General features: G+C 36.5%; 4 protein-coding genes across 6 annotated transcripts; 3 read left to right on the top strand and 1 right to left on the bottom strand.

Annotated features, from left to right (window-relative positions):
• Positions 1-9,688: 9,688 nt before the first annotated feature.
• Positions 9,689-12,757, top strand: LOC107767864 (uncharacterized). Its single transcript, XM_016586960.2, has 2 exons — positions 9,689-10,020; positions 12,381-12,757. The coding sequence occupies exons 1-2, from the start codon at positions 9,858-9,860 to the stop codon at positions 12,662-12,664; spliced, it is 447 nt and encodes a 148-aa protein (XP_016442446.2). The 5' UTR covers positions 9,689-9,857; the 3' UTR covers positions 12,665-12,757.
• Positions 12,758-27,035: 14,278 nt separating this feature from the next.
• LOC107796117 (putative folate-biopterin transporter 4) lies at positions 27,036-35,402 on the top strand. The gene is made up of 7 exons (XM_016618850.2): positions 27,036-27,417; positions 30,765-30,892; positions 32,498-32,719; positions 33,162-33,617; positions 34,237-34,434; positions 34,526-34,663; positions 34,811-35,402. Exons 1-7 carry the CDS (start codon positions 27,337-27,339, stop codon positions 35,070-35,072), a joined length of 1,485 nt encoding a protein of 494 aa, XP_016474336.1. The 5' UTR covers positions 27,036-27,336; the 3' UTR covers positions 35,073-35,402.
• Positions 35,403-39,426: 4,024 nt separating this feature from the next.
• Positions 39,427-49,385, top strand: LOC107796119 (uncharacterized). The gene is made up of 7 exons (XM_016618851.2): positions 39,427-40,072; positions 43,579-43,719; positions 43,801-44,166; positions 45,673-45,918; positions 47,398-47,490; positions 47,748-47,948; positions 48,804-49,385. The coding sequence occupies exons 1-7, from the start codon at positions 39,755-39,757 to the stop codon at positions 49,017-49,019; spliced, it is 1,581 nt and encodes a 526-aa protein (XP_016474337.1). The 5' UTR covers positions 39,427-39,754; the 3' UTR covers positions 49,020-49,385.
• Positions 49,386-50,478: 1,093 nt separating this feature from the next.
• LOC107796120 (protein METABOLIC NETWORK MODULATOR 1) lies at positions 50,479-55,679 on the bottom strand. 3 transcript variants are annotated; one of them, XM_075241551.1, is made up of 3 exons: positions 55,435-55,679; positions 51,078-52,190; positions 50,479-50,993 (listed from the first exon to the last, which is right to left on the bottom strand). In XM_075241551.1, the coding sequence occupies exons 2-3, from the start codon at positions 52,128-52,130 to the stop codon at positions 50,979-50,981; spliced, it is 1,068 nt and encodes a 355-aa protein (XP_075097652.1). In that variant the 5' UTR covers positions 52,131-52,190; positions 55,435-55,679; the 3' UTR covers positions 50,479-50,978. The 3 variants fall into 3 exon arrangements, with proteins under 3 accessions (XP_075097652.1, XP_075097651.1, XP_016474338.1); XM_075241550.1 differs by having other exon boundaries at positions 50,479-50,988; XM_016618852.2 differs by having other exon boundaries at positions 50,479-50,997; positions 55,435-55,677.
• Between the last annotated feature and the right edge of the window lie 16,410 nt (positions 55,680-72,089).

The raw sequence follows: 72,089 nt of genomic DNA, 5'->3' as shown, positions 1-72,089 counted from the left end.
TTTTGTTGATGCACTTCCACTAGTTCCAGCCCTTCCACCTGATGTTGTTGATGAAGCATTTTCAGCAGTTTCACCTCCAACTGAACTAGTTCCATCCCTTCCCCCAAGGTTTCTCTGCATACACATAACAAAACAAACACTAGTAATTGAATTCATCTGATAATGACCACAGAGAACATTAATACTTACTGCTGATGGACATCCTTTCTTGTTGTCATGCCCCGAACTCGGGGAGTACGGCTGGCGCTCATCCGAGTAAACTCGGCTGAGCAAGCCTGTTAGATTTCATTCTACCAAACTCATTTATGAAATAAGAGGAGATGTACTCCATTAATCAAACACTGAGAAGATTTCATTAACAACCCTAATTTTTCCAATTCCATTATTCAAAAGAGATTTATTTACGATTTCTAAAATATTACAAGTTCATAATTAAAATGAAAAACATGTTTGCCAAATACCAGCATTACTAGTTCAATTTCCCACATCAAACACTACCCACAACCTGTCTACGGAGCCTCTAAGTATGACAGAAGAATAGTATAAAAGTGCCGGCAACAAGGCCCCGGCTATACCTCAAGACACAAAGTGTAACATCAAGTGACATCGTTCCCGGAATAGAGCAGGGCTCACCAAAAGCTGTTGAATAGGGAGTAACTGCTAACGAGGACCAAAGCTGCCCGCTGCTGAATCACCTGCATCCATTGAAGATGCAGCGCCCCCGGTAAAGGGACATTAGTACTGTCGAATATCACTAGTATGTATAGCTAAAAGTCCTCTTTCAAAATAGAATGTCCATATAAGAAAAGGCAACACATAGAAACACCAAGTCACAATCAACAATATCCAAATGTCCAGTTAAAACATAATAATTTTCAAAATACGAACTTCATATACAATTTTTAGTTGGGAAATCATTAGCACTGATACACCACCGTCTTTGTTAGCACGGAGTCCGATCACGCCCGATCGGCTAGTCCATCTCCCCACGGACAATGTGGTTTGACAGGTGATGCGAAAGAAAGTTTTTACCAAGAGTAGTACCACCATGTGCACAAGATGGAGTCCGATCTCTACCCGATCAGCTAGGTCGTCTTCCCACATATGTCGTATGGGTTGACTTTTCCAATCCACAATTATTACCAATTTCATCCCAATTAAGGGGAAAAATATCATAATTTCATCCCAAATAAGGGGAATAATCACAATCTACCCCTACACCGGCACGTATAGTTTTAGGTGTGGACCTTATGACCCACCCTTCCTCGGTTTTGCTAATGATGCTCCAAAAAAATATTTTTGATTTGATTTGCACACAGAGGTAACATAATTACAATTGTACTCACCTCAACATCTTTCACATTGTATAGATTCTCATTAGTATTTTCAGTCATTCATAACGACAATATTTTCTTGGCATATTTGGCCATTCACAAGATTCTTAATTCCTGGCACGATGGCCGTATTTTATATTCCACACTTTCACATCTTTGAATTTCAAAGATCACCATCAAATATCAACATATAGAATATTTCAGCAATCATATACCTCAAATTCATTAGTAATGAAAACTTTAAACACAAAGGTTTCTTCCCAAAGAATGGGGCATACCGGCCATCAATAGAAACACACATCAAAATTATACACAATCAATACACCATTTATTCTTGCAATACTCTTTCTCAGAAATGACAATATACAATTTCAACGCCTAATTATGTGAGAACTCGAGTCACACTGAATATATTTATAAAGCAAAACTTTAGTTAAAATAGCCACTTATGGGCATGAATTGAGTACAAGAACTTTTAGGCAATTCTATTTTCGAAATCAATTTAAACAGTTGAGTCGAGGCTCATTTCATATTCTTTATCGCATCCTCTCATTTCATTTGCACTACTAGCCACAATCATAACTTAAATCCGTGCCACATTGGCCACACTCTATATCCCCAATTCACTTATTTCATTTTCAAGTATCTTTATAGATTATCAACAACAAGATATTTTCAATCAAGATTTAGGTACACATATGGGCAATTTAGAGTCTTAAGCACATCGAGTTTTTCACACTCAATTGGTATACTAGTTTTCATTTAAAAAACGACTCAAAGTCATAACATTTTAATACGCAAACCATACTTTGAACATATATCTTTCGACATAAGTCTCATTCGGAATAGCCAAGTTCATAGGAGATAACCCGGAATATAGAAATTAGAAATCTTGAACCAACCATACTTGAACTTACGGGAACATTATGGAATTCGATTCTAAGAGAGAAAGTTTAGCCAACATACCTCAAATTCATCCCTTAATTATACTACAATGATCCACTACACTAAGCAACTTCAATCTACAATAACAACATCCCATGGAACCAATATTAGTAATAAATTCCATAGTTTAGGCCATTTAGGCATTTTATCAAACACCTAGTAGGCATGAATCTCTATATCTCTTACCCATAGAATTAGTTCATCCAACTACTACCATTTACCAATAATTTATCCCACCATCATTCTTAAACAATTCATAACTTCCAACATCACATACATGACCATCCATCCACACCCAACCAACAAAATTCCATCAAATAATCACCTTTCAATCTCTACAATGGTTATGTATTTAAATTGGGAACTTATGGCTTCCAATCACCATACCATAAATTCCAATACCTAATTCATACCCATATTCCCATAATATATCCATACATGTAAGTCTAAGGGTGTAGGATTACCTTTTGGAAGAAATTTTGCAAAACCCTACTTTGGGTTCTTGAAGAAATTTCTTGAAGATCTATGTATTTTATGGAGGATTGAGTTAGTTTTAGGATGGAATTGATGGAATGAAACACAAAATTAGTAGGGATTACTCACCTTGAAGATAGGGGGAGTTGGGGGTCTTGAGAGAGTGGAGGAAAACTCCAAAGTTCGGCCAAGAGAAATGGGGTAAAATGAACCCCAAATGAGTATATAGTGTTTTCGGGCACCACAGGTGGCGTGGGGTGCTGCTTGTGGCACTGGTTCCAGTAGCTGAAAAACATCCCAGTGCCAGGGATAGCGCCCCGCGCTGCCCTTGGCGCTGGCGATGGAAAATTATTTTTCCAATACGGGAATGGGCATAACTCTCTCATAGGATATCCGAATTCGATGATTCTTTTTGCTATGGCTCCGTAATTTCAATACGGATCTAATACTTCAATCAAAACTGAATTTGGAGCTCATTTGTTTAATGTAATACCACTTATACTCGAAGAAGCGGCGTCGAAACATCCTAGAAATATCCAAATTAAATTCCGGGCATACGCCCGAGTCCAAAATCACCATCCGGACCTAACAAAATCATCAAAACTCCGATTTGATGTCAAATACAAAAGAAAACTCAAACTTGGTCATAATACATCATATGAAGCTACTCAAGACTTCAAATAATTGAAAGGAGCATAAATGTTCAAAACGACAAGTAGGGCTGCTACAGTTCCAATACACCTTAAACATATATTTTCATTTTGAAATGATGTGGTTCTATCCCATGGGTCTCCTTTAATACTAGAATATGTTATTCCCGAATACCGTTGTCGCACTTTAAAATATTAAATCATTAGAAAATTTTAACGGGGCATTACATTCTCCCCCCACTTAAGATCATTCGTCCTCGAATGAGGGTTAGAATCCGCCATAGACACCCAATGTGACGTAAATCCTCATCCACACACCAATAGTTCCCAATTTAACTAACTTCATAAATTTCAAAAAAAATTCGGCAGAGTTTTCCCTGTAACTGGGCCTATCCACCTGCCAGAGAATCACCAAAACTACTCCTAACAACCCATCCACAACTCGACAAAGCATCACAATATATATATATATCAGCAGCACTAATCTCAATATTGCAGGCATTATATTATCAAAAGTGACACCTGAACATGAGCTGCACATATTTAAATCGTTACAAAGAAAGTACCTTTTGATCCACAATCATTTAACTATGCACTCAAGTGAGAATATTTTATTCCCTTAACAATTTTGGACATTGAGGTGGACTCTTCGACTCAAAGACTTGGCCATAACACAGGACGGAGGCAATCTCAACTTTCGGACTTATCTAACAAGGATGGCAAATAGATACCCCTCATAATCCAATTATCCATTAACTTGACCTTCACTAGCTTTCACCGGAATGATAGACAGAAGATTTACAACTACCTCCTTAGACATAGACACATGAAACACCAGGTACACAGAGGACAATAATAGGAAACATCATACTCATAGTTTGGCCTATTCTGTTCAAGATTTCGTATGGCCTAATGTGACTATACATACTTTACCTTCCTTAACAATTCACCCAATATATTCATAGAGAAAAACTTTGGAATAACCCGTTCACTTTCTTCAACTCTAAATCCATATGCCGAACACCCAAACTAAACCTTTGGGGACCTCCAACATTTACTCTAAGGTGTGTTGGCTTGAATATGACCATAAAACTTCCTATCCAATATATATGTTCACGGGATAATGTTTCTTCTTTGACATGTTTGAACCGTCAACCCCCATAGGTTACTATAAATAGGAACAACGAGGTCAGAGATTAGGTTTAAATGTTTCAAGAATCCATCAATGTGCTAAGCAGGGCATTTCAGGAGGTTATATCCTAAGAGACATGAAGGTTACTACCAACAGTGATGACATGGTTAATCATTATGATGACATCATTGATTCGACAAATGAGGCATAGAGTTTCCTAGTAGGCATTGATAATGTAGGGACCATGTTCATTATTCTGAGATTTAAAGAAATGAGTCATTTTAGACATGTGACATATAGGAGGCATGGTCGGAAGGATAAAGACATTAATGTCACTTATTCTTGGAAGACTATGAGTCATGATAAGGAAATCAACAATTGTTTCATTCTGTATATGCCTTGTTCGGCAATAGTATGCCTCAAAGAGAAATAGCCAAGTACGTGATACCAGTCGCCTCTTGGAATGTAGGGAAAATCAGTTTAACTCGAAATGAGAATATTCTGGCACCCTGAATGTGATATGGGTTTCAAAATACATGTATTTGCATTACGCTCTCAACAGTAACTAGCACAAGGAATCTATGCCACAAGCCCACGAGGATGAAAAAAGAAGTTGGACACTTGTGAGATTATTATCATTCTCACAGCTTAACATTTGCCAATAGTTGATCCTATGTGAGAGGACTAGAGATACGTCAAATTTGTCTTTCAATTCAATATGCTCATCATAAGGCTGCTTAACTTTCAACCTCACACAAGTGAAATCATGTAGCTAGGACATCTTAATGTTGGGATGAAATCATGTATTGGTTAGAGAGAATGAACACTTTGATGTGAGCTAGACATGTTTTTGCTATAACAACTCTCAAGCTGCAATACTAGGCCACTTCATGGGCAACTATAATACTAGGAGCAAAGTGAGTTACTCACTGGGACATGATCTAGGTGGACATGAAAGTCATACTAAGATGCGTGAACAAAAAGATCTTCCTGTGATGAATTTGTTTTTTTGAAAATCTCAAATTTTCGAGAGACATTTATGCGGACAAGTGACCCCTTTTCAATTGACAGTTACACATATAACAGGTGTTGAGATATGCTCTCATATTACTAGATAGTGAAATGGATTCATGATAATGGTCATAAAGGAGTAAAATAATTGTTCCAATCATAGGAGCCACATACACCGGAGAGAAAAAAAGTGGCTCAAGAAGGATCTCAACACTATGCTGCTTTACATTGGATTTGATACCACATAGGCAAACTTTATGATGGTGCATGCATAAGCACAAGTGAGCAGATATTATCCATTCGAATCAAAAGGTTCTGTAAAATTTCATCAGGTATAGTCCCTTGTTGAGAATTTAGGGAAGCAAGTGGGAAGTATTAGCCTAGGGTTATAACCCAATTCAAGGAGCTCATTATAGAACTCAATTTCTCAAGAGGTTGTAAATATAAGGAATTGTGATAAAGAGGCTTCACGAATACTTCGTCTCGTTCAAAGAGTAGATACAGAGAACGACTCATAAAGTTGTTCCGGTTCTATCCCAACTTCCATAGTAACATAAGGAGTGACATATGACAAAGTGGAACCGGAATCAATACGAGCATACACAGCATGAGATTGGACAGTCAATATACTTGTAACCATATCTGGAGAAGCCTCAAACTTTTGATGCCTCCTCATAGCATAAAACCTGCTGGGCCCTCCCGAGCTCTGAATACCACCCCTAGCTTCTCCACGCCCTGTGGGCGGTATAGTGCATCTAGCTGGGGGAGGCATTGTGGATGTAGTATCTATGGAACTGGATGGTTGTGTCGCTCCCCCGCCAATTCTCTGGCAAGACGAATGACAATCTCTCTGAATGTGACCCCTCATACCACACTTGTAACATACATAGGTACCATAGTGACATACTCCCGGATGACATCTCCCATACTTCACACAACGGGAATGAGGTTCACTAAACTGACTCGTCCCACTGACCTGATATTTACCCTTTTTGCATACATTATAAGAAACCCCCTTATCATTCCTCCAAGCTTCCAATGCGGGAGTAACAATTCCAGCACCAGATTAATGTGTGGGCCTTTGGAATTTCCCAAACCTGTCACCCCTAACATGTTGCTGAGCATACTCACCACACGACGCCAAATGTTCATTCCCGCATATCGGGCAGACCGGGATGGGTGTACCCAACCTAGGGTATTTTTTCTTCTTGTGCCCCCTCTTTCCACAGCCATAACATATTTCAAGGGTCATCCAACATGTTCCCAAGTGGCGCTTGTTGCAAATCACACAATCTGGTTCATTAGTACCAACAACCCTCTTTCGTTTCTTAGATTCTCTCACCACACGATCCGGTGGTGCGGTGACATTGGTAGGAACAAGGACATTTCCCTTAGTAACAAGTTCTTCCAATCCCTCCACGGCTCGACGCATTCTCCCAATGAACTCTTATGTAATCTCCCCCAGATTCAATGGCGTGGTCATTCCCTCCTCACTACTTCGAACTGGTGGATTACTCATCTGGAAAATAAGACATGGCGAGGAAATTAGCTTCCTATCTTGAACTCTATCGCACAATATAGAGTATCAAAGAAGTGTGACATTCCTAAATGTCCATATAGCCTCCTCATTATAGATGTGGTCGACAAAACACCGATAAGAAGGACTCTACTAGACACGGCTCCGAGACATCCTAGGACACTTTAAAACCTTAGGCTCTGATATCAAGTTTGTCACGCCCCAAACTCGGGGAGCGCGACCGGCGCTCAACCGAGTAAACCCGGCTGAGCAAGCCTGTTAGATTGCATTCTACCCAAACTCATTCATGAAATAAGAGGAGATGTACTCCATTAATCAAACACTGAGAAGATTTCATTAACAACCCCAATTTTTCCAATTCCATTATTCAAAAGATATTCATTTACGATTTCTAAAATATTACAAGTTCATAATTATAATGAAAAACATGTTTGCCAAATACCAGCATTTCTAGTTCAATTTTCCATATCAAAAATCACCCACAACCTGTCTACAGAGCCTCTAAGTATGACAGAAGAATAGTATGGAAGTGCCGGCAACAAGGCCCCGGCTATACCTCAAGACACAAAGTGTAACATCAAGTGACATCGGGCCCAGAATAGAGCAGGGCTCACCAAAACTTGTTGAATAGGGAGTAACTGCTAACGAGGACCAAAGCTACCCGCTGCTGAATCACCTGCATCCATTGAAGATGCAGCGCCCCCGGCAAAAGGGACGTTAGTACTGTCGAATAGCACTAGTATGTATAGCTAAAAGTCTTCTTTCAAAATAGAATGTCCATATAAGAAAAGGCAATACATAGAAACAGCAAGTCATAATCAATAATATCCATATATCTAGTTAAAACATAATAATTTTTAAAATACGAACTTCATATACAATTTTTGGTTGGAAGATCATTAGCACCAATATACCACCGTCTTTGTTAGCACGGAGTCCGATCACGCCCTATCGGCTAGGCCATCTCCCCAGGGACAATGTGGTTTGACAGGTGATGCGAAAGAAAGTTGTTATCAAGAGTAGTACCACCATGTGTGCAACATGGAGTCCGATCTCTACCCGATCAGCTAGGCCGTCTTCCCACATATGTCGTGTGGGTTGAATTTTTCAATCCACAATTATTACCAATTTCATCCCAATTAAGAGAAAAAATATCACAATTTCATCCCAAATAAGGGGAATAATCACAATCTACCCCTACACCGGCACGTATAGTTTTAGGTATGGGCCTTATGACCCACCCTTCCTCGGTTTTGCTAATGATGCTCCAAAAAAATATTTTTGATTTGATTTGCACATAGAGGTAACATAATTACAATTGTACTCACCTCAACATCTTTCACATTGTATAGATTCTCATTAGTATTTCCAGTCATTCATAACGACAATATTTTCTTGGCATATTTGGCCATTCACAAGATTCTTAATTCTTGGCACGATGGCCGTATTTCATATTCCACACTTTCACCTATTTCAATTTCAAAGATCACCATCAAATATCAACATATAGCAAGATTCCTTTTTCGCCCCCATAATACCTTATAATATTCAAAAATACTCTGGTGGACTACTAACAAAAAGGAGACCCAACAAACTTCACAAAAAAATGCATAAACCTAAGATGAAATTCTGCTTTGACAAAAAAAAAAAAAAAAAACTAAACGGAATAACCAAATATGCCATTACATGCATACACTACATTAAAAAGGGTTTTCACTCCAACATGTAACGAAACACAGCAAAAGCCCCATATATTGAGAAAAATTAAACAGCAATTATGACCTAACCCAGCCTTCCCCTAAAAACCCTAAATATAGCAAAAGCCTCATATATTGAGGGAAATGAAGATCAATAAAGACAAAATATGAAGAACAGGTAAAGAAACTTACCCCACAAACTTCGATATCAACTGCGATGATGAAAATCCTGGCAACGATGACGGAGAAGAGAGGGGAGACTCACTGTTGTTCAATACTTTCTAAGCCCTAACTACGCGGGTAATTGTAAAATGAGGAAAAAATTTGGGTTTGGGGGGTAAATAATCTTTTCCCATTTTATTTTCCTATGTGGCCATAATAGGTGACTTGGAGCCTACGTGATCTAATTTTATTGACGTGGCGTCCAACGTGTAGGTGTTTGTATTAAACGCACTGGCAGCTTCCTGTCATAAGCGTTTATTATTCACAGTTTGAATGAGTGTAAGTGTTCAATTCGCAAACTTCTAAGTTTGGGGACCGACATGACAAAGTGGCACAAGTACATGTGCCATTTAGTAACAGATTGTTTCTTGTTTAATATCTGAATAAAACATATAGATTCAGCCTTTTCTAAATTCTAAATTTAACAATCAAATTATACCATATTAAAATGTACCTTATTTTTATATTGGATTAAATAAAAAATTTAAGTTTTCTATTTGATGTTCAGTGCCTGTTCTGATGTGAGATTGATGGAGATTCACAACCTAAATTGTATTTGAAAATATGAAATATTCTAACCAAAGGTATTTCTTTTGGTAGTATTTTTACCATGCATATATAATAGTACAACAGTCAGACCTTTTTATAACAATATTTTTGTATAATAGTAATAAAAAAAAAAGACAAAGGTACCGAGTCACCGACAAAACAAACGGAGCATAGGGAAACTCGAGAGCGGACCGGGTTCAGGTACGGAGTCAAACCATTTTCCTACCACCCGATTAAAACACTTCAGCGGTCCTATGTTTAATCGAAGAAATAAAGTCAAGAATTACTGGACAGTGAGTTGAAACAATGGAGTCAAGTCGGAGTAAGGTACTAATTGTACTTTACCTGACTACAATTACAAGTTTGATGGTAAAAGGAGTGAGAGGTTGGACTGGTGAAATTCATGGCAGAGTTATTTGTGATGTATGTGCTGATTCTTCTGTTGGTCCTGAAGACCATGTTCTAGAAGGTTCCTTCTTAACATTTATCTTCATTTGATTATTTTCAGCTTTTTATTTTCTTTGAGAGTTTTGCTTGTTGTAAATTGTCAGTAAAAGTCCAGTGTTTTCAGTTTTTTTTCAGCTTTTACTACGCCTGATTAAATGATTGTTATATTTATGCTGGACACCTTAGTGATAGGATCAGCAAAATTTGCATGGTTAGATTTAGTTCTCCCAAAGATAGAGGTGTTTCTAGCCCCCTAGGCTTTGGTCTATAGTGGATCAGGCACACATCACGGGTTTGAACCTGGTGCAGACAAAAACCCGGTGTTTACGCGGAAAAGGGTAGAGGGGCGGACTATTATCTACCGAGTTTTGAACTGTGCGCCACTGGCAACTTCAGAAAAGATAGGGGTGATTCTATCATAGTCACCAACTAAAGTTCCAACTTTCAGCTTAGCTGAAAATTTGTTGTCTTTCATTCCAGTATTCTGGTCATCTTAATTATTACTTTTTTACCAATGGGAGAAGAAGTTATTTCTTCCTTTTTGTTTTATTACTCTTTCCTTTTTTATGGAGGTGAGGTTGTCTGTTAAGAGGAAAGCAATTCTTCCCTTTTAGCATTAAGATTAAGGCAGAAGGTTCATGAACCTAGTCAAGTTAGCTAAAGTATTGCGTATCCTAATCATTGGGGTTCTTCTTTATTAACTGACTTGAAATATATGCAACAAAAAAATCAGTGAGAAGATTCGTTGGACTTCTGGTAAATGGTGCACCGAATGATAGAAATGTAACTTAGCTTGGAGAATCTTATGGTGAATTCTTAAGAGAATTGAATAGCTAGAATCTTTGAGAAGGAAACTGATAGCATGTTCCCTGCAATCCAATAGGATTTGAACTCTGACGGACTATCTGTTTAATTTGATATTCGATACGTATATGCAGCACAAACTAAAAATAAGTTCCTGAAATATTGAAACAGGACTGAATTGTGCCCTTAGTTTCCCCTCCATCTATGTACCTATTCATATCCAATTAACATAGAGATATAGGCTAAGCAGTCCCCCATACTTTGTGTGCGTTATTGTATGCAAATGATACCTTGAATCTATTCCTTTTCCTGGGAATCATATGGATCGGAATCCCTTCCATTGGAAAGTTCTGTTGAATTTGTACATAAAGGTCGATGGACGGGGAAGCAGCAGAACAAATCTTTGGCTTGTGTATTCATGTACTGACACAATCACACTAGTGGAACACCATTTCGACACATGTCTAGCAGCACCTAAATATTATCCTGTAGAAAAGAAAATACAGAGCATCATGCTGAGCTATTACTAGATGCCTGATGCCTGAGTAGTCTTTCTTCCTACCTTCTGTGCTTCCTTTTGGCTACCCTGCGTTGTTTAGTTCGTCTCTTACTCTTCCTTGGTTGTGAGCTTTGACTTCTCATATGCTTTCATTGTTTGCTATTTGCTGACAATGTGGGGACTAGAGAATAAATGTATCAAAATAGTGTTGTAGGAGGTTAGGAATTCCGATTGATGATCCTTTAATATTAGGTTTCAACTCTTAACCAACTCCAAAACCTACCGATATTTTCAATAATATTTTCCCAATTTATCAAAAAGTAAAAGGGAATCACATGAAAAGGGCATGACTGGATTTCTCTTATGGTGTCAATTTTAGTCATGGGACGTATCATGATGGTTGGTTGTTCCAATGATGATGGTGTGAAGGGTAACAGCCCATCATCCATCACCTTTCAAGGTCCTTTCTTTTTCCTAACCATCGATAGCTAGATTTAAAATACAATGTTGAGCTGTTGCTGAGTGTTTCTTTTACGGAACTTTGATTGGTAGGTTCTTATTTTGCTATCCTTGTCCCCCAATTTGGTTCCAGACACTTCATTTCATGGGAAAGTCTTAATTTTTCACCTATACTTGTTGCCTAGAATCTGCTCTGGTTTGTTCTCTGGCAGGCTTAAGGTCAAACTAAAGACCAATCAAAATTTAAAGTTGCAGTAAAAAATTCTCTTTATTGGACTCGTATGGAATAAAATCCATGCATTGGGGGTACTATTGTGCATGATTTACTTTTAATGTTACCTCATAATGGTAGATGTTTCATTGTGCCTCTATGTCAAAACTGTCAGGCATAGAACAAAGTGTTTGTACTCTTTTTGGTCAATTTGGGACAAGTTTGTGGTTATTAGCTTCACTATATTTCTGTTGATTAATGTGATTGCTTATACTGGTGATGCTGACTCAGACCGATGCAAGACTATCTTATCCTATTTTTTGTACTACCAATAAACCTACAAATGATAGCAGTTCTTTTTCTCATTGTTATATATATCTCTTAAGGTGATGTTATTTCCTTGTTGCAGGTGCTGAAGTTGCTGTTCTTTGCATAACAAAGTCTGGGGAAGTTCTGAATTACCAGGCATTCACAGACTCCATGGGGATATATAGAGTGGCCGAGACAATGCCAGAGATTGATCGTTGGGATGCCTGCCTTGCAAGACCAATCAGCAGCTTCCACGAACACTGCACACGTCTGGGAGAAGGCAACTCGGGGTTGAAGTTCAGGTATAATCATCCTTCAGGATATTCACACGCAGTCAGACCATTTGTATATCGTCCCACCAATGTCCCAACGTACTGCCTCTAATAAAATATTGTATCACACGCTTCATGCTATCGAAGCTTGTTATTGCTAATGTATCCTGAGTTGTCTTGATTTTAATGAAAATCCAGTTTCACACCTCTTTTTTCCCACGCAACCCTTATTACGAGGTTGAGTTAGAAGAGTTTTTTCAATTGAAGTGACGTTTTGAAAAGGGATTATTTATTTGAAGTCGCCACTTGGAATTGAGTTTTGGTGTTCCAAGTCACCTTTATCTTGAATCCCTTATCAAAAGGAAGGTTTGACTCCTAATTTATGGTCTACGAAAACAGAAGACTGAGTAAGGAATTCTGTTGACCGAGAGGAAAGTGAAAGGCACCCCTCGAGTCTCGTGGTTTTAGCACGGTCGCTTTATTGACTAAATGTAAGACTTAAATCAGTTTTTGGCTATTCTCGTAATTTATTGATTGTGGTTTGCCTACTACCGCTTTTAAGTTGGATGTTAAACTAAGGTAAGGGAACGTGCACATGGTTAAAACATAATTATTGTAAATTTAAAGGTATCAAGACGCCGAATGCGCACATGATCCTTTTATTTTTTAAGCATATCAATCCAAGGTTCGGGAATGAACATATGGGCTAATAGCGTATTAAGAATATTTAAGTATTTTATCTCTTTTATATTCAAGATATTTAATTGTATGTTTTTAGTATTTTTTTTTAAAGATTTAAAAGTAAAAATTAAACAAAGAAGTAAAACGAACTAGCTGAATCATCTTAAAGTTAAAGCACATATAAAATATTCAATCTATCATACTAGAAGGAATTCACCACAACTATATACTAATTACTAACTACTTCATCCTTTACTACAGCTTGCAATGTGCACAAAAGTTACTATGCAAAATTTTACGTGAATTTCTACATTGAAAAAATATTTTTTTTTTACATGCAAAGTTGATGATTTTAAAAAGGATTAATGGAAACATCTACACATATATTCTTTACCTATGTTGAGGAAATTAGAAAGAAAAGAGCATACTGTGAATATTCTCTTTCAAATTAATCGTTTTAGCAAGAAAATTATTTTTTTACCTCTAAACTAGTTTGACTCTAACAGTGAATAGAGTACGGTTTAGGAATATTTTTTCTTCAAATAAAAGTCGATATAATTAAGATAGAATAATGGACTTTTATTTTATTTTATTTTATTTTTAACTAGACAATCCTTAAAGAAAATCCCAATACTAGACAATTAATATGGAGAAAAGAGATGAAAACCAATTAAAGATTCAACCGATCAAATCACCTCAAATAATTACATATCCGATTTATCTTTAAAATTTCAACTAGATTTAGGCCCAAACCTTTTCCGATGTCAAAATTTTTCCCTTCGTTACTTCTTAAAATGATGCCTTTTCTAGGTAGAACTCAAATAGTAAAAGTATACAACTATATCCATTTAGCATGTTTGACAGTTGGTTTTGAATTCACCAAAAAGAAAACAGAACATTTTATGCATTAGACTAAAAGCATGGAACTAACTAATAAGATTTTAACAAATCATTACATGAATCTCTACTTCTACCACATCACAAAAATAAACAAATGCTAAATTACTTAATGTTAAGGAAAGGAGAAGAAGTAATGAACCTTAAGAAGTTTTTCAATATTAATAAAAGGAAATCAGTGAATATAATTCTTTGCTTGGATGAGCAAAGTTTAAAAATGAAAATTTAGAGATCAAACTCTTCCGGACAAAAGCTAACCACCACCGGAATCACAAATTGAACCTTGAATTTCGACCTTGAATTTTAGTTAAGCTCTATCGTCATCAAACTCTGTCTTGATTTTCTTAATTAATTTTGTAGACTTAAAAGGACTCTCAAACTAACACAGAAAGAAATTTCTTTTCAACAAAACTTTTTTCCTCCAAAACCAAACCTTTTTCCTTCCCCAAATCTCCTCCTTTTTTTTATCCTTTAAGTGTGTCTTACTTATATTCCAATCCTAGCTCTATAATGTGCGTGTGTTGATCTCACGAGGTAGGGATGTGGGAGTGTGAGTGGGGAAGTGGGGAACGTGAGGGATATGGGGGAAATGGGGATTATGGTTGTTTTTTTTAAAAAGTAAAAATCAGATTTTTAAATAAAGTTTGATGACAAACTTCATCACTTTAACGTGATTTTATTCATTTTGAATCTCTTTTTTTTTAAAGATAATTAAATTTTGAAGATGAAGAATAACCAACATTTCTTACAATATAGGAAAACTAAATATTTACATGTACTTTAAATGATACTAAGAAAGATTCTATAGCTTACTTATTAAAAGAAACCATATATATATATATATATATATATATATATATATATATATATATATATATATATGCATGTACATATATATTTTATTTTTATTTTTTTTAGAAATAAAATTTGTACTCTAAGAATGAGAGTATTTTTGTAGTTTTTCTTTTTTAAAATAAAACCTATTAAGAGTAAGATAAAAGTTTAAATATTAAGATTAAATCTAAAAGAAATATTTAAACTAAAATAGTATAGAATTTGAGTGGGGTCAAAAATTAGTTGTTCACATCCCGTAGCAATGATGTAATGGCAGATCCAAACAACAATGCATTGGCACTTCAGATGAAGCCTTTGATGTTGCAAGTGATTCAAATTACTTGACAATTTACTGGTCAACCGCATGAAGATCCAAAAACAATCTATAGACATTCTTGGAGATCAGCTATGCTTATATCATACAAGAATTTATAAGATTAGACATGATCATATCCGATATAAGGTGCAATCAATGCACATACATGATCAAATGAAAGAAGATAGTCTGAGGCTGTTCAGTTATATCCTATGTAAATCTCCAAACTTGCCGGTTTGTGAGTGATATTTATGATGATTGGTTGTGGTTAGGAGTGGCAAACGGGCGGGTCGTGTCGGATATGGTTCGGGTCGAAAACGGATAATGAACAAACGAAATAAATTATCCGACCCGATTCATATTAAATAAAAAACGGGTTAACCGGCGGATAATATGAGTAACTATATTATCCATGACTTCTTGAATATGATCACTTTTGGGAGAATTCCTAATCTCCCAAACTTGAGGAACTCCAAATTTGAAGCTTTACAAATGTAAAAGTTAAACTCATTGGTTATCCATTAGTTAACCATTTTCTAAATGGATAATATGGGTGGTTAATTATATTTTTTTAACCATTTTGCCACCACTAGTTGTGGTAAAAGGAGGTGAGACAAACTTAAAAATACAAACAACAACAACAATAATAAACTCAGTGTATTCATACAATGGGAAGGATAATGTGTATGCTGACCTTACCCCTATCTTGAAAAAATAGAGAGGTTATTTCCGATATATCCTCACTTCAAGAAACAAACTTAAAAATGCATGAAAGAAAATTGTCTAAAAATATCTACAATCTCCCTTAATATATACGACATTAGCTAAGAACAGAACATAATGGAAGCAAAGGATTCATAAAGACGATACCAATTGATTAGAATTAATGCTAAGAGAGAGTTGGATCTAGAAAATTCCTAAGTCTTCTTTTAATACTACTAAAAAAATAGTGTAATTCCGTCTGCTATTTTTGACTGAATTCCGACAGATTTTAATTGGTCGAAAAAATAATGGTCGCAAACGTGTACCGACCGAAATCGGTCGGAAACTTCAAAGCGTTGACTGACTGTCCGAAACTATTAATTTTTTCAAACTTCAAAACTTCAAATTTCTAACCGAAATCGGTCGAAAACTATTATTTATTTATTTTTAATTTTCATTTCCCGATCGAATTCGGTCGGAAATTTAAATTAATAATAATTTTATTTAATTAAATAATTAGTTGTAAATTATAATAAATTATTAATTTATTTTAAAAAAAATAAATATAAATTCATAATTTCCGACCAAATTCGGTCGGAAATTTCAATAAACTGGAGAATTTATTTGAAATTTTCGACCGAATTCGATCGGAAATCTGGGTAAAAACTGGGCAGAAAATGCCTGTTTTTGAGCTATACCACCTGCCAATTACAACCAATATCCATCCTATAATGGCAGCATTACATTGTTGCTATTCAACCATAATTAATCAACAACAATGAATATACTAACAACAACAACAATTAACTAACAAAAACTATTAACTAATAAAAACTATTAACTAACACTAACAACCATTATCTAACAATAACAACAACTAATAACAACCACAACAAGAACTACTAAAATGTTCAATAACAAAATAACAATATAATCATCATTCAAAATTAGTCTCAACTAAATATTGACAAGTTCAATACTTTGTTTAGCAATACACACCATTCAATGAGTTTTTTATCTAGCATCATCTCCATCTTCACTCCTAGAACCTTCATCGTCGGCACATGGGGAAGGCTCACGAGACCGGGGAATGGGGAAAGCACCACTAGCAAGAAGATTGGCCAGCTGACCTTAAAGGAGATTAAATTGTTCGTACCTCCTTTCTAACTGAACTTGAAGGGTACCAAATTATTCATCTCTCTTTTTTTCTCTAGCCTTTGTCTCTTCAAGCTCTGCTGTCAGCTTTGCGATCTTCTGTTCCATAGACGATATAGTTGATCTATCAATCGCCTCGCCTTGAGCGAAAGTCCATATACCTTGCAATCTAGTCCTGTAGTGCCGAAATGATTTATCTGGAAGGTCTTATGCTATCCCCTTTTTAGGACCATCGACAACATCCAACCATATCCTCTGCGCTTCTTCGTCTAAAATGGGCGGTCGCTCCCTTGCTCATTCAGTGGCAAGCTCTGAGTGTACTCCTCCAAATTAATCTTGTAGCGAGCCTTTATTTAGAAGATAGAAAATTACTAACTATATAATATTATAAACATTTATAGTAGTTATGAAACTTACATGTGTAGTCTCCGCTCTATCCTCGACCCATCTAGTTGGATCTGTCGGTGCCTTCTTCTTCCGGACGTGAGTTTTCATGAAGAACTCATCATGACCCATCTTCCTCCCATATTATTTTTCCTACAAATATAATAAAACGTGTTAATGAAATTAACATATATAAATATAGTTCGATAAAAATAGACCAAAATATTTTAAGGAATTACCAGTTGTCTCCTCGTATCCCCCATGCTCCTTGAACCCAGACAGTGCAAGGAGCCACCCTTCTCGTATGCTCGGGCCTTCTTTCCCAGTTCACTCTGCTTCTCGAATTTCTCGGTGGCCTAATACCTCTGCAGATCCACCCATACATCCGGTAGAACCCATGAAGGCTTCTTTTTAACCTTTCGAGCGGAGCTGAAGGAATCAGAGAGTCTCTTACGGAATTTGTACTCCCAATTTTTACAAATTTCACGGTTATAGCGGTCCTCCCGGGCCCACTTAATCTGCAAATAAAATATGTAACGTTAGATAAAAATATTATTAATATAATGCTTAAATAGATAAGAATTGTATTAAAACCTTAAATTGGTTGAACATATGTCGCACGAGATCCTATGAAAACTCACTCCAAGTCGGATAGGGTGCATTATATAACCCGCCAAGAATATCAGTGATTATCTTTGTAACTTGATGATTAGGAATGAACCTGCAACATAGCAATTACATTAAATAAACAAGAGTAGCTATTATAATTCAGCAAAAATAAAGAAGTAATAAATAAATCTTACCCATTTCCCTCAGGCCTGATGATGATCCTATGATAACGATCATAACGCACATCATCTGGATCATCCTCCTCCGATGAATCTAAAGTGTGCGCAAAAGGGGGGCATCGACTTCACAGCAGTCGTCTTCCCGCTGGAAAGCCGCTTAAAACGAGATTTTTCACAAAACTTACAACTTTCTAAATCTGCATCACCCTTATAATACAACATGCAACCATCTTCACAACAATCGATTCTCATAGATGAGAGTCCTAACTTAGAAACCAATCTTTTAACCTTATAGAAATCTTCAGGTATGTTGAAAGTTAGGTCAACTAGTTCACTCATAAGGCCAATGAAAGAATCCATTCTTGTTTGAGAAATATTGGTATCTGATTTGATACTTAATAATTGTCACAACCCAAAATCCCGCCACAGGCGTTGTGATGACACCTAGCCTCTAAGACTAGGTAAGCCGATTTCAAATTACATTTTTGAAGCCATTTTTTTTCTTTAAAAACTAACAGCTGAAATAATTACAATACACAACCTCCCAAGACTGGTAGTACTGAGTCACGAACTCTAACTGAATACATGAAATGATCACGAGAATCGAATATACAATATTGTTTGATTACAAATTAATAGTACAATAAAATAAAAAGACTCCAAGGGACTGCGACGACTAAACAGCTCTACCTTGAATCCTTACGATACCGCTTTAACTCTGCTCAAGTCCGATGTCTCCAATACTCGGATCTGCATAAAAATGTGCAGAAGTGTAGTATGAGTACACCACGGTAGGTAGCCAGCAAGTATCAAGACTAACCTCAATAGAGTAGAGACGAGGTACAGTCAAGACACTCACTAGTCTAATAACTTGTGCAATATAATATACAAAATACTAGGAAACAGATAGCAATAAGGGCGGGATAAAATAACTAGTGGTATGCGCAGCAAGACAACAAGAATACCATAAATATCACTCAACAATTAATAAATACATGTACGCCCAATTAATTCAAGTTTTTCAAATAAATATCCGTCACATATAATTCTTCCAAATAACTCTCTTTCAAATGTAGTTTTCTCAAATAATTATTTTTCAAATATAATTCTTTCAATAAATCTTTTCAAATATAATTTCCTCAAATTAATATCTTTCAAATACAATTCATTCATATAATTCTTTTTGAATAAAAATCCTTTCAAATAAATATTTTGAATATAATTCTTTCAATTAAAAAGTCACCATGTGACATCTCATTTCATAATCATAAAAATACGGGTCTCATCCCATTTTTATATTTTCACGGCACCTCGTGCCCATAATTAAATCATCATATTTTTTCGGTACCTCGTGCCCTCATTTCATATCACAATTGCACGGACAATTCATGTGTCAATCATCATTATCATTTCATCACAGCACCTCGTGCCCACATTTTATATCACAACTGCACGGACAATTCACGTGCCAAATATCCTCATTATTTACTCACGACACCTCGTGCCCACATTTTATTTTATAATCCGCCTGGCAATAGCGGCAATGGCCACAAGCTCTCAATTTCAACATAAATTAGATTGTTATCAATTTACCAACAACAAGATAAATTGCACAAGGTATAAAAATAAACACAAGCAAATCACAACATCACATGAAAATTATCAACACCACAACTCCACATCATCACATATCGTCCCTGACAATAGCCACCCTTATCGCTCTTATTGCCGCCTTTATCGCTCTTATTGCCGCATTTATCGCTCCTATAGTCACCCTTATCGCTCCTATTGTCGCCCTTATCGCTCCTATAGCCACCCTTATCGCTCCGCCCAGACAATATCAATAGTCACCCTTATCGCTCCTATAACCATCCTTATCGCTCCGCCCAGACAATATTCCAACAAACACAACAATAGTGAAATGTCACCCTTATACCCACATAATATCAACAGTGAAATGCTACCCTTATCTCCCCAAAATAACAACTCACACAACACAACAATTTACACGGAAAATTATCACAGCAACATAACAAAATAAATTCATATCACAATTTGCCAAATGGCCACAACTAAATTCCAAAGCTACAACCAAGTCAATTAATTTCACAAATAGCCAAAAGCTCCACTCAATGTGTACAACACCCAAAACAATCAATAGAGATAGAAATTACTCAACATAAAGCAAAATCTTCATTAAATTCAAATTATTTGCAGTGGGAAAATCCATAATAAAATTAAATTCCAATAATTATCAACCAAAAAATTCACGGAATTACATAAATAATCAAGTAACAATCACATCAAATTGTCATATAACAACAAATTCAACAACAACAAGGATTTAGGCACGACAATTAGATGATTAAATATATACCAACAATTACCCAATTTACCACACAATATGCTCAGGACTTTAACTCAATAAAATTTACACATATAAGCCGAGTACGTACTCGTCACCTCGCGTACACGGCTTTTCACATTTCACAAATGGCACATAAGACTCGATGCCTAATGGGTAATTCCCCCACTCGAGGTTAAGCAAGACGCTTACTTTTTTGAAGTTAGGCCGATATTCCAAAATAGCCTTCTTGCTTAAATTGACCTCCGTACAGCTTAAATCTATCCAAATTAATTGTATAATTTCATTAAAGTTCATCGGAAATAATTTCGGATAATAATACGTTGACTTAAAAATTTATTCCAAAAAGTCAACAAAGTCAACGCGAGTCTTGCCCCCTCGGAACCCGACATAATTTTCATGAAATCCGAACACCCATTCCGATACGAGTTCAACCATACCAATTTTATCGAATTCCAATAACAACTCGACCTCCAAATCTTAAATTTTTGTTTTTTTGGAAGATTTCTTCCATTTAAATCCGAATTAAACGATGAATATAACCATGGATTCATGAAATATAATCATTTTAGGATATAGAACACTTACCCCAACCAAGATTGTGAAGAATCCCTCCAGAATCGCCCAAATCCGAGCTCCAAAATTTCCAAAACGAAATGCCAAAAATGACCAAGTTCAATCCTTATGTTTCTGCCCAGTTTCGCATCTGCGAGCTCGCTTTTGCGAGTAAAAACTCTCTTTTGCGAGTAAAAACTCGCTTCTGCGGAAGTTCACTGCCCAATCGACCATCGCATTTGCGGAAGCTTTTCCACTTCTGCGGGAATTGCTTCTGCGATGCCTCACTCGCACCTGCGATGCCCCTCCACTTCTGCGCCTTCTCTGCCTGCTTCTGCGATCACGTAGGTGCGGATATTTTTTCGCACCTGCGACCACTGCCGAGGCCTTTTCCTTTCACTTCCGCGGCTTAAATATTGCATTTGCGATTGCGCATCTGCGATCAATTTCATCGCAGATGCGATGACACCAGTGGCAGATTTCCAACAGTTCCTTCAAGTCCAATTTTGATCCGTTTAACCATCCGAAACTCGCCTGAGGCCCCTGAGACCTCAACCAATTATACCAACATGTCCCAACATACAATAAGAACTTAGTCTAGGCTTCAAACCACGTCAAAACAACGCCGAAATTACGAATCGCGCATCGAATCGAATCGAATTATAAGTTTTTAAATCTTCCGACTTCTATATTTTGCGCTGAAATGTATCAAATCAATCCGAAATAACTTTAAATTTTGCACACAAGTCATAATTGACTTAGTAGAGTTATTCCCATTTTTGGAATCGAAATCCGAGCTCGTTATAAAAAATTCACCACTCGGTCGGTCTTTTTAAAAATCTTATATTTTTCAACTTTCGCCAAAATGTGTCGAATTGTCCTACGGACTTCCAAATCCAAATCCGAACATACGCCTAAGTCCAAAATCATCATACAAAGCTATTGACATAATCAAATTTCTATTCCGCGGTCGTTTGCTCAAAGTCAACTCTCCGGTCAACTCTTTCCATTTAAGCTTCAAAACAAGGATTGTTCTTTTAATTAAATTTCGAATCTTTAGTAAATCAAACTAGACCACACCCGCGGGTCATAAATACATGTTGCGAAGCTACTCAAGACCTTAAGTCCTTGAACGGAGCGTTAATTCTTAAAACGACAAGTCAGGTCGTTATATTCTCCACCTCTTAAACAAACGTTCGTCCTCAAATGTTCTAAGAATTATTCTGAGGTTACCAAATTGATGATTTTACTTTCACACATATACTCACGGTTGATTCCATGCTACCGCATTTAAGATAAGCCTGACAACATCATCACTTTTGAGTTTATTTCTTTTATCCATATTTGTAAACTTTAAGATCAATTTCTTACACTCCAAACATTTCAAAAGGTCTGATTTTCACAACAACACACGGGATTAGTCTCAACTGGCTATAGCAACTCATGCCTACGCACACATCCATTTTTTTGATAGTGTTGAAGTACTTCAAAACTTTTCTGGGGTGTTACATTCTTCCCCGCTTAGGATCGTTCGCCCTCAAACACATTTCATAGCTTATCTCTTCTTTTGCACATATAAATCTCCCAAAATTTTCTAACTTCCAAATTTTTTTCCCCAAAAATTTCAGCAGAATCTCCCTTGTAATTGGGCCTAACCACCTGCCAGAGTAACACCAAAATAACTCCTAACAACACATCCATGTGATGACCCAAAAGGTCATCTTATGTTTTAGAACTCGAATCTGCGCTCTTAAGCCTTAAAAATCTCATTTTTATCCTCCTCGATTTGCGTGCATTGTCCGGGCAGGTTTCCGGAAAGCTTTTATGTTGAAAATTAATAAAAATAAGAATTTATGCCTTAAAAGTTAATTTTAGTTGACTTCGGTCAATATTTTTTGTAAACGGGCCCGGATCCATATTTTGACGGTCCCCGTAGATCCGTATCAAATTATGGGACCTGGGCGTATGCCTGGAATCGAATTCGGAGGTCCCTAGCTCAAGTTATGAATTTTTGATGAAAATTAAAAGTGTGAAAATTATTTGTTTTTAAGAATTGATTGATGTTTGACATTGTTAGTACCGGGTCCGTATTTTAGTTTTGGAGCTCGGTACATGTTTATTATGATATTTAAGACTTGTCTGTGAAATTTGGTGAGAAACGGAGTTGATTTGACGTGATTCAGACGTCCAGTTGAGAAAATAGTAACTTTAAAGTGTTTTTGAGAATTTCATTTGATTTGGCGCTAAATTTAGAGTTCTAGGTGTTATTTTGGCGATTTGATCGTGCGAGCATGTCCGTAAGATGTTTTTAAACTTATGGCCATGTTTGGTTTGGAGCCTCGAGGGCTCGGATGAGTTTCGGATAGGCCACGAGATGTTTTGGACTTTGGAAATCTGGTTTTTTCTGCAAAGTCTGGGTTCTGGCATGTCCTTCTTCGCGTTCGCGAAGGTCCTCTCGCGAATGCGAAGAGTAAACTGATAAGGCAGGGATTTCTTCTTTGCGAACGCGAAGGATTGGTCGTGAACGCGAAGCGATGGGGGCGTTACCCTTCGCGAACACGACAAGCCCATCGCGAACGCGTAGTGTTAGGCACTGGGGAGGGGGAGTCAGCCTTTTCTTCATCGCGAACGCAAACACTGTCTCGCGAACGCGAAGACCAGGGAAGGGTAACCTACGCGAACGCGAGCACTGTCTCGTGAACGTGAAGGCTTGGTAGCCTATACTCTTCGCGACCGCGACAGTACTCTCGCAAACGCGATGTACACTGTCGCCCAACACTTAACAGAATCCAAACACGGGATTTAGCCAAAAAATTATTTTTTTTCTCAAAAACCAAACGGTGTGAGGCGATTTTTCAAGAGTCATTTCTTCCCCAAAGTGTTGGTAAGTAATTCTAAATTATTTTCTTTCAATTACCCATTACATTTCTTGAATTTTTAACCTAAAGTCTAGAGTTTTCATGGTAGAATTAGGGGTTAGGGTAGAAACTAGGGATTTCGGGGATTTAGACCTCAATTTGAGGTCGGATTCTAAAATCAATTATATATTCGGGCTCAGGGATGAATGGGTAAATGGATTTTGGTCCGAACCTCAAGTTTTGACCAAGCGGGCCCGGGGTCAAATTTTTAACTTTTTGAAGGAAAATTTGAAAAATTTAATTTATGCAATATAATTGATTCCTTTAGCAATTTTTAATATTATTGAGTCATTTTTGAATAGATACGAGTGGTTTGGAGGTGAATTCCAAAGGAAAAGTTGTGATTGAGAATTAAGTGGCCTTCAGAGCGAGGTAAGTATTGTGTCTAACCCTGACTTGAGGGAATTAGGAACCTTAGATTACTTGCTAAGTGAAATTCATGTGAGCGGCATATATGTGAGGTGACGAGTATTTATGCGCTGCCAATTTACCTGTGTTTCCATGTTTCTCTATTTTTCTTATATTGTCTCTTTCCTATGCCAAATTGTTACGTGTTATACTAGTGTTGTTCAATTTATCGTTCTTATCATGTTTACGGATTTTCTGGTGATAATTGAATTTTTATTTCAAAGTTGAGATTGATATTATGGAACCAAATGTTGAAGTAAGGTTTGTACTTGTTATTCTATCTCTCTGTTGTTATTTATGCATTGCATTATGGTAAGGGAGAGTGTTAATGCACGAAGGGTGATGACGTGTCATATTGTGAGTGTTAATGCACGAAGGGTGATGTCGTGCCATATTGTGAGTGTTAATGCACGAAGGGTGATGTCGTGCCGCCATATTGTGAGTGTTAATGCATGAAGGGTGATGTTGTGCCATATTGTGAGTGTTAATGCACGAAGGGTGATGTCGTGCCATGATATGAGAGTTAATGCACGAAGGGTGATACCGTGCCATTTCTATTAATTTTATGGTGAGATTGAGAGTAAAAGCACGAAGGGTGATGCCGTGCATTTTTTCTTATTGTATTCACTATTCCTGTTGATTCATAGTATATTGACTGCTCCGGTGATCATTCTGTTGTAGTTCTTTATCTTGTATTTCCCTCAGTATGTTCCCCTCCCGACAATTCCTATTTAGTTCTTCATTTCTGTTATTTGTATATACACTGTTAAATTGTACATGTCAATTTGTAGGTGCCTTGCCTTAGCCTTGTCACTACTTCATCGAGGTTAGGCTCGACACTTACCAGTACATGGGGTCGGTTGTACTGATGCAACACTCTGCACTTTCTGTGTAGATTTTGATACCGGCTCAGGTTGATCGAGATTTTATTATTGGTCCGCTGTCCGGAGACTCAAGGTAGATTTGTCGGCATTCATAGACCTTGAAGTCCCCGTCTATCTTTTATGCCCTACTGTTTTCTTTCATTCAGACAGTTGTATTTCTTTCAGACTATTACTTGTAGTAAATTCTAGAATGCTTGTGAATTGTGACTCCAGATCTGGGTGACAGTAATTAATACAGTTTTGTGATATTCCGCACTTATTATATTTCATCTTAGTTAATTATTGTTAATTACTGAATGGGAATAAGGAATTGGTTTAATGATTCTCTAACGTTGGCTTGCCTAGCAAGTGAAATGTTAGGCGCCATCACGGTCCCGTCGGTGAGAAATTTTGGGTCGTGACAATTGGTATCAGAGCACTAGGTTGCCTAGGTCTCGCGATTCACGAGCAAGCTTAGTAGAGTCTGGAGGATGGTACGGAGATGTCTGTGCTTATTCTCCAGAGGCTATGACGTTTAGGAACAAGTTTCACTTCTATTCTTCTCTGCCTAGCAAGTGAAATATTAGGCGCTATCACGGTCCCGTCGGTGAGAAATTTTGGGTCGTGACAAAACAGTACCACTGTTTCGGATAAACCCTAAATCTAATTAATCATTAACTAAATCCCAGTTTATACAATAGAAGAATTAAAATTACTTAAATTAAAAAAATGTAGATAACTAACCTTGAAAGAGAAGAGAGAGGGTTTGATTTTGGGTGGTAAAAGCAGTGGGTGGTGGTGGCCGGCGAAGGAAGCAGTGGTGGCAGCCGGCGGAGGAAGCAGTTGAGGCTTTGATTTTGGGTGAGGAAGGAGACAAGAGTTGATTTGGGTGTGAGGAGGGAGACAAAAATTAATTATTTCAAACTTTTCGACCGATTTCGGTCGGAAATTTGGAAATATTTTAATAAATAATTATTTTTGTACATTATATACAAGCATTTGACCAATTTCCGACCGAATTCGGTCGAAAATTTGGTAAAGTTTTAATAAATAATTATTTTTGTACATTATATATAAGTATGACCAAATATTTGACCAATTTCCGACCGAAATCTGTCGGAATTTTTATTTTTTTGCTGTCAGAAAATTTTTGTTGACTTTTGCGACCAAATATTCTTATTTCCGACCGATTTCGATCGGAAAACCTCGGACGGAAATCACCTGATTTCTAGTAGTGTAATTTGTCTTAAGACAATTTATTGAGCATTAGAATAAAATATGCTTGGATTTTCACCCCCCCCCCCCCCCAAATAAAACGTTAGAAAATTCACATAACCACATAATTACCTAATTACTAGCTTGTAATTGAAACATAGGTGATTGATCAATTAGTGCAGACAATGTCATTGTCCCATTCTTGAAGTTACCTAAGTATAGTACCTAAAATCTTTATACGTGTTTGGTCGTAGAAAAGAATCTAATATGAAGATGTATACCAATTTAACTGAAATAAATAATAAATAAATAAATTAAAGTATATTTACGTAACTCATCTATATAATTTTGTGGAAATGGAGTTTTAACTGTCACCTAAAAAATAAATTAACGCGTGCGCTGGTCCATTGTGGACTTGACGAAGGCAAAGAGGAAAAACGATGAAAAAGAAGACGAAATATGCTTGAGTAATGAACACGTTAGATTTAAATTAACAAATGGAGCAGTTTTGCAACGTTAGAAACATTACTTAATTTATTAAATTCCTTCCAATCGTAAAAGAAGTTGAGTGGATCCATGTAATCTGGGCATCCCCATTTCCCAGTCAAAAAAGGAACGACTGGAGAAGAAAAAAAAAAGAGTCAATCAAATTTATTCATCGATTGGGAAGAGGCATTTTGTTTGTGACTGAGTGATCCCAAAAATGATGGGTTGGTTGAAGCAGTTACGCACTACTTTTGGGGCTTCCTTTCTCTGGCTTGTTTGCCTTATTTACTTCACCCAGGTTCTCTCTTTCTCCATTCCCCCCCAACTTTTTTTTTTTACCTTTTTCTATTTTTTTTAATTTATCCTAGTGATGGTTTCCTACATTATATAGAAATTCTCTTTTCATTTCTAGACAACAGTTAGCAATTTTCAGCATTTGGGGCTCAGAGGGTCTTTTTTATGTTTTAACGGGCGGAGTTTCTGGGTTTTACGATGAATTTTAGCTTGTCTACTTTTAAATTGTTCTATGTCAAAGTTCAATTTTGTTTTTGAGTTGCGTGTTCTGGGACGAGTTTAAATGGAGAAACATGATCGGTAAGGATTCATCTAGTCGACCCAACTTGCCCTGGGCTCTGGTCTAGGTGTAAGAGCGCACCTTGTGATGTGTGGGTTAGGTGCGCACGTCACAAGTTTGTCCATTATACTCGAGTTTCGAACTGTGAGCCATTGGCCCTTTGAGATTTATCGGTTATTTGAAATAATAAAGTCAACTGAACTTTTTCGGGACTGAGGCCTATGTTGTTGTTGTGTGTTCTGCGAATTTCTTATTGCATCAGGCTCCGTGCGTGAGTGGTGAAATGAAACGAGCTAAATGGAGCTTAATAGATATCGAGTTTTATATAGCAGAGTTAACTAGTTTGGGATTGTTGCGTAGTTGTTAATGTATTAGGTTCCATGCTTATCTTAACATCTAGACTAGTTCTTTTTGCAGCTTGAAAATGCCCGTTACAAGAACTTTGGTTAGCAAGGCTTCAAGGTTATTAAGCTACTTTTTTCTGTATAAGCTCCTTTAACAACTTTTCCTACCTTTGCCATCAAAAGTAATCATCAGGCGCCAATTAAACTTATGTTTACTTTTCACATAAAACGTATCTGCACCGATTTGATATCTCTTTCAAACTAAGTCAAACAAAAAAAAAACCTTACTCATTTAGTGTCTCTTTCAAAATATATTCTTCCGGATAATTTAGGCATGGCCTCTTACATGGGGCTAAACTAATTTATTAGAAGACTTGTATATTCTGGTGGTTACAGGCTAAAAAAGAGGCTTGATCTCATCTTGGGTATAACTGCATTGTAACTTTTCTGTGGTTAAGGTAAATACAGTTGTATAGTGCTTTTGAATCATAAGATCACAATCTAATTGATCCAAGCAGTGCATGCAGAGCCAGAAGGAGGCCTTTCGGCCAAGAGCAACTCGAAAGTACTTTACTCCAGTCCAAAGATCTGACTTAAGAGTAGATTTAGCTAGTGTTTGGCCATAGATTCCCAAATTTGTTTTGAAAATTCTGATTTGGGTGAAGTTTGATTTGAAGATGAAAATGTGTTTGGACATGATTTTTCAAAACATATTTCACTTTTTATTTGAAAAAACATGAAACATGACTTATACCCACAAGTTCCAAAAACTATCACAAATACCCAATAGTACCAAACAAACAAACTTGATATCTTGTATATACATAACCTTCATTACTCAGATTACACATAGGAAGTCATTACTCATATTACACATAGGAAGTCATTACTCAGATTACAATCATGCCTACACCACAACGTACAACTAAAATAATTAGCATCAGTGTTTCATGCATTAGAGTACAACATAACAAAATGAAAATAACAGTTAGCTCAATTTTTCTTTAAGTCGTTAAACCATTTGACTTGATTTTTTTCGGTCATATGAATGAATATCTTGCGAAAGCTGGGGTTAATCAAAAAAGGCACTGCTGGTGAAAATTTTTCGTCAGCTAAACCATGTTTTTGCAAGACAAATTGCAAGTGGGTAGTCACAGTTTCCTCAGAGTAGATATCAATCTCAGTTTCTTTCGAGAACATATACAAAGAAAGAAGAAGGAACAAGAGCAGAAATTGAGGTGATTATTTAAATGTGGGCTCTTTTACAAACTATAAAAGTTTGGGGTAATATTTAAAAAAATTTAAAAATGTAGTGGTCAAGTTTTGGCCCAAAATCAGCAATTGAGGTGATTTTGGGATTTGGGATTTTGCCAAAATGTGGGAAAAATCTATGGCCAAACATGTGTTTGCCAAATAAATTCCAAATTTATTTTGGCAAAACTCATGGCCAAACGGGTCCTTAGTAAAAGATTTAGAGGATTGAAATGGGGAAATTGCAGTTTAGTTGTAACTGAAAACTAGCAATTGTGCTGTCTGTTTAGCAAATATCAAAGCTTTATGCTTTTTCTTTCCATAGATATGTAGTCAAGTGGTGGAGTGGGAGAGGAGCAGGAACTCCCAAAAGCACATTGACTGCAAGAAATTAAAAGATTGAATTTAACCCTAGGCAATTGAACATAAAGAGAAACTCCTCATCAGAAGTTTGGTAAAATACGTTACAGGACCAGATGTGGGACAAGCTGTTGCAAGATGCAAAGATCATACCTAGAAAACTATATTAAAATCTTGGACTCAATATGCTGCTACCCACAAGGGATGTAATTTCACCTTGTTGCCTTCTTTTTATTTGCTTGAACGAAGTCTTACACAGCTTGGGCAAAATTATGCATAATGAACAACAAGATTGTTCTCTTATCTTGCAATTAAAATTTTTCCTTTAATATAAGTTATCTTGACTGTTTACCTCAATGAAATATCTTAGGGATCCTTTGGTTTATTAGCAAAATAATCTCTACATAAGATCACCCATCAAGTAATACTATGTTTAGTTGGCTCTATAAGAAAAAATTAAATATTTGATAAGTAATGCAGTTTTGGTTGGCCACATAAGTAATGCATTACTTGGTTGGTAGCATTAAGCTTAATACTGGCATAGCTTATGCAGGAATTATGTTTTTCTTTATGCGGGATAAAATGTGGAAATAAGATTATGTATATTAGCAATACGTGGATAAAAGTATTTAAAGATAGAAATGCTTTTAAAGTAGGTAATCCCTACATAACATTCTTTGTATTATTATTCACTGCAAGATTATACCTACATTATCGTTCACTGCATAAACACTCCTTGCGTTAAAATTCCTGCATAACTAGTACTTGAACAAACTACCCTTAAGGTTTTCTCTAGCTTGTCTTCTATGATGCCCCTCTTACTCTATTAGAGTATTTTGGGAGCCTTTTTGTTTTAAAAGAGAGAGCATACAGTGTTGCTCTGCTGTTCCTTGAATTAATTGCAGAGGTGCAGGAAAGTGAACTTGAAACAAAAAAAACGAAAAAAAATAAACAGTGAGTGGTCATATAATCTCTTGGTTCCCTGTACACTTTTGTTGTCCATTTGAGCATCTCTTAATTGCATTTTGTAGGTTTTTATTGGATGCCTATTATGTTTATATTCCTTTTTGAAATCCCTTGGGTATAATTAACACTATTCTCTATTTCTGGAAGCAGGGTTTCAGATCTTTTGTTTGGACAGCAGTTTCATATCAGTTGAAAGACAACTTGAAGTTATCTCCATCAGCCTCCCAATTTATCACTTCGATAGCATTCTTTCCATGGAGCATAAAACCTTTATATGGGTATTTATCTATCTTGCACACTCAACCTCTTGTGAGCTTCTGTAATGCATACTTGTGAATAGAAAATGGTGTCCTTGCTGTGTGTTTAATCTTGTTCAGTATTGTCTAAATAAATATAACAATTCTCAAGCATAGAACTGAAACAAATTAAGCTAAACAACCCTTCAGAGCAAATTTGGATGAGTTCAATCTGATTTGGTAGATCGTCGTTCTTGAATTGAGTTAATATTAGATGTTTAACGTTAGTTTTTGAGCTTTAGAAACATAGAATTTTACCTATAGGTCCATGAGCCAGGATAATTATGTATATACTAATTGATGATTATCTTCTTTTTTTCTTTTAATATCTTATGTTGAACTATGATTTCCAAAACTTTAAGGAGCGCAAACATAATTGACAAATAATAAGCGATAAGATAAATGAAATAGACAAGTTGTACACCCCCCCCCCCCCGAGAAGAAAAAGAAAGGAAATAGGCAGTGCAGTTCCTTATTGTCTTCCCTACCTCATCCCTTTAAGTCCTCTGCTCCCCCTTTCTTCATGTATCTGACCTCATTTTTTACATCATATTCAAATCAAAGAGTTGGATACCTGATTTGGGCAGTAAGTGCCTCTCCCAGTACATATAGTACCTGGTGGCATAGTTCGAAGACACTTTATCTCATTCCATCACATTGTGGCTAGTGTCCATGATTATTAGGCCCTTGGGGTTAAATAGAAGACTTGTGGACTTCTTGGTGCACTCATGAGATTCCTTTAAGCATAGAAGATTCGGTATATTTTTCGTAGAGAACCATATTTTCTTGTGAGGTTTCTCTATTTTTTCGTATAATTCTAGTATACGGGTATTTATGCTCTTCATTAATGAAATCTTATTACCTTTTCAAAAAAAAAAAAACTCACCTCTGTGCTTTTGTAAGCGGACCAGGGGCACTTAATTAGCTTTTTCTACTGCCTAGCAGGCTCAACTTACTTGTAAATGTTTAATGTTAAGTAGAACTAGGCTTGAGCTGAATATCAGATTCTATTGAATTTAATGAATCCTATAGATTTGGTCAATTAATCTAAAACATTCAAGTGCCAGGTGTACAAATCAAAAGAAAAAGTTTGTTAAGATGTTTGGTTTCCTTCCATCTGATTGCAGCTCGAATTTGCAGTACCGGAAACAAAAGGAGCTGTAGATCAATGTGAAATGAATATTAAGAACAATGTTCTCTTTTAGGTGGCATTTTGATATGTTCTAGAATTAACATATAAAGAAAAAGGCTGTGACAATTTTTTTGACAGTTTCTTGGAGTTTTAATAAACATCATCGGATCAATTTCTAACATATGGTAGCATCTTATTGTGGAAACCTAAGAATATGGCTAAGCCAGATAGAATTTTCTTAAATCATGGAAATTGTCATTAAACAATAGATTTATTATAAGATGGTCCATAACTGAGGCGTAGTTGTTGTATGGTCAATAACTGGTGGTGTGCAGTTCATGACTTAGACTCATCTAAGCTCGTTTTTGTTGTTTTCTCATGAAACCATGTCAGGAAAATTGTTCATTTTTTGCTCTTCTGCACCATCAAGACCTTATTCAATATGCTGTTTGCAGGATATTATCTGATTGTTTCCCAATCAGAGGAAGGAAAAGAGTCCCCTACCTTACACTTGCAACTTTGCTCTCGCTGTTGCCATGGCTAATTTTAGGGTTAAGTGCTTTCCTGAGAAATACGAGGATAGAACTCATGATTCTTTTGACAGTGCAGAACCTGGGCTCTGCAATGGCTGATGTCGTAATTGATGCAATGATCGCTGAGGCGGTAAGATTTGAGCGGTATGTTCTTCTACATGGGACTTTTTCTGTCATTCTAATTAGAAGGGCTGTTCGAATTGGATAATTTTAAGTAGCTGCAAAAACACGTAATTTTAAAATATATCTGGACCAAAACTAAGCCTTTGACCATACAACAAAAGTAAATGTCAAATTAGTCAGATCAAATAGCAGGTTGTACCATGGATATGACTTGTCTATTCAGTTCATGGTTAAATATAGTTGTAAAAAGGGCTTTGCTTTCATTTTTTACGACAGATGCCTGGGTTTATGTGAAGTTTGATTTGTTAATTGTCACCTAATTGTTAAAGTCTTATTTTATTTTACATGCAAATTCTACAGGTTTAGACGCTGTCATGTGCAACTTGCACCGAAAATATTTAGATTAATTTCGTTGAGCGTGAAAGGCATGATTTTGTTTTAATTTAGCATTACTTGTCAGCAGGGCATCATTTGCTGGAGATCTTCAGTCAATATCATGGCTGGCTATGGCATTCGGAGGAATCTGTGGGAGTTTGCTGGGAGGATATGCATTAGTCAATTTACAGATAGATCGGATATTCCTCCTTTTCTCCGTCTTACCTGCTTTACAGCTCTTTTCGTGTGGTTTGGTTGAGGAGGGTTCTGTACAAGGTAAAGCACTCCCTGATGGTTCTGCATCTAATGGTTCTGAAATGACGATTGGAAGTATTGAAGAAGAAGATAAGTTCTCTAGTGAAAAATCGAAAATTAGTACTTTGAGGAGAAAGAAGAGCCAGAAAAATTCAAAAAGGGCACCAACTCCAATAAATAAACTTCAGGCTCCTGACAAAACCGGATCATCATTGTCTCAATGGTATCAATCTCTGAAAATGGCCACCTACACATTATTTAGGGCTTTCCGCCAGCCAGCCATTTTAAGGTAACTTGTGCGAGAGTTTAATATTTCTTTTTCTCTTGATGCTTTATAATGAATAGTCACGAATCAATCTTTTTTCCTTTTGGAGCTTCTGCTAGAACACTACGTGCTTCAGTGTATATATATGATAGGATGGGGCCTAGGTCTTGAAAATCTTTCTCTACCTTCTTTTTCAATCTTTCTTGGTGATGCCATTTCTTTCTATCTTTATACCATATTGGAAGAGGTAATAGACTTGTGAAGGGATTGCTTTCATTAGCATAAAAATGGACTCGCATCGCCTTAAGTTGGAACAATGAAACTGCAATTCCAAAAACACTTTCATCAGTTACAGTATTGGCCTTGTATTACAATGTCTTAAGAAAGATCCAAGTGGCAGCGTTACTTCCAACAGATTAAATCACTGGCCAAGGTTTTCTTTTTTTTTTTGGTGCTTCCATTCATTGAATTTCATGCTTCCATGTTTCAATATGTCAGTTGGGACCTCATGGGAGGTTGTGAATTCTTCAGTAGTCTCCCATCTTCTTGTCTTTTTTATTATAATACCATTTCTATTTTACCTTCTCTTAATTAACTGATGTTACGGTGGTTATCCTCTTGCTAATTGTTCCTTGGAATCCAGACCAATGGCTTGGTTCTTTTTGGCTCACGTGACAGTTCCAAATCTCTCGACGGTTATGTTCTACTATCAGACAGAGTTCTTAAAATTAGATGCATCTTTCCTTGGAACAGCACGTGTTCTTGGATGGTTGGGCCTCATGATCGGGACCTTGACTTACAATCGCTATTTAAAAAAGATGAGGTTGCGATATATTCTCATGTAAGTAGATCTTTGACTTGTACATGTGATGTGAAGGAATATTGACTTAGATTATCAAATCACTTTATTTTCCTATTTATAATTTATGCAGGTTTACTCAAGTAGGTGTGGCCCTTTTGACTGTTCTAGATATGGTTCTGGTTTCTCGAGCTAATGTTTATTTTGGTATATCGGACAAGTTTACAGTGCTTTTTGGGTCTGCTCTTTCTGATGGCATCAATCAATTCAAGTATGTACAATAGTTTTCTTATATATGCTCTTGTTAAAAGTTGTTATAGAACATCTGAAGCAGCTAACATCTGTTAAGTATAAAACATGAGTATTTGTTGTTCCATATTTGTCACAAAGCATTTGAAGTATTTTCTTCCTGTTGCAGGTTCATGCCCTTTCTCATCTTATCAGGACAACTTTGTCCTCCGGGCATTGAAGGGACTTTGTTTGCATTATTCATGTCGATAAACAACTTAGGAACGACAGTGGGATCTTTTGTTGGAGCAGGGCTGGCTTCAGTGCTAAACATCTCTTCGGGGTCTTTCGACAATCTCTTCTTAGGCATTGGTATTCAGGTCCTCTGCACTTTCATCCCAGTAGCCTTCCTCTTTTTGATACCAAAGGAAGCTACTGGTATATCAGCATAATTCACAAAACATACGTGGCAGGTAACAGCTTATACAACGAAGGAATTTTTTTCTTATTTATGATAGATGGATACTCGTGTTAGTCTGAGATGTGCTTAAATGGAGCCACATGGTTATTGAGGATATATATAGCTGACCATAACTTGCTTGGGATCAAGACGTAGTTCTTGTTGTATGAATACTCATAGTCTAGTAGCTTTTTGCTACTCTCTTCTGCTTATTTACATCTGTAATATCAAACATCAATTTTAGGATTAGGGATGAAACTACAGGTTGATTTGGGCATCCAGAAGTTTTATATCAGAGTATTATTTTGACAGTTGGATTTAACCCTCAAACTTTCAGGTGAGGGATTACATATCCCCTTTAACTTCACATAAAGACGGGAACTACCATGCCAAATACTTTCTAGTTGAAAGAGAATGTTTTGCTGTCAAATTGAACAAAAGGACCAAAAAGTACATAATATGCCTTGTAATGAAGGATAATTGGTGCCATTTTGAATTTGTTGTTTAAAGAAAATAAAAGGAAAAAGGCATCTAAGAAAAAACCAATAGGTTAATTCGGCTCAGTTTATTTTCACCTCATTTCATCACTAAATACAAAAACGATTACAATATTTGATTCCTTTTATTTGTATATCCAACTCTTCCTATTTATTTAGCGCTATTATTATTTGTTAAGTCAAATAGTTGATTTTTACTACAATTTTAAATAAAAAAACATTTCCCAATTGTTTTTAATATAAAAATTATTTCTATACTTTTTAATTTTTATTTAGTTTCTCACTACATAAATTAATTAAAAAAAAATTAAAAAAAAGAAGAATATATGTAACTAGATGCATCGAGCTTTATATTCAAACCCATTCTTGTAGGCATATAGGGAGTACTACTTTCTATTTTCTTAAGTAAAGTAATATATTTCAGTGGGTGCCAACGATTGTTTCCTTTGCATGACATTCTTGTCATTCCCTTCTAGTAAAAAAAGTTCATTTCTCTGTTTTGAGGATTCTCTTGTCTTTTTGTTGAATTACTGCTAATTTTCTATCAAAGTGTACTTGGCCAATGCGATACAAAAGAGGAGCTCTTTCTGTAAAAGTATTAAGACACGCACAATATATTATTAATCTATACTTAACACCTAATAAAGCAAGTAATCTAATTATCCTTAAACTAAATATAGAATATTCTATATTATCATATGGAGAATTAGAGAATACTCTCCTGTAATGGTACTAATTAATTTGGTCATATGGTATACTCCACCTCAAGTTGGAATATACAAACCACATATAAATACAAACATGGTCCCTAAATTGCTTTTGGTGAATGAGTTTGTCAATTGATCATTGTGCTAACAAAACTGGCATATAAACTCCAATTGTTTTGTCATATTTATAAGTGAAAATCAATCTCAATATGTTTGATTCTCTCGTGAAATAATAGATGCACGTAGATTGCCTGCCGAAATAAAATTCATCTGCTTTACTTATCCGAAATTTTACTCCTCAAGTAACTCTTTCAACAACATAAACGTAAATATTACTATACTTAGTTTCTGGCCGTAATTTAATGCTAGTTGAAACACGAGCATGAAAGGAAGTCGATGATTAAGATCAACAACCATATAGTCCTTCTAAGAATCTAGAAATAAGAGCATGAGAAGAGCCCTAAGTGATCACTGCTCATTTTCTTTGGCATTGTTACGTCTTGTCAAAGGAAACAATCATTTTTGGATGTATTAGATAGTTTTATCAAGGTGACTAGCCCCAAACATGAGCAAGTATATATATATATATATATATATATATATATATATATATATATATATATATATATATATGCTATTTTGAAGGATACAAAGTTGTATATATAGAGATATAGATATGGTCTATCATGAAAACGAAAACGAAGAACGAAGGTGAGCTATGCAAAACTTAGAAACGTGAGAAAAGTATATAATGAAAAGACGAGAAGAAAGTAAAAAGGCTAGACATAAAGCTATAGAAAGTACTACTAGATGAAAAGGTAAAGGATGATAATGTAATTTAACAATTTTCTCATATATTTTCTTTGTTTTCTATTGCTTCGACTATCTTCAAAGACCATTACTTATCTCAGTAGATTTTGGTTATTTAGGCCCTTTGCTGAAGTTAATCTTCTTGCTTCAACGTTTCAAGGATATAACGTAACCACAATTGTAATATGCTAGACGCAACTGCAGAAAGTTCTGTCTATCAAGTTTGGCTTATCCCAAAACTTGGACTATCTACATCATCTATATTACGTTAACATTTTTGTCCTATTACGAGCTCCAACAAAAGTGATGCCATCTTGGCATCTTGTGACAATTTCATTCTTCAAATAATAAGAAATGTATTTAGTTCCATTGCAATTAAGAATAACATTTGTTTTTTTTTTTAATAAAAAAAAAATATGAATCTTTTGATTTTTCCTAATACTGGAGGGGCAGGATTTATCTTTTGATAAGAAAAGAAAACTACTCACTTTGGTTGTGTTTGGTATGGAGGAAAATATTTTTCTCAATTTCCTAAGTTGGTCAAATTTCCAAAATACTTTTTTATTTTAGTTTATAGAAAAACTAGTTCCTTAAAATTCAGGAAAATGATTTCCCAAATGAGAGTAGAGAATCAAGTTTCATAATTAACCTTTCACATTTCTACCTCCAACATCCCAGCCCAACCCCTACCTCGATCACCCCACCCCACCCACCCCAACTCCTCATCCCATAATATTTTGTGGAGATGACTAGATTATATATAGATGCTCTTGAGACAATATTTTTTCCTGATTTACCAAACATCAAAAAATAAATTAAAAAGCCAATTGTTTTCGTGGAAAATATACGATTTGGCCTTTTCGCGTGTATTTTGCTTTGCTAAGAAGAAAATGACAGAATATAAGAACATCAGAAAATTCAGTTCACAAAGGACAGAGCACTATGACGTGGAGGTAACCTAGGAATTGCAAATTAAAAATTCAACTACTCAAATTTATGAGAATTTTATCGAACTCCAAAGACTATTTTATCCTTTAATTAGCCAAAAGAGGACAAAAGGGGCAAAGTTGATCACTTCCCGGAACTAAAAATGACTCTTTGGAACTAACAAAAGAAAATCAATAACCATATAGAACTAATTAGGGGTATAATAAAATTGACCATTTGCAAATCAATATCCTTTCAAACTTTATAACCATGGGTCTAATTTTCAAATTTTTGCTTTCTGGGTGTTATTAGAATAGATTGGGTATATCTTAAGTAACTTGAATCTCAGTTTTGGGATGATTTGGTGATGTTTTGAGGTGGTTTGAATTGAAAATTCGAAGTAAAAACTGAACATGAAAAAAATGATATGTGTATCACAATTGTGTATCATTTGTGTATCACATATGTATCATATTTGTATCAATTATGTATCACATGTATACCTGTGTGTGAGATACATGCGTGATACATGTTTGATACATGTTTGATACATGTGTCGCAGAAGAATTTTTTGAACTCAATTTAATTACGAATTTTGATACAAAATCAGTCCAAATCACCTCCAATCTTCCTCAAATTTTATATACTGACTTATCTATATGTTTTCAATGAATTTCAACTATACCCATTGAAAAAGTTCCTTTTTCGCTTAGATTTTTGAAATATTGTATTTTTTTTTTTGTATTTCATCACCTTATTTGCTACCTCATCCATGAAATTTCCTTTTCGTCTTGCATCTAATGTTGCTAATCACGTTTAAAAATATAGAAGGAGATTTTTGCATGTGATTCTTTGAGAAAAAGAGCCTTATTTATTTGGTTTTTTAATTTTTATATGTGTTTGACTAGTTTTGATAAGTCTATGACTAATGGTTAGAAGTTGGTAAGTTGAGACTTATTTGGGACATTTGTGTAAGCTTCCCATTTCAAAATACAAGGCCGCAAAAATGGCTATTTGTGTAAATCAGTCAACTTCCTTCGAGCACAACCCAAAGTCAACGGCCATCTACTGTCCTAATACGATCACTTGGATATTCCAAATTCATATAAAATTGATTAAAAGGAAATCCAGCTAATCCAATTAAAGATCGGAATTGCTCTCCTCCTTAATCGGAGATTATAGATTATAGTAATGACAATTGACAGAGACGTTTCTTGCAACAAAACCAACCAGCACATTTACAACTACAATGCAATGTTTTGGAGTTTCACGAATAAATAACTTTTTTTAATGCAATGTTTTGGAGTTTCACGAATAAATAACTTTTTTTTTATTTGGAGTACTTGCTAAGACAAAGATAGTAACAAGTACAAAAATATTGGACAATTCAGTTCACAACAACAAAAGTGTCTGAGGATGTCAGCAATAGCTCTCGCGTGGACGTAGCTTAAAATTAGAAACCAATTTCCTAATTTATGAAAATACAGCCGAAAAGGGAAGAAAGGGGCAAAAGTTGATAACTTCACGGAACTAAAAACCGACTCTTTCTTGAAAACATCAATAACCATATGGAACTAAGTAATCAAATAGACCGTCTGCAAAATTCAATTTCTGTTGATTCTGAAGTTATATTAAATGATAGTAACTTGATTCTGTGGCAACCCATTTCTTTATTAACCATCTTGACCCCACCAAAGTCCAAACCCCCTACCTAGCTTCCACAGAACACAGCCATGGCGGTTTTCTTGAAGACCCAATTTTTTTTCAGTGTCTTGATTTTTTCCTGTTTCTTTCCATTGCAAATACATGGGTCAAAATCACTATTTCATCTAAAGGATGTTCTGCCACTGTTACCTGGAAAAGTGTCATGGCCTATTGTTAACTCCCTCTATAGTGCTGTAGACCTGTTGCCCTCTTTTGTGGGGGCTGCTTCAATATCAAACAATAGTACCCTTGAGTGGAAAGGTGCTTGCTTTTACAAGAATACTGCTTGGTTGGAGCTTCACAATAAAACTGGAAGTCAGTTTGGCGGTGGCACCGTCCATATCAAGGTTCTTTTTTTCCCCTCAAAAATCTGTTTTTTTGCAACTTTCTTGGAAGGGGCAGTTATTTTTTCCTTTTATTTTGATGTTTCAGCTTATCAATTACTTACTCAATTGATGTTTGATGAAGTTTAAAACTGGGAAAAATGTTTTTTTAAGCTTGTGGTCTAAAATAAATTATTTGTGTGGGTATAAAACAATCTCATTAGTTAAGATGAAAAGTTTAAAGTCAAATTATTTTTAAATATTAGAAGGCTGTCATTTTTGTTTGGGACAAACGAAAAAGGAAATAACATCACATAGATTGGGAAGAAGGGAGTAGAAGTTTTGGTTTTAGGAGGTTTTTGCCATGAATATTCTCTAGTGTTTCTGGGTAGTTTGGAGTTGGACTTCTGCTTTGGTTTTTTAGTTTAGCCTGTTCAGAGATTTTAGTTTCATTATTTTGATGAACTTGAACTTATTTGCTATATTTCTTCTGCCTTGTGGGTACCTTTTGAGTTAATATTTATTGGAAATATGGTCTGGTAATTTGCAGATTTAGTTATTATGAAGAACCCTTGCAATTTTTTTTTTCTTGAATCTCTTTTGCTGCTAGATATCTCTTGCTTTGGTTGTGAGAAAGATGGAAAACTAGGTGGGAGTTAAGCTTCATTCTTTGCTATATGGACTTGTCAATATGTATGAACCTGTAAAAATTGACTTTTATCTATATATAACCCGGGGCGGACCTACGTTGTGGGTTGAGGGGTCACGGGACCCCGTTAGTCTCGGCAAAAATACTGTATATATATGTTATATATATCTGTCCATATATATGGGACCCAATAAATATTTGAGTTGTGCCCCCAAACAGAGAAATGCTGATGGAGAAGTGGTTGTGTTGGACAATTAAATTCGCTCATTGGCTGGATGACGAGGGTTCGAAACCCTACTTCAGCCTTTTCTCCTTTTTGTTTTAGTTCTTGGAATATAACAGTTTTTATACTTAATAGTTAATACTCTGCAAATTGCTTTATTTTTAACTTTTATCTTCTTTTTGAATTCAACTATAGCTTAGTATTAATATACATAATAGTCAACTTAATTAGTTTTATTCTTTTTCAAATCTCTACCTTAAAATTAAAAGTCTCAAATTGCAACATATCGCACCACAAATAGAAAAATTAGAATTCTTCTACAACTGTCTTCTTCAACAATCACTTTGACTCTGACTCGGAAATGACAATTGAGAGTTTGAAACCCTTGTTCAGTTATTTGACTATTAATATGCCCATAATCTTGATTTCTTTACTAAATTTTGATAATTTAAAGTTTGGACGCCCTTTTGATCATTGGCCTCTTTTTCATTTATTAAAATACTAATCATACTTAATCAAACACCTTCCCTTCCCATAGCATCCATTTTGCGAAGAAATCTCTCTTTGTTCAGTGCTTTCTTTTTCTTTATAACTTCTTTTTGTTTATATTTGAATGGTAAGTCATCATAATATTAAGTTTTCAAAGAGTTGCACACCGAATTTTATCGCTAGTGATTAAAATACTGTGGTGCACCCGTCTTTCTGTAATCCTGGGTCCGCCTTTGTATATAACACTATTGTTTTAATTTCTGCTGTAGAACTGTCATGCCTAAAATGCCATTCTTTGCATTAATTTATGTTATCTTGTATTCTTGGTTAGCATTTTCGTTTATGGTAGTAAATATTTTGAGCTTAGAGAAGATGCAAATATCAGTGTTTCTAGCTGAAGTTATTTAAAGATTTTGTATCGGTCAGTAAATATTGAATGGGACTAACAAAAACATTTCGGGACGTAAAATGATCTTAGCCAAAAGACGAGAGAGGTCTAAAACATTTTGGTATGTTACATATATACACTAGTGTTAGCAACTTGGATGGATCTTGAACCGCTAAAGGAACTGATGTTGAGGAAAGCCTAGACTCATTTTTGGATTGGATCAAGCTCGGTCTGATGGATGTAGGTCGAATCGTGTGTGACTGATAGATCCGAGCGAAGGCCGCAAAACTTTGAATATCAAGTCAAATAATATTCTTAAAAAGGTAGCCTAAACAAATTGAAAGTAAATGAAATATATACAAACATAGGAAAAAAGGGATCACAGTGAACATATGTGCTTGCCTTGTGTTGTTTTTTTCTGTCTTTGTTGTTTCTCTGTCTGTTTGCCCTCCTGTCTTCTATAATCTTGCTATTGTTGAGGATAAAAAGGCTTTTTAGTTGGCCATGGCTGTAGTAGATGGCTTCAACTTGGTCGCTTAGGGTGGTCTCCTGCAGTTGAGTATCCAGCAGTTGCATTCTTTTAGAGGTATTGGATGTTTAGGTAGTCATTTCTCCCCACTGAATTATGATTGATGTTGAAGTGATTAGTTATGACATCGGGTTGGAGATGTGTTATTGTCAGGTGTTGCGTTCAAGGAATTTAGAGTGGTGGTCTCTAATGCTACTCGTGCCTTTGTGTCTTAAACTAGGCTGCTTCGGATGGTAATGGTTTGCCCGACATTGACAGAGTTGTCGAAGGCTGGTTTGAGCTGCGTTTAAGCCTTCAAGCTAGGTACAAAATAGACTGAGTACTTCGCCTTGCTTGGGCAGCGCTTTAGCCACTAAGCCGCTAAGATGTACGTTATAAAACACTAAAAAATAACTATCTTTGGCTAATTATAATTTTTTCAATTCTTATTTCCAAATAATTGTTGTTTGTATATATAGTTATTACATATATATATTTTAAATTTTTCTATATTTTTGCCCTTTTTTCATTAAAGCTTGCATATTTTCTCGTTGCTCTTAAAGTTCTAACATATTTCATTGCTTCTTCTTTTTTCTTTCACTTTTCACGTTTGATGTTGCTTCAACCTCCCTTGATATAAAACTAGTTGAGGCTAAGAAATTTATTGCTTGAAATTTAAGTCGTCTCCTTCTGATGCTAAACAACTCTTGTACTACAGTTGTTAATAAGTTTGGGACATGTTATGTGTCTGTTGTGGCACTCTCTTCAGTTGCGTGATCTTCAAAATCTATTAAGAGCTGCACTGGATCAGTTTCCAAAATATTAGTTAAGAAGTTTTGGCCGTCTATACTTCAATAGCTGCAGTTCCTCATATATTAGTACTCTTGAGCTTCTCATATCTTTGGTCCCCTCCTCTATATATGTTGACTAAGTATACATTGTCATTTTATATCGCTCTTTCTTTTTTAGTATGTTCCAAAAAAGAATAACACCTTTGCCACTTTTCCCTTTATGGCGTGCACTCGTAGCCATATGAATGTCATGACATGTTTAACACCACAAGTTCTAATGGTACGTTTTATATGTGCCAAAAATCTTATTATCTTTCTTAAACTCCATGCACAGTCTATTACTACCGTACAAAACGAAAGGGAGGAGGGAGTAATTTTAATTTAAAGATTAAATAATGTATTGATTAAATAATGAATGTTCATGGTCCGAAGGGATTGTTGTATTTTTTCATTAATTAATAATCTCTCCTATTATTACGCAGGTCAGCAATGCACACAGTTATACATGTATGGACCTTTACATCCTTGCGACCCCATATCGCGTGACATGGGATTACTACGTTTTATCACGTGAACATACTCTTGAAATCAAGGAGTGGGAGTCTCAAGCTGAGCTAGAATATGTGAGTTGCGATCATTTCGTAAATTAAACTACATGGCCATTAGCATCAAGTTGTTAGACTCTAAAATGCAAATTGGAACAGGTGAAACGTAAAGGCGTCTCAATTTTCCTTATGCAAGCAGGAATGTTAGGAACCCTTTCAGCATTATGGGATGTTTTCCCTTTGTTCACAAACACCGGATGGGGTGAAAACTCAAATATTGGATTTCTAAAGAAACATATGGGTGCTTCATTTGACCAACGTCCTCAACCATGGGTCAGCAACCTTACCACTGAAGACATACATTCTGGAGATTTTCTTGCAATATCAAAAATTAGAGGTCGCTGGGGTGGTTTTGAGACGTTAGAGAAATGGGTAACAGGAGCTTATGCTGGCCATTCTGCTGTTTGCTTGAGGGATGCTGAAGGAAAGCTGTGGGTTGGAGAATCTGGAAACGAGAATGATAAGGTACTTTTAAACAGTTTTTTTTTTGTTATTCACATGATGGTTCTTTTTTCATTGGGAGCAAAGGCTGATTTTAGAATAATCTGGTTCCCCGGGCTTTTATGTTACATGCACCAAAAACCACTTCAACAACAGAGGTATTGGTCAGATACTGGAAAGAGACGAAAGTATCCCTTTTTATATATTTCTAAAATAAATCCACTAATGTCTATCTGATTGTTGTCAGCATGTGCGGTTGTTTATGATTTATCATGGTTTGTGGGTTGGTAGCTCTGAGAGAAGTTACAGTCTCTTGTTTAAGATAATATCTTTGACTTTTTTATACGCTGCAGTAAGGTGAATGATTATGCCTTCCTTTTACAGAAGCACTTATTTTAAATTTTATAGGCTTCTTTCTTTATTGCATCTTTAATTTCACATATTAACTGTGCCATGCATTCAGATTATGGGGTTCATTAAGTTGAAGATGGATAAATGCTCCTCTTCATTTTTTGTGTTTTTGAGCTTTTCCCACATGAGATGCAATGATATTAGTGTATTTCCATCAAACATTACTGAGTTAACATAACTGGGTTTGAGAGAGTCGGTATGTTTAAAGAATAGTTGGGAGAAAAAATAAATTATGTCACGGAGGTAAAGGAAAAAAGAGGACATCTTTAAGAGTTTAAACCTTTTTCTTTTCTCTGTAGCTTCTTACTCGCTAGCTTTTATTTTATAACAATTTTTGAGTTTAAATATTACAACATAGCTAGAATTCAACTCTTCGTTGCTACTATTTTTCTCCTTTCTTTTACTTGTTGGAATATCTTTAAGGTGTAGTTAGCAGTCATTCATTCCTATAGCTTTAGCGGTTAAGAATAAATATCTTGGAGATATGGCTTGTTAGATTTTAAAAGATCAATTGATTCTATAGCTTGTGAAAATAAGCACCTTGATGCAGGTTCAATAGACATTACTCGATACTCCAAATCAAGTTGAATAACTTCAGGCGGAGGTAGTATGGGGTGGTTTTAGGTTGTGGTCTGTCTAGTGATGCATATACAGAGTATACAACTTTAAGCATTGGTAAAACTATGTGATAGTGCTGAGTTCGGTTACTATGTTGTATTGCTATCATATCAAAATGACGTGACCCCATTACAAAGTTTGCACCATCTTTCATCAGATGAAGTAGTCATAACTTGGTTTCGAAATTGTGTGATTGGGATAGTGTCAGGTAGTGGTTGAACCAAACTCCCGGGGAAGGTTGGAGGTGGGTAGAGACAGAGCTAAGATTTGAAGCTTATGAGTTCAGGATTTGAGTTCTTTTAATAATTTGTATATATTCAATGAATCTTTAAGACTAATACAAGTTTCGAATCAAAGTTACTGGGTTTGGCCGAACCTATAATCAACGCATTGGCTCCGCCCCTGGAGCTGGGGTTGAACCAAATAAGAAAACTCTTAAGCATGGATATTAACATGATTATATTAAATTACGGACCAACTTGTTTGTGTATCTACTTTCAGGGAGAAGATATAATTGCTATTTTACCATGGGAGGAATGGTGGGAATTTGAGCTGACAAAAGATGATTCCAATCCACATATTGCATTGCTCCCTTTGCATCCTGATCTCCGCGCCAAGTTTAATGAGACTGCTGCTTGGGAATATGCACGAAGCATGGTCGGCAAACCTTATGGTTTCCACAACTTAATATTTAGCTGGATAGACACACTTGACGGAAATTACCCCTCTCCCTTGGATGCTCATCTGGTACGCCAATATTGTTTTTGCTTTATTACCTTGAAGTTTTTCCATAACAACATAATAATCCTTTTAGTTTTTAATTCTTTGCATTTGCCACTTTAATCAAATTCTGCTTTGGCTCAAGTGTTGAGCTATCTTCTTCAGATAAAGATTATTTTTGCCTGGTGCATTTGAGATTCTAGACGTGTGAACTGAAATAAGTGATCAGCATTTATTCGAGGTTTTTAGTTAAGATTTTAGAGTAAGAATAAGAAGAAAAACAGTCCTTATGTGCTAAATAAGTCACCATGACGCTATGAAACACATGCTTACTTAGTCTTGAAGTAAAAGTGATTGTCGAGCTTCTATGATGTATGAGCCTAAGCCAAACCATTTGAATTTGCCTAAAGTCTAGGAAATCTTAAGCACTAAGTCCAATAGTTTGAGACTAGACTTGTGTGGTTAGAAGCCTTCGATTAGCAATTGTGAAGAGAGTAAAATCATGGATGATAGCCCATTTAAAAATCAGTTGAACCTAGAAATTGAGGCCTATGAAAGGGTGTGATGCAAAAGTGTCGGAAAAGAAAGCCAAAAAAGAAAAATATTCTGAAAAGACACACGTGTTATGAAAAAGAATTGTGGTCTGAAAAGATAGTGGGTAATGTTCCAATGCTTGGCTAAGGATAAAATACTTTGTTGTTCGATGCCTCAAAGTATCAACATGTAAAAAGCATCCCGGGGGGGGGGGGAGGGGGTTACGACAGATATAAGGGTTAGAGGGGGGGAGTTTGTAAATTACACCCAAATAAAATTGTTTTCCAATTTCTTATTGGGTCTCAAAATAGCTGGTCAGGTTTTGATGTGTTGAAAGTATGTTGACTTTTACAAGATGATGTCATTTTCAGTTGAATTTTAGTATAATGTTATCTGCGAATTCTCATGGAGCTGCATTTGATTGCTGAAACATTTTATTACGAATCAAGTTTTTAATATAACTCCACATAGTATGCATGTGTACTTGAGCAGAGAGTGAGAGGTTTATTACTTGTGATAGCTTAAAGTCCATCAAAAGGTTCATGGCATATCAATTTGGTAGAGAATTGATGTCAAGTTGATTTCTTGGAAATATAATCCGACTTGAATTGCTAAAAGAAACCATTGCGGTCAGCGGGGGTTGAAAATGTAAAATTGTGCACAATTATGCTGATGTGTCTTTGTGCAAGAACATCAAGATTTCATATGATGATGCCAGCACGTTTAATTACTTTTGAGATGTATGAAAGAAGATTGATGATGAGGACAGAGTGGGAGGCTTGGAAAGAGAGGACATCGGTATTGAGGGGAATGCAGAAAAATGACGAACTTCGAATATAAAGTGGATAATGTTGGTGCTTAGCGTTTGTACTTCAAATAGTGCTACTGGATTGCTTTATGCCTCTTCAATTTGTTGCATTTGTGAAATTTCACTAGCTTTAATTTGCTGTTGATATATGTTGGTTGGTACAGGTTGCTTCTGTCATGACTGTTTGGAATCAATTGCAGCCTGCATATGCTGCTAACATGTGGAATGAAGCCTTAAACAAGCGACTTGGAACTCAGGTCATATCTATTTTATCAAATTAGTGAACCGCCTCTATTTATTGAAAGCTTTTCACCTAAGATAATACGTGCTTCCATTGAATAACTAAGCTCAATGGCGTAACTATAGTTTACCCTGGAATTGCACTATTGTTTGGTTAAAATTGTACTGTCAAAATTCTCAAGCAAAAAGCCAAGTGAGTATAGGCTTGCGCCGTACATCTGATAAGATTCACAACTAAATGCTGAATGAGGAATTGATTTTGCTGTGCATGCAGGGCCTTGATCTTCCAGATATTCTTGTTGAAGTTGAAAAGCGTGGGTCATCCTTTGCCAAATTGTTGACTATCCCAGAACAGGATGACTGGGTTTATACTGATGGGAAATCAACATCTTGTGTTGCTTTTATTCTTGAAATGTATAAGGAAGCAGGATTATTTGGTCCATTTGCAGGTTCGATCCAGGTTACAGAATTCACGGTGAGTTCGTTAGATGGATTTTGAAGTTCCATTTTCAGGGGCAGGATGGTTTGCCTTTCAGTTGTTTGCCTTAGCACTGTGGTGCATTAATTGGTTGAATTGTTGTTTGCCTTAGCACTGTGGTGCATTAATTGGTTGAATTGTTGTTTGCCTTAGCACTGTGGTGCATTAATTGGTTGAATCTGAAACTAGTATTTTTTCTTTTTAATCCTTGGGCATAGGCACATAGCACTAGTGAAGTATCTTTTGCTTATCCTGTCCTACTATTCACATATGCCTACCAAGTATATATTTTGGTTAGTCCATGCCATTTTAGTTACTTCCTGTGTCAGCTGTTTTATTTTTGTGCTTGGGTTATACCAAAAAATTTACATGGTTTACTTTACAAAAATAATTTCTCCCATGCCTTTACTACTGCAATATTTTATTACCAACTAGCTAGCAAAGGGTCAACCTTTATGCTATCAAAACCTTGTCTATTTTCTATCTTGGACCTACTTCTGTTTGCGCACACGCACGTATAAGTACTCTTGCATCAACAATTAGTGAAAGAAAGTGCTTCAACCTATTCAATAGAATATGTGAAGAGGTGAAATAGGAAATATAGAGTAGGCTGGAGAAGTAGTTTTTATCTATTTTTGAAGATGTTTCTTTGACTATGTTTTAGTCTCTGTCGACCATTTTGGTGCATCTCACTCAAAAAGGCATATAGTCTTATATTGAATTCCATTGAGGTATTAATAAACTGTTAGGAGTCTGCCAAATCCCCCGCCACCAAAGGCAGATTTAATTAAAAACAATTCCATGGTTTCAGGAGGTAGTGTGTCTTAAGTTGTCACTTGTTCTTAAGTGCAGATAAAGGATGCTTACTCACTCAAGTTTTTTGAAGACGATCCAAATCAGTTGCCTAAGTGGTGCAATGCGGATGACACAGTGAAGCTCCCTTTCTGCCAAATTCGAGGGAAGTACCGGATGGAACTGCCTGGATACAATACAATGGATATATACCCCCATATGAATGAAAAGTGCCCATCTATGCCTCCAAAATATTACAGGCCGCTAAGTTGTTGACAAGGATTTCGATGGGCAACTATCTTGCTGTGGTTTAAGGTATTTGTACAAGAGATGTTTTTCCAATGTTTGTTGAATGCTTTACAGGCCAGCACGTTGGCTTTGACAAGATATCGCTTGTATTTATTGAGTTACCGTCATACTGAAAGAGCTTGGGAAAAGAATACCGACTAACTTGTATGCGAAAGCAGACACAGAATTAAGTGTAAATATTACTAGTAGTTTAGATGATTTGTTCTGTTTGCAAAACTCCATAGATCCTGAAACATCTTTTACTGTTGGTCGACATATGTACTGTACTGGCCATTTTACTGTTGTAATTTGTAGAAGCTATTTGCTCAAGCAGTAAGTTAAAATTGGCACAAAGACTGTTCTTTCCTTTTCTATCCCTGCAAACTTCTCAGTTATATGGTATATAGTCCTATTATCTTCATCTTGATAGGAGCAGCTACTCTGAGAAAACTGCTGTGTTGTTGACTGTCACTGTTGCCAGCTACTATTGTTTCTCAGAGGTCAATGATGGTACATCTTGCTGTAGTCGAGGACCAAATGTGGTTATGGACTTCTCCTTTATAGTCTTGAAAGAAAATAAATAATGGAGAAGCTTTCTGGAAAATTATGATTACAAATTTGGAAAGATGATGTGATTTATGCAGAAGTTGAACGGAAACCGCTAACCAGTCTCATTAACAGAATGATCGCCTTGAACAAGTTGTAACTATTGGATTACAAGAATCACGTGTGTACTTGGTGTTTAACCTCACCAATATCTTGCATAATCTTTCCTAATAAACACAAGGCGACACTGATGTCCTTTTTATGAAATGGCCAAATAGTATCTTAAAAATAGGTGGAAAATCAACTTGCTCATTCAAAATTACTACCAAAAGAAAGTTTACCCTATTTGTGGAGGATTTTTTGTGGTAAAGAAGGAAGAAAGAAGACGAAAGCGGCTCATCGGAACCCCCCCCCCAAAAAAAAACAAAAATGGGACAGAAAGTATAGAACAAGAACCAGTAAAAAAGTGTCTCGTGCTGGACTCTATCAGTAAAATTGGTGTATGCATCTACATAGTGAGGAGACAATACCAGTTGGCGATTTATAGCCTGAAGTTCTGTTCACATGCTTGATCTTCAAGATGTTTAATTGTGGGAGAGCTATGAAATGGTATTTAGTTGCTACGTTATTCACAGTACCTATACTATGCTTTTAAGCCTAACTGCTGCTAGCTAATGACACAACACAGGAAAGGAAGAAAAAGAAATGAGTCGGAGCCTCTCACTCTTTGTTTCTGCCAGGGGCGGATCTACAATATTGGGTATGGGTTTCGGTTAACCCTTTTGCCTAGATCCATTATTTGTATTAAGAAATTCATTAAATAGATAAGTATATTTAGAAGGGAACACAGTTCCAAAATGTGCTTCTGGGTTCCATGGTAAGTTTCTACCCTTGGAAAGAATTGACATAAAATTGAAAGGCCATCTTCCTCTCTGATCCTACACATTTTTTTTGGTCAAACAAAATGTGGGCTGGGAGTGCCTGTTCTCAAACATGAAAAAAGTTAGCATTTAAGACAATTTGTTCATCATACCACCTAAAGAAAATCTAAAATTTGTCTAAACGAATTAACAAAATAACTACAGCAGGACCTAAACATGCTAGCCAAGCCGCTTTCTCAACTGCCAACACTTCCCAAATTTTGGCCTTTTTTGCGCCCAAAATGTGTTATTCCACGGAGATGAGGTACAACTTCAGAAGCAGTTGAACTACATCATATCTGTATGTGCTATAAAGGTCGATCTGGCTAGGGGATCTGTGATATCAGAGATTAGATTCAGGGTCGTCTCCCTTACTGAACACTTGATTCATTGTTACCATCAGTTCTTGAACTTGGCGTTCTAACAAACTTTTCGCCAAGGCCAATGGCTGATCCCCCAGCACGAAGCTCCTGGTTCTCCATCATATTTTCCTGCACTGCCTTCAATCAGGAAATTCTTTCAGGATTTACGTACAATATTCCAGAATTTAAAACGAACAGTGCAAGTTATTCTATTTTACCTGTAAAAGCTCTGTCATCCTGCCAATCCCATAACTCATCAATGGTTTTGGAACAGATGTAGCCTGGGTAGGAAGAGGGGAATTTACCACGTCACTTGGTTCCATCGAGGGAAGCTCATTCATGTCACCAATGTCTCGTTCAGGGACAACACTCAAGTTTCCTGCTGCTGACAACTTACGAGAGGCCTCATAACCTTTAGTGATCGTATCTGGTGATAAAGGAGAACCTTGAATCCCCTTGGTCACTTCAACAGGTTTACCTATGTTGTTTGATACAATTGGCTTAACCTCTTTCTGTTGCACCAATGTTGCTCCCTCGCCAAAGGAACCATCTCCATTATGCCCAGTCACCATTGCTTCTTGGATGCTGACTTGAGTTACCTTACTAGTGGTTTGTGATCCATCAGGTGGAAGCGTAGCCAAAGGCGCAACATTCTGCACACCTCTCTCCGTCAGAGCTCCCATATAAGCAGCTTGGGATGAAGTTGGAGGAGCTTGCATAGTAGGTGGCAATCCATTGGTCGGATTGACAGGTTGAAGGACAACAGGAACAACTGCGCCGCGGGCACCCACTGAAGGGACAAAAGGAGCTGTTGTTGGAGGTAATACAGTCAGCTGAGCGCTCTTTAAAGACCGATCATGGCCATGTACCTGAACTTGGTTTCTAATGGGTAGATGAATTTCATTCCTCTTTATCATCTGAACATGTGGTGCTACGTCATTTTCTGCTGTAACAGGATCAAAATGCCCTGGCCTAAAGACAACACCCCTGAAATTTGTATTGGAGTCGCCAATCCGAACACTGAGCAAATAACCAGCATCAAATGCAGCTTCAACGACACCTGTAACGGCCCGACCTATCATCCCATCATTTGCAACATTAACTGTATCTACTTGCCGGGGTTGGTTTGCTTTTACTTGTTCAAACCCTGGTGGAAATTGAACAGTTTTTACACGCTTTAGGTTGTGATCCTTGCGCGGGCGACCCCGCCCTCTCTTCACAGGAAGAGTTACTGCGGTATAGGAGCTGTTCCCTTGAATAGCTTCACTCATTTCAGAAAATGCCACTGAGTATCTGAATTCCTTCCTGGTAGAGTCTTGTGTAGTACCTTCCTGGAAAAGATCAGCTTCTTATTTTGACTCGGAATAATTATTAAGATTAAAGATGTGACATCCGACTGACTTGGCAAGATTAAAATGACCTAAAGTATCCCTTCTTTTCAATACGGAACCACTTGGGGAAAAAAGGTGAACAATTCATTCGGAAGGAGGACACAATACACAAGGAACTGCATGATTCCAAGCTAAAGTTGAGCAAAAGCAGGTCGGTAAAGTGTTCCAAAAATGATAAGTTAAAACTATGGCTGTAATAGTTAACTGGCACAAAGAAGAAATTGGAGTTAAGCTTTTTTTACATGTAAACATGTGTAGAAGAGTCCCCCAAAAAGAGCGATTGGAAAAGAAACATGTTTAGAACATTAAAAAGAGAATAATATTGGCACCAACATCTTGAAATAAGCCTAATATCACAATTCTCTAAAGCGTATGAATAGAAGATTAAGTTTACAAGGAGAGACAACAATTTATAGCTTTATGGTCAATATAATCCTAGCTTACCCAGGCTAAGTAGGACTCAGTTGATTTGGGTAAAAGGAATTGTGGGGAGTTGTGGGCGAAACAATACACCTACTATCAGAGTGTCACTAAACATCCAACAGATTTATCTAATCATTCAAATTTGTGGAACAGTTATATCCTTTCTTCACAAGATAAGAATATATGCAACACCTCAAACACCACTCCATTTATTGAGAAATACCGCAACTCTCATTCTCATACAGTGGTTAGTCACATATACCAAAATGACACTTTCACCACATAGAGTAGACGAGTCAGTTCTCCCTCACACACTGCCTCTTTCTGTCTTCCACTCCCACCACCTCCCTTTTTTCCCTTGCAAAGTTTTGTTTTTTATAGTGGGTTATTGCTTGAACAGAAAGTAACAAAGTTGTCTGGCAGGAAATTTTTGTCCTATCTCCATGAGTTTTTTTTTTTTTTTTTTTTTTTTGAGAAGGACTATCTCCCATCAGTTTTCTTATAGTGCCATAAGGTAGAGTAGTACAAATAACGATTGCAAAAAGAGGCAAAACAATTTAAAAAAATAGAAAATTCTACTGCAAGGAAGCATATCTGAATCCTTATCCACCTGGAGCAACAAATGAATGCAGCCTGAATGCAGACCCAACTACTTTATCCAGCTCAGAGCTGAGAACATTTTGAGATGTGTAATTCAAGACACACCAAAAAAGATTCAAGACACCTCATAATGCTGCCTAGTGAAACAAACCTTTCCTAATCAGGAGAATTAGGTACGTGTGAGACTAACTTGCTAGGGGGGATAACATAACTATAATGAGCAATAGATATGAACAAATGTGATAAGCGATCAATCAAGAAAAGAATTGGATATGCCGAGTGTAAAGAGAAAATCACTTCTGCACAAGCTCAAGCGGCTTTTCCTTATACAAGTTGACAAGCATGGTTTTATTGTGTAGCTTGATCCTCATGAAGCTGTAGCCTGTAGGAACTATTGGGATATTCAAATGGCAACCGATTGTATGGAGTGTACCACAAGGTGTTCTTTCCATAATATGTTTAATCAGATTCACTATTCATCAATAGGGATATATAGCATTTGCATACGAATATGGAATTTGGATTATGATTATTGAAGCAAATTAATATTGGAAAATACTTCTTAATCTAAATCCAATGATGAACAGCAAACTACACGATTGACATCCCATAAGGCCTAAGCCGTGGAAATAAATTATCAAATAATGCAAAAGGAAAATGGTACACCCGAGGTTCTTGAACCAACAAGCAAGAAAAATAGAAGATGACAGCCAGGCCATCTTTCAAGTTTCAATGATGGTGCCTGTATTTTTTAGGAAGAATAAAAAAACAAGTGTCCTCTCCAATGCAAAAGGATGAGCCAAATATGCATGCGGTCCTAAACCATCAAGTAAGAGGTCTAACAAGACACTAAAATAATAATCTCTTCTAAAGCAGAAGAGATGAATAATAAGTTTGTTGATGGAAAGCTTACTATGACATGATTTGCGCAGAAAATACAGACACCACTTTTGCCAATTCTTAACTTTTTATATGCTTTTCTGATGCAACAACACCAACAACAAACCCAGTGTAATCCCACAAGTGGCGTCGGGGGAGGGTAGTGTGTACGCAGACCTTACCCCTACCTTTAAAAAGGCAGAGAGGTTGTTTCCGATATATGCTTTTCTGATGAATTATAGCAAGGTACACCTACTGATTCACAAGTGGAGCTGAATACCTAGAATTAAACTATTATAAGCATTTTACAAGTGTAGTGAAAGCAAACTTACTTGAGAGCTTTCACTTACATTATTATATGAACTCATCCGAAAACTCCTCATCTGAATTTTATAAGACAAGGCACAGTAAGCATACGGCAAACCTGGACTTACTAGGGAAGACCAATAAAAGCTCTTCTTCACTCAAAACATTGGACTTATAAAATGTATAATGTTGAGTCTCCAATAGCTTTATTTTTTTTCATTGTTTGCATTAGTTCCCAAAAGTTTTTTGCTTTTTTTTTTTTTTTATGAATAGAAGTTATAATCTTTTTTAATAACCATGAAATCCCCGGTAAATTAACCTGCCCAACCCCAGCTAGCCCACATGTTCAAACCTTGAGGGAGTATACTAAGCTCCCACACAAATAACCTACTCCCACATAAATACTAAGCTCTTTGTCAGTAGCAGGGTAACATGCACCCTATCCACATACCCCATATTATCCAAAGTCCTGGGATCAGATCCTAAAACTAAGAATTTCTCTACAAACCAGGAAAAACACACTTAATCTGAGCTTTCATCACTGTGAAGAGTGAAAATAGTACTTCTCTATCATCTTTCGGTGATTCTGTTGATCTTGAAAGAAAGGTCTGTTCTTTCAGAAGCAGCATAACTACTTATGAAATGCTGAAAAAGATCTGTTCTTTTAGCTACGGTGTACAAGAAAATAAGTAGCTAAACACATGATTCTAGTTTACTGGTGTATGTACATCAAGCTACAATCACTACCGTTAGCTTTTATGCTGAATGTCAAAACAAGCAAAATACAATAAAAATAGAAAGTTCAATAGTTAAAGCAATTTAAAATAAAATCTAACGGTTTCAACCGAAAAAAAAAATCGAAACTAAAGCACATAATGACTTAAGCAAACTACTAAATAGTAAGAACATGGAAGTTAAATAGACCCAAATTTAAAAAAAAAAAAAAAAAAGAAGAAAAGAAAAGAAAAGACCATACCTCGATTTGTACCACTGCGAGAAGAGGGAGGACTCAAGAAATGGAGATAAGCAAGTAGTACTTCGTACTGAATTTTTAAACCCTAGACTTTGTTAATTAGCAAAGAGGGAGAGGAAGAATAAGAGAAGATAATTAGGAGAATTAATTTACTGTTCTGCAGAATTAGAGTGCGGGAGAGGAGGGATTGCTTTTAACAGGGCATTAATGAATATTTTTACCTTTGGAATGTGAGCAAAGAGAGAGGAAAAGAAAATAAGAAAGAAAGAAGAAAGACGCTCGTGTTATAAATATTATTATATTATGTATTATGTTCATTTAGTATTACGTTATAAATAAGCTTATCACGACTCCGCTGTAAATATATTTATCTATTTAGTACTCTATTGGAAATAAGTCTCCTGAAGAAGCTTATACTTTCGGTACTCCGTTATGGATAAATATTACTCATGTTAGAAGATTATCTATATCTGGCACAACAGCTTAGAGTAGCAGCTTACACAACAGCTTCCTTTCTTCTATAAATAGAGGAGTTTTCAGTTCATTATGTACATAAGTTTGAAGTTTGAATAATATATCAGTTTCTCTCTATACTTGTCTTTACTTTACTGTCTTTATTTTATAACACGTTATCAGCACGAGACTCTGCCATCTCGAGAAAATACTTTGAAAGTATCAGAGGTACGAACTTTCTTTTTCTAAATAATGTCAAATCTTTCTAAACTTGAGTTTGTAGCCCTGGATATATCGGGCAAAAAGCTACATGTCTTGGGTGCTTGATGCCGAAATTCATCTTGATGCGATGGGTCTGGCAGACACCATCAAAGATAAAAATCAGGCATCAAACCAAGACTGTGCCAAAGCAATGATATTCCTACGCCATCACCTTGATGAGGGCCTGAAAATGGAATATCTTACTGTTAAAGATCCAGTCATACTGTGGAATAATTTAAAAGATAGATATGACCACCTGAAGATGGTAGTTCTTTCACAGGCACGTTATGATTGGACTCATCTAAGGCTACAAGATTTTAAATCTATCAGTGAGTATAATTCTGCTATGTTCAGAATTATTTCCCAATTGAAACTATGTGGTGATAATATTACTGATCATGATATGTTGGAGAAAACTTTCACTACTTTTTATGCCTTGAATATGCTCCTGCAGCAACAATATCGAGAGATGGAATTCAAAAAGTATTCTGAACTTATCTCACATCTTCTTGTAGCCGAGCAACATAATGGGCTATTAATGAAAAACTATGAAAGCCGACCTATTGGTTCTTGTCCATTCCATGAAGTGAATGAGACGAACTTCCACCAAGCTAAGCGTAGAAGAGGACGTGGCCCCAGTCGTTGTCATGACCGTGGTCGGGGAGAAAACTCTAATCGTGGTAATAACAATGCACCAAAGAACCCTACTCACCACCAGCAGTGAAAAAGGAAGGAACAAAAGCATGAAGCGGTGTAAGCAGCAAAGCCAGAAAATGCATGCTATAGATGTGGAGGAAAAAGGCACTGGTCACGTACATGTCGTATGCCAAAGCACCTAGTAAAGCTGTATCAAGCCTCCCTAAAGAAGACAAAGAAAAATACTGAAGCAAATTTTATTTCTGAAGATAATTTAGACTTCATGCATTTGGATGTAACTGATTATTTTGCACTCCCGGAAGAAGAAACATGTCATGTGATCGGTAGTAAATCTGTAGAAATATAAATATTTTAATTTTTGTTGTTTGTAGTAGATAGTATAGTTATGTAATTGTTGTACATAAATAAAAGTTATGCTTTGAAAATGATGTTTACTATCATATTTATTTTGTTTATGTCATTTTGAAGAATATGGATAATCCTCAAATTATGTTTGGATCAAAGACCAATCACGAAGATATTTGTGTAATTGATAGTGGAACAACTCATGCCATATTCAAAGATCAGAAATACTTTTCTTATTTGCATAAGGAAAAAGCAAATGTTTCTACAATTTCTGGTAATATAAGTTTGATTGAAGGCTCCGGAAGAGCTACTGTATTTTTGTCTAAGGGAACAAAACTTATTATCGACAATGCATTGTTCTCCTCCAAGTCCCGAAGAAACTTGTTGAGTTTTATAGATATCCATCGAAATGGATATCATGTTGAGATAATAGATGAAATGAACGTGGAATATCTTTGTATTACAAAGAATATTTCTGGCCAGAAATGCATTGTAAAAAAGTTACCAACCTTATCTTCTGGCTTATACTATTCAAAGATTAGTACAGTTGAAGCACACTCTATCGTAAACCGAAAGTTTACTGATTCAAATACTTTTGTGCTTTGGCATGGCCGTTTGGGACATTCTGGATCAATAATGATGAGACGAATTACTGAAAATTCGAGTGGGCATCCATTAAAGAACCTGAAGATTCTTACAAATGATGAATTTTCTTGCGATGTTTGTTATCAAGGCAAAATGATCACTAGACCATCACCAATGAAGGTTGGCATTGAGTCCCCTGCCTTTTTAGAACGTATACATTGGGATATATGTTGACCTATTCACCCATCAAGTGGGCTGTTTAGATATTTTATGGTCCTAATAGATGCATCTTCAAGATGGTCTCATGTGTGCCTACTATCATCTCGCAACCTGGTGTTTGTAAAGTTATTAGCCCAAATAATTCGATTAAGGGCACAATTCCCAGATTATCCTATAAAGGCTATTCGCTTTGATAATGTTGGAGAATTCTCATCTCAAGCTTTTGATAATTACTGTTTATCAGCTGGAATAAAAGTTGAACATCATGTAGCTTATGTTCATACTCAAAATGGCCTTGCAGAGTCATTTATTAAACGACTGCAATTGATAGCAAGACCACTACTTATGAAAATAAAATTGCCCACTACTGTTTGGGGCCATGCTATCTTGCACACAGCATCACTTATCCGTCTCAGACCAACATATTATAATAAATATTCTCCGTCATAATTAGTTTTTGGTCATGAACCAAATATTGTCCATCTACGAATTTTTGGATGTGCTGTATATGTGCCAGTAGCACCACCACAGTGCAGTAAGATGGGCCCCCAAAGAAAGTTAAAAATATATATTGGGTTTGAATCACCCTCTATTATTCGCTATCTTGAACCATTGACGGGAGATTTATTTACTGCTCAATTTGCAGATTGTCGATTTGATGAAACAAATTTCCCACAATTAGGTGGAGAGAAAAAGGAAATCAAAAGAGAAATTGTGTGGAAAGTTTCATCATTATCTCACTTTGATCCACGTACCCCTATATGTAATCAGGAGGTCCAGAAGATCATCCATTTACAGAATATAGCAAATCAAATGCCAGACGCATTTACTGATTTGAAAAGGATAACTAAGTCGTATATCCCTGCAGAGAATGTGCATATCCGAATTGATGTCCCAGCAGGACCATCTACTAGCATGAAAGCTAGTGAACCTAAAGCACGCCTGAAGCGTGGTAGACCTTTGGGTTCTAAGGATCGAAATCCTAGAAAAAGAAAATCGACAAATTATCAAAATGATATTATGAAGGGATCTCCTGAAGAGACCCAAGATCTGATTAGTTTTGAGATTCATGAAGAAATCAATGAACCCGAGACTCAAGTGAGTGATGAACTTTTAATAAGCTCTACTGGTGATGAGATTAATTTAAATCGATCTGAAATAGTGGTGGATAATATTTTTTGCATATAATGTTGCACTTAACATTATGCAAGATAGTGAGAATCTTGAACCCCGATCTGTCGAAGAATGTCGACAAAGAACTGATTGGCCAAAATGGCAAGAGTCAATTCAATCGGAATTGAGGTCACTTGCTAAAAGAGAGGTCTTTAGACCAGTAGTCCAAACACATGCTGGTATAAAGCCAGTTGGTCATAAATGGATTTTTGTGCTAAAAAGAAATGATAAAAATGAAGTTGAAAAATACAAGGCTCGCCTTGTTGCACAAGGATTCTCACAACGACCTGGAGTCGATTATGAAGAAACATATTCACTCATTATGGATGCCATAACATTTCGATATCTCATCAGTTTAGCCTTACATGAAAGGCTTGAAATACATCTAATGGATATGGTTACAGCTTATCTGTACGGGTCACTTGATAATGAGATTTACATGAAAATCCCTGAAGGATTTAAAATGCCTGAAGCATATTCAAAATCTAGGGAAATGTACTCAATCAAATTACAAAGATTTTTGTACGGTTTAAAACAATCTGGGCGCATGTGGTATAATCGCCTCAGTGAATATTTGCTGAAAGAGGGTTACATAAATGATGTTATTTGTCCATGTATTTTTATAAAGAAAATGGCTTCAAAATTTGTTATACTTGCTGTTTATGTTGATGACATAAATCTTGTTGGAACTCCAGAAGAGCTCCAAAAGGCAATTGAATATCTTAAGAAAGAATTTGAGATGAAAGATCTTGGAAAGACAAAACTTTGTCTTGGTCTGCAAATTGAACATTTAGCAGACGGGATCTTTATCCATCAATCTGCCTATACAGAAAGGGTATTAAAATGCTTTTATATGGACAAAGCGCACCCATTGAGTACACCAATGGTTGTTCGACCACTTGAAGTGGATAAAGATTTGTTCCGACCTCCAGAAGAGGATGAGGAACTCCTTGGTCCCGAAGTACCCTATCTCAGTGCAATTGGTGCACTAATGTATCTTGCTAATGCTACAAGGCCTGACATAGCATTTTCTATTAATTTACTTGCAAGATATAGTTCTTCTCCTACACAGAGACATTGGAACGGGATTAAGCATATATTGCGATATTTAAAGGGAACTCTTGATATGGGTTTGTTTTATGCTAACAAAGATAGTGCAGATCTTGTTGGTTATGCAAATGCAGGTTATTTATCTGATCCCCCTAAAGCTAGATCTCAAACCGGGTACGTGTTTACATGTGGAGGTACTATCATATCATGGCACTCCACAAAGCAATCTATTGTTGCTACTTCTTCAAATCATGCTGAAATGATGGCTATTCATGAAACAAGTAGGGAATGCGTATGGTTGAGATCAATAATTCATTTTATTCGAGAAAAATATAGTTTGGAATGTGAGAAAAGACCCACAATTTTATACAAAGACAATGTTGCATGCATAGCCCAATTGAAGGGGGGATTTATAAAAGGAGATAGAACGAAGCACATTTCACCAAAATTATTCTACACACACGATCTTCAGAAAAATGGTGGCATTGATGTGCAACAAATCCGTTCAAGTGACAATCCAACAGATTTATTCACTAAATCTTTACCAACTTCAACTTTTGAGAAGATGGTATACAAGATTGGAATGCGGAGACTTAAATATTTAAAACAAGGTTTTCATCAGGGGGAGTAAAATACGTGATGTACTCTTTTTTCCTTACTAAGGTTTTTCCCCACAGGGTTTTCCTTATAAGGTTTTTAATGAGGCAGCTAGCAATGTGTATTACTAAATATGTGTACTCTTTTTCCTTCACTAAGATTTTTTTCCCACAGAGTTTTTTCCTAGTAAGGTTTTAATGAAGCACATTATCTTTTAATGAATATCCAAGGGGGAGTATTATAAATATATTATATTATGGATGTTCATTTAGTACTCCTTTGTAAATAAGCTTCCTGAAGAAGCTTATCCATATGAGACTCCGCCGTAAATATGTTTATCTATTTAGTACTCTATTGAAAATAAGCCTCCTGAAGAAGCTTATCCTTTCGGTACTCCGTTGTGGATAAATCTTACCCATGGTAGAAGATTATCTATATCTGGCATAACAACTTAGAGTAGCAGCTTACAAGCAGCTTACACAACAGCTTCCTTTCTTCTATAAATAGAGGAGTTTTCAGTTCATTATGTGAAGTTTGAATAATATATCAGTTTCTCTCTATACTTGTCTTTACTTTACTGTCTTTATTTTATAACAGCTCGTATTTCTTACTCCTTTGTTTCAATTCTTTTCTTCTCCCTTATTTCAATTTACTAGTCTTTAGAGTAAGTACTACCTCATCTTAATAATTATAATTTTTTTTAAAAAAAATACATAAATTTTATATGAAAATTATGTTTGAATTGTTATAAAAGAAACGTTTAAGAAAACAATACTATAAGTTTTTGAAATAATGATTATTGATCCTATTTGTCTAATTACTCAATAAAAGAAAAAACTTTGCCCTTCAGAGAAGTCTCGATATTTTCCTATACATATGCAATATTTTCTATTTATTTTAGGACTCCTATATTACTGTAACGACTGGCCAGTCGTTTTATGTATTTGAGCCCCATTTCTTTATTTGATGCTTCTCGTATGCTTGATTGTTATTTTGTGACTTGCGGAGTTGGTTGGTTTGGTTTCGGGATGGTTTACGAGTGAATTGGAATGCTTAGTTCCATTGTTTGAAGCTTAATTTGTAGAGTTGACCATGGTTTGACTTTTGTGTAAACGACCTCGGATTGGTAACTTGATGGTTCCAATAGGTTCTTATGATAATTTTGGACTTAGGCATGCATTCAGATTTGGATGTGAAGGTTCCTAGAATGTTTTGGCCTTTTTGCCGAAAGTTGACAATTTGAAGGTTTGGAGAGTTTATAAGTTTGACCGGGAGTTGACTTTGATGATATCGGATTTGGATTGTGATTTCGGGACTTGTAATAGGTTCGTTTTATCATTTGAAACTTGTGTGCTAAGTTTGGATGTAATCCAGATTGGTTAGGCTTGAATCAGAAGCGTGGTTGGAAGTTTGGAAGTTCTTGAACTTAAGAGAAGTTCAATTTGTGGTTTGATCTTCGATTCATAGATATGCTGGTCTCGTATGTGTTTGGAAGTTTTGGATAGGTCCGGATAATGTTTATGGACTTTCTGGTATGATTAGGCGGGGTCTCAGGTGGATTGGGTATTTGCTAGACCACCCGGAATATGTTTTATGTTGCAGATTTTTGCTGGTGACTGATGTTCTTCGCAATCGCAGAGCAAGTCTCGCGATCGCGGAGAAGGATTTTTGATCAGGCTAATTTTGTTCTTCGCGTTCGCGAGCTCGTGGTCATGTTCACGATGGGTTGTGGTAGTTGGTCATCGCATTCGCGCTTTGTGTGTCGTGTTCGCGTAGTAGTGAGGCAGGCTGGAAGTTGGCTGGAGGTTGTCCTTCACGATCGCGGGAAGGGGCTCACTTTCGCGTAGGTTTGGGGCGTCAGTGCATCACGTTCGCAAGGTTAATGTCGCGTTCGCGAAGAGGCTTTTGAGGCAGTAGCTAAGTTTGGCCTTCGTGGTCGCAAGGGGCATGTCGCTATGGCGAATGGTAGTGCTGGAAGACTATTTTAAGTTCTAATATCGGTATTTTAGCTCATTCTCTCATATTTTGAACCCTAGACTTGGAGATGGGCGATTTTTGAAGGGAATTTTCCCACAAGGCAAGAGGGTAAGTGATTTATACTTGATCTTGATAATAGATCTTGTTTTCCCATGGATTATTACACATAGATTATGGAATTTGAAAGATAAAGTAGGGGGTTTTGACTACCATTTTGGAGAGTGTAAATTGGAGATGTGAGAGTTGATTTGGACTCAGTTTTAAAAACTAATCATATTATATACTCGTGAGATTGTGGGTAGTCGGGATCTACCCCTTAACTCGCATTTTGATCATGTGGGTCCAAGTTGACTTTTGAAGATTTGATTAAAGATTAAAACTTTATTGTTTGGAATTGATTCTTATGGCTTTATTTGATATTATTGAGTTGTGTTTGACTAGATTCGGCTCATTCGAAGGTTGATTTGAGAGGGGAAGTTATTTTTGAAGGTTGAGGACAATTAGGTGGATGTAAGTCTTTTGTCTATCCTTGTAAGAGGAAATTTTTCCCATAGATGACCTATTTGCTATTTGTTGCCCAGTTTTGGAGCCACGTATATACGAGGTGACGAGTGTATATGGATAGCTAGATTATGACCATATCCGATAAATGTTTGGCTTATGTTTATGCCTTGTTTGGACTATATGAGCTTATTATTAATGTTTTATTGATTCTATGACTACGTGATGGCTCGTACTTGTGGCTTAAAAGCATGTGTAGATTTATAACTGATGAAATTGGGCATAAATGATTACTTGCCATATTGAGCTTTCTTGTCGAGCCGTATTCACGTACTTATGATGCATTGATGGTTAAATGGCTTATTTCGCCCATGTTAAATATTATGATAAAACTATTGAACGACAAAAATAGATTGTTGAGATGAATTGGATTACATTATTTTTCATAGCCATCTTTTAGTCATTTGTGCTTTTATCCACCTTTCTATTATTATAATTTTGTGCCTTTGATTATATTGTCTCATATGCATACATCTATGAGTTTGAGAGTTGAATATTGCGAAAAGATAAAGTTTTGGCACTACAAACATTATGAGAGGATATTGATTATTGATGAGATTGTTGTGCATCGAGTTGCAAGCTGCAACAATATTATTTGTGGATCGAGGGCACGCCGCCATGGGTAAATGTGTGGATTGGGTGACATGCTTCCACGAAAATATTTGTGGATTGGGTTGAACACTGCAATGTGATATTATTTATTAGTGGATCGAGTTGCATACTGCAACAATGCTTGAATTGGTATTGTCCCTCCGGAGTCAGGTGATTACCCATATTACCTTGGGCCCTGTGAGTGCTAGAGATTCAGATTGGTGTTGATTTGGACACTCGATCTGTATCAGTTTTGTGGATTCGTGCAGAGGATTGGTATTGGGTTTTGAGCTTGCATTGGTATCGTAGACTCATGTAGTATCTCTTATGATTATTGATTGTTGATTGCCTCATATCCTGATTGTGAAAGATTTGAGATACCTAATATTGTGTGTTATCTCCTATTTGATAAACATGCTCATATATCAACATTATTGTGTTATTGTTGGTAGACTCGATTGATGATATCATGCTTTATTTCATATATTGTTCTTGCCTCTTATGATTATTGAGATGATAGTAGGTTCGACTATTAACCTCTCGCCACTTCTTCTTTGAGGCTATATTTGATACTTATTGAGTACCGTGTTTTATACGCATCCTACACTTTTGCATATTTTTTGTGCAGGTTCTGAGGCTAGCTTTGATGGCATACACCCAACGGAGTAGGAGTGCTATTAGGAGTTCGTGGTGAGCTGCTTACTTGATTTGATCAGTAGCACATAGAGTCCTCCCTTCCCTACTCTTTGCATCTATTTTTGTAGTTGCATTTCCGGTCAAACTTCGTATTCAGATTGAGATTCTTGTATTTTTGTTAGATGCATATGACTAGTTGTGACATCCGGGTTTTGAGAAGAGTTGTAAGACAGTTGTGGTCATGTAGACCCTGACTAAGATTTATGCAAATTTGATATTTGAGTAATGACTTATTCCATTTTTTCTCTATTAATCAGTTAACGACTTAATAATTGAATTTTGTTATTGATGTGAGAGTTGGCTTGCCTAGAGAGTGGATTAGGCACCATCACGACGGGTGAGATTTTGGATTGTGACAAGTTGGTATCAGAGCTCTAGGTTTAAAGGGTCTCATAAGTCACGGTAGGCCTAGTAGAGTCTTGTTGATCGATACTGATATGTCAGTATCTATCTACGAGAGGCTATTGAGATTTAGAAAAACTTTCATTTTCTTGATTCTATGTCATGCATTAATTATTGTATGAGCCTAAATTTTCTTTTCTACTCTCTCATAGATGGTGAGAATGTATGCTTTGGCAGTAACCGGTGATAGAGAGGTAGTACCTCCATCTATAGCCACGAGGGGTAGGGATCAAGGTTGGGACAGAGCACCCACCGGGGTTGCATAGTGAAGGCCAGGGGCAGAGTACCCGCTATAGCCTAGGAGCATGTTCGGGCAGTATCAGTTGATCCGTATATGGATCAATTTGTTGCTGATCAGATTGAGGCCCCAGCTTCTACACAACACCTAGATGGCTTTTTTACTGCACTTGTATTCCAGAATGCCATGGCCAAGATGGTCAGTTTTATTGATGCTTTGGCTCAGGGTGTAGTGGTTTTAGTGGCCCTAGCCACATCTTAATCTAGAGAGGGAGTTCAGACACCTATCACTAGTACTCTCGAGCAGCCTACTGCATCAGTTAGGCTTGACATTTTACCTGTCATGTTTGCCAAGTAGCAAAAGAGATTAGAGAGGTTTCAGAGGTTGTTTCCTCCACACTTTGAGGGCGGTGTTTCAGAGGATGCCAGGATTTTCTTGACAGATGCCACCAGATGCTTCACAATTTAGGCTTAGTAGAGTCCAATAGGGTGGACTTCACTACTCTTCAGTTTAGAGGAGCTGCCCGGAGATGGTGGTAGACTTATGAGCTGGGCAGATTAGCAGGTTCACCTCTACTTACTTGAGCTCAGTTCTCGTAGTTGTTCCTTGAGAGGTATATCCCACACACTATGAGGATGAGTTGAGGGGCCAGTTTGAGAGACTTCAGTAGGATCGCTTGATCGTGAACGAGTATGAGGCGGGATTCACAAATTTGTCTCATTATGTTGCTATTTTGATCCCCACCGAAGTTGAGAGGGTGAGGTGATTCATTGAGGGTTTGAACTATGGCATTAGGATTTCTATGGCTTGGGAGTCGGGGATTGGGACTACTGTCCACCAGGCTATGAAGATAGATAGGAGGATCGAGCGTATTCGTAGTCAGGGATGAGAGGTTATCGAGAGAGACAAGAGGCATCGTCGTTCTGGTAGCTTCAGTGGTACCTCATCTAGAGATAAGGGTCATTTTAGCAGAGGCATCATGGTAGGACAACACATTCTACACCGCATGTGGCCTGTGGAGTAGCGTCTCGACCTTTTTTCAATACTCCTGCTCCATCATCTTTCAACCCTCCCAGCAAATTCATACCATGCTCTGTCTATTCAGGGTTCTCCAGTGGGTATTCAAACCACCAGGGGAAGATTTTGTTCCATCAGTATCTGTCAACTAGAGGTCGTCATAAGTGTGGAGAGCTTGTCCACATGAGGAGGCATTGCCCCTGGTTTGTCAGGGGCACAGTTTTCTTAGCTAGAAATTTTGGCACTAGTTGCCCCACCACTTGCCCAAACAGCTAGAGTGGAGGAAGTGCAACTAGAGGTCTCCTTAGAGAAGGGGGCCAGGTTGGAAGAGCTTCGACTAGTGGTGGTTAGGCTCGGTGCTATGATTCTTTGAGTAGACTCAAGGCGATGGGCTCAGATGCAGTGATTACATGTATGGTTTCTGTCTATCATAGAGATGCTTCTATGTTGGTTGATCCGGGGTCTACTTATTTTTGTGTTTCTCCTTGTTTGGATATGCCTCGTGGTTCCATTGATATTCATGTTCATGTATCTACACCTGTTTGTGATTCTATTATTGTGGATCGTGTGTATCAGACTTGTGTGGTTACCGTTGGGGTTGATGAGTCTAAGGTTAATCTTCTATCGCTTAATATGGTGGACTTTGATGTGATCTTAGGTATAGATTGGCTATGTAAGACCATGCTATTCTTGATTGTTACACTATGATGGTGACGTTGTCTATGACGGGGTTGCGTTTTCGGATGATTAGCAGGGTGATTTCGTTTTTGAAGGCTCAACAGATCGTTGAGAAGGGGTGTTTGGCGTATCTAGATTTTGTTAGAGATGTTAGTGATGATACTCCTACTGTTGAGTCAATTCCAATAGTGAGGGAGTTTTCGGATGTGTTTCATGCAGAACTACCAGGCATGCCACCCGACATGGATATTGATTTCAGCATTTATTTAGCACTGAACACTCATCCCATATCTATCCGTATTACATGGATCTAGCTGATTTGAAAGAGCTGAAGGATCAGTTGCAAGAATTGTTGGATAAGAGATTCATTAGGCCGAGTGTTTCTCCTTGGGATGTGCTGGTATTGTTTGTAAAAAGGAACGATGGTTCCATAAGGATGTGCATTGATTATAAGCAGTTGAACAAGGTCACTATCAAGAACAAGTATCCATCACCTCGCATTGATGATTTGTTTTATCAGCTTCAAGGTGCCAGAGTGTTCTCAAAGATTGATTTTAGACCTGGTTATCACTTGAAGATTAGGGCTTCGGACATCCCTAAGATGGATTTCAAAACTTGTTATGGGCATTATGAGTTTTTGGTGATGTCTTTTGGTTTGACTAATGTCCCAACAACTTTCATGAATTTGATGAATAGTGTGTTCCAACCTTATTTGGATTCTTGGTTATTGTATTCAGTGATGATATCTTGGTATATTCCCGTAGTGGAGAGGATCATGAGCAGCATTTGAGGATTGTGCTTCAGATTCTGAGGGAGAAGAAGTTGTATGCTAAGTTCTCCAAGTGTGAGTTTTGGTTAGATTCAGTGGCATTCTTGGGTCACTTAGAAGGTGGATCCTAAGAAGATTGAGGTAGTTCATAGTTGGCCTAGATCTTATACAACTACAGAGATCATGAGTTTCTTGGGTTTGGCTGGCCACGATCATCAATTTGTTGAAGGGTTTTTATCTATTGCAGCTCCATTGACCATGTTGACTCAGAAAGGCACTCCGTTCAGATGGTCTGACGAGTGTTAGGATAGCTTTCAAAAGCTCAAGACTTCTCTGACTACAGCTCCAATTTTAGTGTTGCCCTCAGGATTGGGGATGTATACTGTCTATTCTAATGCTTCGTGTGTTGTTCTTGGGCGCATTTGATGCACAATGGTAGGTGATTGCCTTTGCGTTATGCAAGTTCAAACCCATGAGAAGAACTATCTGGTACATGATTTGGAGTTGGCGGCTATTATTCACGCCCTCAAGATTTGGAGGAACTACTTGTATGATGTGTCTTGTGAGGTTTACACCGATCATTAGAGTCTTCAGCGTCTATTCAAGCAAAAGGATTTGAAGTTGAGGCAGCGGAGGTGGTTAGAGTTGTTAAAGGATTATGATATCACTATCTTGTACCATCCAGATAAGGCTAATGTGGTAGCAGATACTTTGAGTAGGAAGGCGGAGAGTATGGGGAGTTTGGCATTTATTCTAGCTGTGAAGAGGCCTTTGCCTATGGATGTTCAGGCTTTAGCTAATAAATTTGTGAGATCAGATATTTCTGAGCCTAGAAGAGTTCTCGCTTATGTTATTGCATAGTCGTTCTTATTTGAGCGCATCAAGGCTCACCAATATTATGAACCCCATTTTCTTGTCCTTAAGGACATACTGTTGCGAGGTGGTACTATGGAGGTGGCTATTGGTTATGATGGTGTATTGCAACTTCAGGGTCAAAACTGTGTTCCTAACGTGGATAGTTTGAGAGAGTTGAATCTTGAGGAGGCTTATAGTTCGTGATATTCTATTCATCCAGGTGCTACAAAGATGTACCATGATTTGAAGCAGCATTATTAGTGGCGGAGGATGAAGAAGGGCATTTTTGGATACGTGTTGCGGTGTTTGAATTTTTAGCAGGTCAAGTATAAGCATTAGAGACAAGGTGGTTTGCTTTAGAGGTTAGATATACCGAAGTGGAAATGGAAGTGCGTTACCATAGATTTTATGGTAGGACTACCGCAGAATTTGAGGAGATTTGACGTTGTTTGGGTCATTGTGAAGAGACTGACCAAGTCTGTACATTTTATTTCGGTCATGACTTCTTACTCTTCAGAGAAGTTGGCTCATATCTACATCAAAGAGATTGTTCGCTTGCATGGTGTGCATGTTTCTATCATCTCAAATCGGGGGACTTAATTTACATCGCACTTTTTGAGAGTTGTTTAGCTTGAGCTAGGCGCACAGGTTGAGCCGAGCACTGCATTTCACCATCTGACAGATGGGCAATCCGAAAGGACCATTCAGATTTTGGAGGATATATTGAGAGCCCGTGTTATTGATTTTGGGTGCTAGTGGGATCAGTTTTTACCATTAGCAGAGTTTGCATACACCAATCGACATCAATCTAGTATCCAAATGGCTCCATATGACATCTTATATGGGAGATGATGTTGTTCTCCTGTTAGTTGGTTTGAGCCTAGAGAGACTAGGTTGTTGGGCACAGATTCGTGATGCTTTAGAGAAGGTGAAATTGATTCAGGCGCGGCTTTATAAAGCACATTCCAAGTAAATGAGTTATGCTGATAGAAAGGTTTGTGACGTGGCTTTCATAGAGGGTGAGGAGATTTTTCTTCGAGTTTCTCCCATGAATGGCGTGATGAGATTTGGGAGAAATGGCAAGTTGAGCCCTCGGTATATTAGTCCATATGAGGTGTTAGAGAGAGTTGGTGAGGTGGCTTACAGACTTGCTTTGCCACCCAGCTTGTCGGGAGTTCATTTGATATTTCACGTTTCCATGCTTTGGAAGTATTATGAGGATCATTCACATGTGTTGGATTTCAGTTCAGTGCGGTTAGATGAGAACATAGCTTATGAAGAAGAGCCGGTGGCCGTTTGAGATAGGCAGGTTCAAAAGTTGAGGTCTAAAGATATTACATCAGTGAAGGTTCAGTACAAAGGTCAACAGGTCGAGGAAGGGATGTGGGAGACCGAGCATGATAATCAGAGCAAATATCCCCATATTTTTGACATCTCAAGTATGATTCTTGTGAGCACTTAATTTTTGACTATATTTGAATTTTTATCCCCTTCTACTATGTACATATTTTTAGAAATTTAATATATATTTTTTAGCTTTGTTATATTTTTTTTATATAGGGTAAAAATTAATAATAATTTAAAGGGTCAATTATTACTATTAGTATTATTTTTATTTATTTTTTCATTTATTGTTTTTATCTTTATTTTAAAATAAAATGAATTAAAAAACCAAAAAAAAATATTTTCTCAAAAAATTCGTATGGAAATTAAAAAAATAGGAAAAGTAGAAATACAGAATTAAAAAGTAAAAGTAAAAGTAGGTGGAAATTATTTAATAAAAAAAGTAACAGAAAGTGGAAAATTAAAAAAATAAAATTAAAAGAATGTGAAAATTTAACAAATAAAAATTAAAAGAAAGTTTTAATTAAAAAATAAAAGTAAAGGTAGCTGAATTTGTTTAAAAAACAAAATTAAAAGAGAGGGGAAATAAATAAAAAAAATTAAAAAAAGTGGAAAATAAAAAAAGAAAAGTAAAAAAAAAGTGGGAATTTAAATATAATAAAAGTAAAAAAGTGAGAAATTAAAACATAAAAGTAAAGGAAAGTGGGGATTGTTTTTTAAATAAGAAAAATGGGAAGTGGAGAATTCTTTTTAATTAATAAATAATAAAATAATTAAAAAACAATCTGAAAAAATTCCGAATATTTATTTATAAATAGAAGAGAAATGTGAGGATAAAAAAGGAGGGAGAGAAAGGAAAAAAGAGGGGAGGGATTTGGAGAGAAATGTTTTTGCTTCTTCTACGCTAAGAAAAATTCTATTCGTGTCTTTCTTTCTTCGTCTTTCTTTCAAAAAAAAAACCAGCAACTTCACCACCCCAAAGCCACAAGCCCTTGACCACTTTTGAGCTATCATTAACCCTCCCAAAAAAACAAAGCTCCAAAAATAGCCACTAAATTGTCGGTTTTGCAAGGTCGATTAAGGTTGCAAGTTGAGATTTTCCGCTCGAGTTTTTCACTATCCGAAGGGTCCAGTTGAGAGTTATCCGATCATTGAGTGGTTTTAATTTAAATCCACAATTATCAATACAAATGTTCACTTCTCTTTCTATTTTGTTTTCTCATTAATGTTCTGAGTCACTCTGTTTTAATTTAACTTTGAGTATGATATGGCCAAGTTTGCATCTGAGTGTGCTAAGATTAATTTGTTCTCATATTGAGTATTTGTTAAGATTAATTTATTGTCCTTTTTGATAGTTCATATGGTTAATCTTATTGATGAATATGTATTAATTTGTTAGTTTTCTTGTTTATTCAATGAAGTAATGACTTTCCATTATAGCATGCTTTAGTTTCATTTTGATCTCCTATCTTAGTGACTAAATTGGTTATGTCTGTATCTATCTATTCCTACCATAAATTTAGTCTAGTTTCAAATATTGGTTAGCAGTAAAATTATAAGAGATTAGGTTGGGCCATGATTGGTGTAAGACTTTAATTGGACTTCCCCGATGTATTTATGGGCTAATTGTTGCCCAGGACAAAAAACAAATAAACATTCACAAGCTAGCCAACTTTTCCATAATTAATTTACTTCATTTTCTCCACAAAAATATTCATATCTCATGACCTTACAATAATCTCAAAATTAGTAATTGAATAATATTCGAACATCGTAGCTTGCTTAGGCGCGATTAATAATAAATCATCGTGACTATGGGTACGGTCCCCGTGGCATAGTCATGATACGTAAACCCTAATTCAAGTGCGCGTTTCACGCGACTTGACCATAACTTCAAATAAAAATAAACATGTTGTAAATCGCGGGTGCGTTTCACGTGGCACGGTTTGAAATGTGTACCAAAACGATAAGTGTACGACATTGTAGCTTGTTCGAATAAATTTCATAAATACTAAAAGTTGTTAAGCAAATAATTAAAAGTGGTCAAAAGGTAAAATGCACAATAGGTTTAAAACATGTAATAAGTCAGATAATTAGACCAAGTATTAATTGTTAAGCGACCGTGCTAAAACCACGGAACTTGGGAGTTCCTCACACCTTCTCCCGAGTTATCTGAATTCCTTACCAGGT

The sequence above is a fragment of the Nicotiana tabacum genome, chromosome 21, assembly GCF_000715075.1.
Source record: "Nicotiana tabacum cultivar K326 chromosome 21, ASM71507v2, whole genome shotgun sequence".
Lineage (NCBI taxonomy): Eukaryota > Viridiplantae > Streptophyta > Magnoliopsida > Solanales > Solanaceae > Nicotiana > Nicotiana tabacum.
The sequence above is the reverse complement of the archived record's forward strand: the minus strand, read 5'-3'. Positions and strand labels throughout refer to the sequence as shown.

What these genes read in the sequence shown, in the direction of transcription:
- LOC107796117 (XM_016618850.2), top strand. Translation starts at nt 27,337, where the DNA reads ATGATGGGTTGGTTGAAGCAGTTACGCACTACTTTTGGGGCTTCCTTT. An exon ending in AGCATAAAACCTTTATATGG is followed by an intron (nt 30,893 to 32,497) that starts GTATTTATCTAT and finishes TGCTGTTTGCAG; the next exon opens with GATATTATCTGATTGTTTCC. An exon ending in GAGGCGGTAAGATTTGAGCG is followed by an intron (nt 32,720 to 33,161) that starts GTATGTTCTTCT and finishes ACTTGTCAGCAG; the next exon opens with GGCATCATTTGCTGGAGATC.
- LOC107796120 (XM_016618852.2), bottom strand. Translation starts at nt 52,130, where the DNA reads ATGAGTGAAGCTATTCAAGGGAACAGCTCCTATACCGCAGTAACTCTT. An exon ending in GGATGACAGAGCTTTTACAG is followed by an intron (nt 50,998 to 51,077) that starts GTAAAATAGAAT and finishes TCCTGATTGAAG; the next exon opens with GCAGTGCAGGAAAATATGAT.
- LOC107796119 (XM_016618851.2), top strand. Translation starts at nt 39,755, where the DNA reads ATGGCGGTTTTCTTGAAGACCCAATTTTTTTTCAGTGTCTTGATTTTT. An exon ending in GTGGCACCGTCCATATCAAG is followed by an intron (nt 40,073 to 43,578) that starts GTTCTTTTTTTC and finishes ATTATTACGCAG; the next exon opens with GTCAGCAATGCACACAGTTA. An exon ending in TCCAGGTTACAGAATTCACG is followed by an intron (nt 47,949 to 48,803) that starts GTGAGTTCGTTA and finishes TCTTAAGTGCAG; the next exon opens with ATAAAGGATGCTTACTCACT.
- LOC107767864 (XM_016586960.2), top strand. Translation starts at nt 9,858, where the DNA reads ATGGAGTCAAGTCGGAGTAAGGTACTAATTGTACTTTACCTGACTACA. An exon ending in TGAAGACCATGTTCTAGAAG is followed by an intron (nt 10,021 to 12,380) that starts GTTCCTTCTTAA and finishes TCCTTGTTGCAG; the next exon opens with GTGCTGAAGTTGCTGTTCTT.